The 72,089-nt window shown below is 33.2% G+C and overlaps 1 protein-coding gene and 1 pseudogene across 1 annotated transcript; one reads left to right on the forward strand and one right to left on the reverse strand.

The window, feature by feature from the left end:
• Positions 1-1,385: 1,385 nt before the first annotated feature.
• On the reverse strand, positions 1,386-3,420 carry LOC107921556 (monooxygenase 2). The gene is made up of 5 exons (XM_016851394.2): positions 3,324-3,420; positions 3,072-3,218; positions 2,765-2,981; positions 2,027-2,255; positions 1,386-1,939 (listed from the first exon to the last, which is right to left on the reverse strand). The coding sequence occupies exons 1-5, from the start codon at positions 3,395-3,397 to the stop codon at positions 1,386-1,388; spliced, it is 1,221 nt and encodes a 406-aa protein (XP_016706883.2). The 5' UTR covers positions 3,398-3,420.
• A 42,156-nt stretch (positions 3,421-45,576) lies between these two features.
• LOC121213953 (probable protein phosphatase 2C 46) lies at positions 45,577-50,138 on the forward strand (annotated as a pseudogene).
• The last annotated feature ends 21,951 nt before the right edge of the window (positions 50,139-72,089 follow it).

A 72,089-nucleotide genomic window follows, 5' to 3' on the forward strand; every position in this document is an offset into this window, starting at 1 on the left:
ACTTTTATAATTTAATTTCATACATAGTATTTGCATATTCACAATTAATTAGATCAATTTAGTGTACTCTAAACTTGGTTTAAATTAAATAAAGTAGAATACTTACCTCAATTGTTTGTATTCTTTACAATCCATTTTTTTTCTCTCTCCTAGAAGACAACCATGGATGTCTAGCATAGCTACTACTCTTTTCTATTAATTTCATCTACTATTTATGAAGAAATTTTGAAGGTTGGAGCTTAATTGGTTAAAAGATGGTAAATAAAAGAGAGACTAAATTGAAAGAAAAACAAAACTTAAGTTAATAGCCTTAGAGGGTAAAGTGAGAGCCACGGGGGTGATGGCTGATTTATAGTCCTTTCTCAATTTCTCTAGACTTTTCTATCATTAAAATATCTTTTTATGTTTTTTTTCCATTTTGCTCCTCTAGTTTCTTTTAATTACAAGTGAGACATTGCTTTTCCAAAAATATCTTTTTTTGGTAAATTTTCACCTCTAATCCCTCCTCCTTTCTTCTCTAATTCAATTTAATCACTTTAACTCTTAATTTTCTCACATTAACCCCAATATTTTTCACTTTCATGCAAATTTTGTCGATACCCCGAATTAGTTTCTCTCAATATATATATTTTCCTGTTGCCTTCAATACTTTTGTTTACTGTCTTATAATACTAATAATTCTTATTTTCTGACTTTTTTTAAATTCTAACTGGTTTATCATTTATTTGTCATTGTTTTAAACTCTCAAAAATTTTAGAAAGGTTACATTTTGTTTAAGTATCTAACTTTTTTTTTTATCAAACTAAGTATTAGAGTATAATTCTGTAACTATTATGAGCCTCAACCATGATTTCCGTGTAGAACTCTCGTGTATCACTATCTCACCATCCTCAACTCCACCATCACCCTTACAAATTGCTTTTTCCTTGCTATCACAGCAAAAGTCATCACCTTAAAATATTTGAATAAATTAAAATATGTTTTTGAGTATATTGATAAAATTTTGAATTATACTTTCACTAAATGACTTATGGAATATAATACATATAAAATTTATCTTAAATATTATTGTATAAAAAAAGTTGAGACATCAAAATTAACATTAGTAATACAATTACTTATATAGCTTCATTTTATATTTATATATTACAAACACAAATAACTATGTCGCCTTTTTAACATACTTTATTTAATCTAAACATATTTAAACAAAAAAAAACAGATAAAAATACACAATAGCATTATTATTTATACAAAGTTACATAACTTCAATAAAACAATTCCTTTATTGGAACACTCTAGTTATAATGTCCACTCTGTAACATATTTCTATGTTATATAAACTTGGAAATTGTACATAAAATTGTCCATTCAACAAATGGTAATTAATATTTAAGCTTGCCACAATCAAAATCACCCTTTCTTAATAGCATCCCAGGTAAGAATGTGGAAAGTAAATTATCTCTTAAGAAGTTAATAACTGTCCCATTGTTTTGTTGTATATAACCCACCATATAAGATGTGCTAATGAGATCAATACTTCTCCATCTTCTCTTTTGAGCAAATATTTTCAACCCTATTTCAATCCTCCTGTCTTCCTCTTCTTCATCAACTATTTTACCATTGGTTTCTTCCCCACCTGGTTTCAATAATGCTTCAGCAATACACCTTGCTAGAACAACCCCATCTTCCAAGGCTGCACATCCACCTTGGCCAAGTTCTGGTGTCATGGGATGAAGGGCATCACCAGCTACACAAACGTTGCCTTTACTGATATTTCCCCATAGAAGCTCCCAAGGTCTTCTGTATTTTAATGGAGATGATAAAATGGCATCTAGTTGAGTTTTCTCTACAACAGATTTCATTTCATTGGGTATATCTTCAAGCTTGCTCATTACAAATTGCTTCAGCTTAACTGGGTCGTCTTCTAATTCTTCATCTACAAAGTGTAACAGTAGAATTTTAGGGAACATGGTATTCAATTTAAGCACAAATTTGCAATAAAAAGGGGGGGGGGGTTAAGTACCTTTGGTGGATGGAGTCCAAGTCAAAAACCAATGAAAATCCTCATCATTACAAGGGAGGAAACCAAATCGAAGACCTTTGCCAACGAACTGCCTAAATTTTGGTCCCAAACCATGGCCATCTTTGAAATTTGTGTAACCCCTAATTGCTAATCGACCTGTGAAAACAGGCTTCTTGAAACCAAGCCATTTTGCCACCACTGAGTTCACTCCATCACAACCAATCAGTACCTGTTGTCAGGTACTATGAACATTGGCAGTTCAAATCAATGATACATAGGTATGATACATTTAATGTTGTAACGTGAGTAATACATGTCTAATTGATCATATTTATTTGTATTTTTTTTAACTTTGAAATAGGCAGCAAATCCAACATTAGTGTGTAAAAAAATTAAATAAATTTGTAGATTGAGTCTTAGTTCGATTGATATAGGTATTGTTGTCAATGCAAAAAGATGAGGGTTCGAGTATAAGTTGGGGAGGCACTATAAATAATTCTAGTCATTGTTTTAAAAAATATATATGATCAAAATTTATAATAAAATTGTTAAAAAAATTAAATAAACTTGCACAAAGTTCTTTATAATCTCGATCTCATTTTACACTTTAATTACTTTGTTATACTTTAGTTCACAGTTATGTGAAAACAATTATTGCTTTTTCAAAATTCTAAGAAAAATAAAGTTTGGTTTTCATGTGACAACCATAAAAAATTTCATAAATTAACTCGATTTTACCTTGGTTTTGAGGATAGTTCCATCAGATAGGTGCACTCGTTTGAGGAAGCCAGATTCTTCAATGGAAACCACTTTAGACGAAAACCTGATGGTATCGCTGGGGAGTTCATTTGCTAGAGTTTCCAACAGCAATCTCCTTTGAAGACAACGAACTTCATGGCCCTTATACGATATCTCTGACACTGGCTGGTCTAAATTTGTAGAGGCAAAAAGTATGCTGCACTCATATTCAACCATTCACGTTAGTTTATAGCAAAATGAAGCTTGGGACTTTAAAAAGACGGTTCAACGTAGTTAAATACAGTACCTTGGCGTAAGGTGATGTTGATGCCGGAGAGATTCACCGATGCCAATAGCATCCAAGGCTTTCCAGGCATTGTTCCATGTCGACAATGCAAAGCCAGTGATCCTTAATCTGTCCGATGATTCCAATACTAAACTACGAATTCCAAGCCTGCAATAGTTTAGAACCAGTTACTACTATGTATATTACATTTACAGATTCTCAATTTCAGCTAATATGATCGTATTGAAGGACTGTTGGTGCGGGTTGATGTACCTGTGAAGTCCCAAGGATGTGGTTAGACCAGCAATTCCAGCCCCCACGATCACAATGTCTTCAACTATTTCCATCGGCACGCTTTTGGTTAATAGAGGCTAAACTAGAGTTGCAAAATGCTCTTAATTCTTTACAAGGCTGGTAAACATGAAGGAGGATATTTATAGTGCAAGAAAGACAAGGACAAATGATGGTGTCCGGAATCCAAATCCAGGTGCAATTTTGTATATGGTCAATTCGTCTGGCCGTCGGCAGATTAAACTTGGTCCACAAAATTGAATTGTATTATGTTGTCTTTTCTAGTAAAACCAACCATTCATACGATGTAAATAGTATTGCATATTTGAGATAAAAAGAGGGGTTATCACAAGTTATGTAGCTTGTTTTAGTATCAAACACGAGGTGTGGTTGCAGGAATTGAAGAGTAGCAGTCAAGTAAGGCCTGCCGATGAGTGTTTATTACCCAATCATGTAGCAGCAGGTATCATATGGCGGCTAAGAAAGAACTAAACTGTAACATTAGAGAAGTTTAAACGAGACTTAATCTTTTCTTCTGACTAATTTTCAAAGGTCAGGACGTTTCCTTGCCTCCTAACATTTGAATGTCGTTTTACCCTTATTTTTTAAAGCAGACATGATCATTAGTTAACTAACGGTCAACCTTAATAATTGTTGTTGACACCATTTTTTTGATGAAAACGGGGTTGACTTGGATTTTGAAAATAGAATGAAAACAGGAGTCGCCACCAATCTTTTTTTGATGAGGTGTGATCGGGCCACCTCGAAAAGTGGTTGTTTTTAATAAACGATTTAATTTTTATTAAAACAAAGATTTTGGTCTATGAAATTCAAAAAAAGGGGTTCGGGAGTCGGTTACGCACGAGGAAGAATTAGCACCCTCGATACGCCCAAAATTGGTACCTAGTTGATTAATTAGTGTCTTAGTGTCGAAAATTGAAAATTTGAAGAGTTTTAAAAATACGATCCTTAAAAGAAACTCTGATAACGTGAATTGAAATATAAGATTCTCTTGTTCCGAAGGAATATCACATCCAGCACGTTAGGACACGATACTCTAAACCATCGAAACCAAGATCACCTTATAGTTTAATGAAACCATACTTTGAAGCTTTAAGAGGATATTTGGCTATTTAGTCGAACGAGAAATCGAAACCCAGCACGTTAGGGCACGTTTTCTCAATTTTCCAAACGCGAAATATTGCCTTATTTAAAAGTTTAAAAAGGATATTTGGCTATTTGGTCGAACGAGAAATCGAAACCCAGCACGTTAGGGCACGTTTTCTCGATTTTCCAAACGCGAAATATTGCCTTATTTAGAAAAATTTTCCTTTTGATGTTTGCTGTTAATGCTTGACAAAACAATAACGAATACGACAAGGTAAGCAAAGTAAAGTGAGTAACAACAATACAATAGGCAAAATGAAATGACGAGGCGATTACATAAACAAAGCAAACAAATAAATAAATAGAACTAACATTTTAGAAAAAGCACAAGTATACATGAATAAATAAACAAACACCAAATAACAATGATGACAATAAATACAATTATGTAAAAATGTATATGCATGTATAATTTTAAGCCATAAAAATAAGAAATGCATATAAATTATAGAATATGAAAACATAGATAAATATATACATATATAAAAAATCGGTAAGTATTATAAAAATAAAAATGTAAATATGTGTTTATATATATTTTCAAATTGTGATAATATAAAATATATGTATGTGAATTATAAAATATGTGAAATATACAAAAAGTATTTTAAGAATATAAAGAATATATATAAGTATGTATATGATGTAAAATATGTATAAATATGTGTAAGTATATAAGAATTATGAAATATGAAAAATATATTTAAGTATGTATAAGTACGTATATATACATATATATGAATTAAGATGTATGTATTTATGCCTATATCTATGTATACATAAAAATATGAAATATAAAATATAAAAAGTATATTTATAATAAATGAAAAGTATGTACGTAAATATATATTATAAAAATGTATCAACAATTTGAAATTATGAATATTAAAATATTTAATATAATAATATATAAGATGATGACATATAAATTTAAACCAAATAAATAAATAAATAAAATAAAAAACTTGAGATAAATACTAGTTAATCTAAAATAGTTTAAAATAAAATATATAAAAGAAAGTCTTAAATAATAAAAAAGACAGTTTAAAAATATATAAAAATAGTGTTAAAAGGATCAAGGGTGCAATTGAAATCATAATAAAACAAAGGGGATAAATATAAAAAAACAAAGAGGAAAAAGGGACCAATTCGCCACACGCTGAAAGTATCAGGGAGCGAAGAAGAAAATATCCCAAACCCCTTTAGACGCGGCATTTCAAGGCGAGTGATCGCACATAGTCAGAGGACCTGCTTGAAGCAGAGACAAAACTCGCGGGCCAAATCGAAAGAAAAAAAATGGTCAGATTGCATCTCAGCGCCGAATGGAGGGACCAAACGCGCAAATTACCCATTAGGGTAAGAATGCGCAGGTCTTCCCCTCAAATGGTGCCTTTTTATTTGGTGCATTTAAGAAAAATTCTCATTCTTGCCTCTGTTTTCTTTTTCCTTTTTTAGTTTCAAAATCATTCCCTTTTTTTCAAACACCGACCCTTGGGTTTCTTAGCCTCCAGTGCACCGCCGCCGCAGCCATGAAGACCGGTGGCCGACGATGGAGGAAAAGAGGTGAAAGACCTCGGCCTTAGAATACCCCGAGGGCTGAACCCTTCAACCTTAAACAAGAAAAGAGGAAGATTCTCAGCACCCTCTAGATCCGGCGGTCGCAAAGGAGGAGAACCCTCCGTGAGCTGGATCCCGGCGCTTCCTCGGTAAGTCCCCTCTCCCCTTTTTATTTTCACGTTTTCTTTGTAAAAATTTCGTAAAAAAATGCGTAGATAAATAAATGAAATAAATAAATGATAGATGATAAGAAACGGAAATCAGAAAAACTAAAGAAAACAATCAGATTTCTATCAACCTTTTAGAATCTCAGTTCTGTATTTCTTGATTCACTGATGTGTGTTCGTAAAAAAAACAACGGTGAGATTCGGGCTTTTATAGCCGAATCAAAATGACTTTTTCTTCTTTATTATCTGTTAACTATTATTATTGCTCGCGTGCTTCCTTTTTGCCATTATATTTAATTTTCGCAGGTGTCAGACGCGAGGACGACCGGTGGTAGGCGAGCCTTGGGCGGTGGCGGCGTGTGAGGAGCTGGAGCGGCGTACCTGGCAGAGGTGTGCATGCGGCTAGGGCTAGGTTTTTTTTTGCTGAAACAAATTTTAATTTACTGGGTTTTGGGCTGTAATTTTTGGGTTATTTTCATTTGTTTTGGGTCTTTAGGCCTAGGTCAAAATTGACCGGTTACAATTGTCATAGTGTTTCATGTGTACTTAATTACTCACATTTTGTATATATAATGTATACGTAAAAAATATTAAAATTATTAGAATTTAAAAGAATGAATATTTGAAAAAATATATAATTTTTCTTGTCAAATGTTCATTCCGTCTACAGAAAAAAATTATAAAAAATCTAGCAAATGGACCTAACGAGAAACCCACTAATTTTACAAAATGGTTCTTAAAACAATTAGTATTCGATCTGATTGCTTTGAAAGGAAAATTTTATAAAGGGGACAATAAGAGCCCTAAATCGAATGTTTCTGTTATTATTTTGGGTTAAACGCTGCGTTTTGATGTTTTAGTGTTAAGGAAATAAAACAGTGCGTTTTGGTCGAGTTGTTTAGTGCCCAAAACCACACGTTTGAAGTCCGTATCCATTAAATGAAACGATGCGTTTCATGAGCACAGCTATCAACTAACAGCTTACTTAACTGATTTTCGAAACCGTTAATTCTTTCTTTCTTAAGCAGATGTGGGAGGGGAAAATGGTTATGGAATTTCAAAACTGAATTCTGTTTATTCCTCACTTATTGCTACTGTTATTCTGCTTCAGTTGCGTCCATATCATCGAAATCCAAACAAGAATTTATAAGAGCCCTAAATTGAAATTGGAACATTTAACCTATGCAAAAAAAGGGGGGGGGGGGAAATAAGAGCCTAATTCGAAATCAGAAATAAAAAATTATTATTTTAGTCCCTAATCTTTTAATAAAAATGAGATTTAACCCTAAAATTGAGGACATTTACATTGCTGATCCCCTTTTCTCTGGTGTAAGAAATCAGAAGGTAGCATGGAACTGCTAATCTGAAAGCTTCCGGATTGATGAGGGAAATTGCACAAGATTTCAAGACAGATTTGAGGTGAAAAGATATAATTATAATACAAATATATATATATATTAAATTTATTTAGACATGCAAAATCTAAATTGCCGTAAAGATCAAATAGTAAAAATATAAAATATTATTGCAACCTTCATAAATTTAGTAATTAATAAAAAGAAAAAAATAACCGGTAAGTAACATTTAATCTAATTAAATGCAATCGAAACTCCTCTTACAAGCAAAAAAGAAAAAATTAAAACCATTTAAAACATGGAAAAAAAAAGTAAAAGAAGGAAAATATATAAGGTAAAAAGTAAATAAATAAATAAAAAGGAAAGGTCTATTTTCATCCCATTTACTTCTATAGACCCTTAGGAGTTGAAAAATATAATATGTAGGTCAGTATTTACTATATTAAATCATTTAAATTCTGAAGATAACATGATTACATCAATATTTGGACAAAAGTTATGAAAAATATTGAAGGTTAAACAAAAAATTTTAAACTGGAAAATAACAACATTTAATTTTTAAATAAAAAAATTAAATTTCAAACTTCATTAGAAAAAATACTTATTACATTGTTTTTATTGCAAAATATGTGATGGAAAGGCCCATAACAAACTCATTTCATTACATCACAGTTCCTATTTATGATGAAATTCATCATAATTTTTAAGCATATTTTTCAACTAAATCCTATCATCTTTAGTGATCTGAAAGTATTTTTTCCCATTGCACCCGCGAAAAAAGAATACTTCGAACACGGCATGGTTGTTGTTAGACGATGAGATTATGATCCCCAAACTTGCAATGAAGGAATAGTATCTTGTTGTTGCTCATTCCATTTATTACATGAACATGCCATGTCCTATATTGATATCATGATTTTCATTAGGTTTATAATTTGATGAAGCTATTAACGAGGTTAAGGCTATTGAATCAACGAGTATGAATAACAAAACATACCTACAAAAACAACTTATGTTTAGTTTTTGTTATGTAATATGTTGTCTTTTTTATGTTTGAGTACCATTGTTATATATAGTAAAAATATATGTGAAAGTGGAAAGAGATCAAAAGTTTATAAGGAAACAAATTAATTAGAACTAGATAATGATGGACACACTATATTAATGAAAAAGATTACGTAATTTTATAAAAAAATGATATAAAAATTAAATACAACTTTCATTGAAATGAAAAAGTGAGCTGGTAAATATCATAATGAAATATATATATATGTAATGAATTTATAAAAATATATATGGTTATTAAAAACTTGAAATTTATGATGTATTAGGTTCAAATCTTATGATTTTCATTATGTGTTTATATTTTTTTTCAAAATTTATCGAAATATAAAAAGATATAAAATATCCTCAAATTTGTATTTGTTGCTTTGTAAACTAATTAGACTTATGGTAATTTCACAATTGGATTGGGACCCGGTTAGATTTATCAAAATATAGAAAAGACATAAATACTTTTAAATTAATATTTTTTTTTATTTATAAAACGAATTAGAATTAAAAATTGATTGATGGTAACACTAACTCAATTAAACTATTAATTATTATTATTAAATATATAAATTTTTGAGTTAATATTTGATAATTTTATGTACAATTAGTAAATCTTAAAAAAGAAAATCTACTTATCTTCCTTTCGAGTGATGTGTTATTATTCACGGATAGCCTAGAGGCGATTAAAGCTATTCAAGATGGGCAATTGACAGTTTCAAATTCTGCCTTGGTAGGGAGAATCCTTCAAGTTTTAGAGCATATTGGACATTGAAGGTTAAGGCAAGTTCCCAGATAAGAAAATAAAGCTGCAAATTTCTTAGCAAAGATAAGTTCAAACAGGAAGGAAGGTGTTTAAGTTTTCGATGAAGTCTCTAGGGAGCTTATAATTAGCTTTCAAAGTTGGATATAGTCATATAATAATTATCATCTACTTAATTTTTCGATGTAAGCGTTAAAAAAAACCATTTACCTTTTACTTCTAAGTGATGTGTTATTATTCTATTGAATACATCAAATATTTTTTGTTTTAATATATTGTTGGTGATGAGGAATGTAAATTAAAATTTAAGTTAATACCATTTGGATATATCCTTATTAGGTGATGAATAGTTTTACATTTCAGTCATAGATGGCAGAAGACTCATATCATTTGGTTGTTATTTATAGTAGTATCTTTGATTTTTTTTTTTTAAAATCAAATCGAATATAATCGAATTCTACCGGTTCAAATTGACTTCATTCATTGATTTTTAATTTTTTTAAAAATTTATTTCTATATACTTTTAAATTTTATTTTCAATAATTTATATATAATTATTTAAATAATTTTCTATCCCTATTTAATTTAGTATACTTATTTTATCCCTATTTATTTAGGTGGGAGCGGAAAATATATTATATATTTATGTCCTAATGTTTTGAATTAGATTATTATAATATTGACCATAAATATATAATGTAAAAATTTCAAATGTTGATATGAGGTTCATATGTTTTTGTATTTAAACTTAACTCTTATAATTTTAATTTTAGAGGTAAAAAATTGACAATAACACATAATGAAATAAGTTACAAAAATGATAACTGTTATAAAATAAAAAGACAGAGTAAAGAATAAAGAGAATGAGAGATTAAAGAGAGAACGTATTTTATTGATCAATTTGAATATTTACAAAGTTTCTCCAAAGTCTCTATTTATAGGCATAAGGAGTATAAATGAAGTAGAGATCTGCTTCTAATGACTATTAGAATTTAAAGTACATTAAAATTTATCTTGATCTTGATGGATATCCATTTAATAAGATATTCATAACACTCCCCTTAGATGTCCATTGGTAGATAATGTGCCTCGTTAAAACCTTACTAAGATAAAAAAACCCTATGTGAAAAAAGAATTCCTATTAAAGGAAAATGAGTACACATATCTATAATACGCATAATATGCTGCCTTATTAAAAACTTTACTAGGAAAACCCAATGAGACAAAACCTCAATTAATGGAAAAAGAGTACAACGCATATTTACTCCCTCTCGTAAAAATATTCTCATATTTTATGTATTCAATCTTGAATACTAGTATTTCAAATGACTATTTGAATGTATTTGTTAAGCATTTATATCATCATTCTTTTGAAAGTCATGAGTGAGAGAAAATTAGAGGGAAATATATTTTGATCTCTTTAAGTTTCAACAATAATAATAACAAACTCTAATCATGATCCCTTTATAAAAATATAAATAGGTATTTTGGATCATTTTACAATCCTCTTTCAACTACTATTGACTAAGTCAAATTTACCACATATGTTCAATTATTTCAATTCATATAAATAAACAATTTCCTGATAATTTCAATAGGTTTCTGGCATTCTAAATCCTTCAAGGATTTTAATATAAACTTTACTATATATTGATTCATAAAAGGTTGTAACAACAACCATTAGACGCAAGTTAAATCTTTTATGAATTACCAGTTTAATAATATATCTAAAGGTTATTACATCCACCACAAAAGAATATTATACCTTTTTATAACCAATGTCAGGGCTTAGCAAAAAACTTCATATTTTTATTCTGCTCTTGCAAAACTACTTCATTTGTACCCTCACTGGCTTTATACCTTTAGATATTTGGACTATTGGTCCAAAAACTCCACGAATTTGAGTTGCATCTTTCTATTTTGACAAATCTATTCCATATCTATATTTCTCAATATTTTTATTCAAGATTCTCCTTTCATTTCAACAATAATATTGCATGCAAAACCATTGTCACCCACTTTTATTATTTGGTTCCACATTTTCTCAAATTATCATAATTGAATCTTCAATACATTTAAAATGTATAATTGTAACACCCCTTACCCGAGACCGTCTCCAGAATCGAGTACGAGATGTCATCCAATTTAACTTACCGATTCGGAGCATAAAAATTTGCTTTTAAAATTAAATTCACTGTTCATAACAACACTGTCCACCTGCACAACTGTCACTAATTTAATTATAACTTGAGTTACGAAACTCAAAATTTAAATCCGTAAATTTTCCGTGAAACTAGACTCATATTCCTACTTACCATAAAATTTTCAGAATTTTTGACTTAGCACATTAGTACAGTTTATTCATTAAAGTATCCCCTGTTTCACAGCTCGACAGATCTGACCTCTTGGCGCTAAAAATCAAATATCTAATTGTACAGAATTCATATAAGGTTACCATTAATTTATTTTGAAAATAGACTCACTAAGGAATCTGAACATATAAATTATGACCTATAATTATTTCTGTACAATTTATAATGATTTTCTAAAGTTAGAACAGGGGACTTCAAAAACCATTCTGACCCTGTCTCACTAAAATTTAAATATCTCAAAATATAAAATTCCTTTGCCTACACCGTTTCTTTCATGTAAAAATAGACTTGATAAGCTTTAATTATATATATCATTCACCCTCTAATTCCATTTCTACTATTTATGGTGATTTTTCACATTCACGTCACTGCTGCTGTCAAAGAAACTGCTTCTTTGAATTAGTTACCATTTAAACATACATAACTCCAAAACATATTCTTTAATAACTACTTCAATAGCTAACATTAGCCATATCATTTGGACATGCTCAAAATGATTAAGACTCTATACATGCCATAGTTTAAACATTTTGAAAAGCACATAATACCGAGATGGTTATGATAGTGTGATACGAGCTCCGACGGTCCACTATTCGATCAAGTTCAAATCACTATAAAACAAAGGAAAGAAAGAGATGTGTAAGCTATAAATAGCTTAGTAAGTTACATGTAAACAATAATTACTCAATTAATAATTAATACTTTTAACATATAACTAATCAAAACATTTCTTAGCAATTTCAATCACTTACACATACACAATCTTACCAATTCACTTGCATATACATTTTCACACTTAACATTTCATATTCACTTTAATGCATTATTAATCCCGTTGAACACTTGGAATATACACGGATACGTAGAGATTTAGCACATGAGTGCCACACTGATATGTAGCCGAAGCTGCCACTGATATGTAGTTGAAGCTACCACTGGATGTAGCCAAAGCTACCACTGAAATGTAGCCGAAGCTACCACTGATCAATAACATTGGAAATGTCCACGGGTCTGCTCACACAAGCTGTCAGGTGTCTGCAACACATGCTAGATCACCCAGCACCCGGGACTCACTGTAACACTGTAACACTGGTCTCTAGTGACATGTCACTTGTATCCAATTCTATTCCTAAGTTCAACCGGGAATTTACACTTAACACTTTATTTTCAACACATTATCACTTGAATAATTCATGAACAACTTTCATGTTCAACCGGGAATTTACACTTAACACTTTATTTTCAACACTTTATCACTTGAATAATTCATGAACAACTTTCCTTCCACATTCAATATTAATTCACATATCAAATATAATTCACAATTTATACAAATATAACTATTATTTACATATAACCTACCTCGGATGCAAAACGACTATTTTTGTAATTTAGTCGATAACTTTCTCTTTTCCCCGATCACTTGCACTATTTCTTCTTTCTTGATCTATATTAACACAATTTAATACATTTTATCAATATTCCATTCAAATACAATTCATACACAACATTTTGACACATTTACATTTTTCCCCATAACTTTTCAAAAATTCCACTTTTGTCCCTAAGCTCGTAAAAATAAAATTCTCTAAATTCTTAAATTTCAAACTTCACTAAATCATATTTCATGCTCATAACGGGCCTCAATTTCACAAAATCACAACTTTATGCACACTTTACCATCTTTCACAATTTAGCCCTTTTTCAACATTTTTCATTGAAATTCATCTAGTAAAACTTGTAATTAACACTTCAAACATTCATTATCTAACATCACTAATCAATTTACAATTATATCATGAATGGGTCAATTTTTAAACTTTAATTTCATTTAAATTAAATAGTAGAAACATGAAATTCAAGCTTCAATAAGCATAAAAATACGAAAATAATTAAAAACGGGGCAAGAAATCACTTACAATTGAGCTTAGGAAAATCAAAACCCTTAACTATGGTAACCTGAAACTTTCGGCAGCAAGCTTCTGATTTTTTGAAGAAGGTGGACACTTATTTTCTCTTTATTTGTCTTTTACCCAATTTGGACAAAAATGCCCTTGACCCATTACTTAGATATTTTTCTAGAAATACCCTTTTGTGTCCATAACACTAATTTATGGTCTAATTGCCACATAAACACTTCCAATTTCATGCAATAATTCAATTAAGTCATTTAATCACTAATTAGACACACTTTGCATTTTTCTCAATTTAGTCCTAAAAATTCAATTAAGCACTAAAGCATTAAAATTTCCTATCCATATTTTCACACAATATTTCAATCAATCAGTAACTAATAAAAATTTATAAAGTTAAACTATTTCACTTCGGATTTGTGGTTACGAAACCACTATTCCGATTAGGCCCTATTTCGGGCTATGACAATAATAATATAAGGAGACTTGTAATTAATATATATTCCCAACTTTCTTTGAGGATTCACTCATCTTTGTGCATTATAGTGGAGCAATTGGAATATATACACACATACAAAAGTTCAAAGATGAGAAATATTTAGCTCTTGATCAAAAATCAATTGTAATGAAGAGTATTTATAACTTATTGGCTTGATGCGTACAACAATAAATCAACATAATCTCATGTTGAAATAGGAAGTTTAGTTCTCATAAGTAATGGTTTAGATATTAATCAAAGGTGTTCAATCAATAATTTCTCTAATTGTTATACAAATAAATTATAAGCTTTTACAAAAGTTTTTCAAACTCAATCAATAAAAAATTGAGATATAAACTCATCAACTTTAATAAGATGAATTGTCTTAATTACATAATATGAAATTAATTATTTAAACAAGCAATCTTGCAAACGATTATTTTGTAGATGCATCTACCAAAATCATATAATATCAAAATCATCTACACGATGGATGAATGGGTCCATATTCATTTTAGAAGTGCAAGACATTCAGTCTAAACTTTAGCTAGTCAGTTTCTAAAAATTAATTTTCATTGAGAACAAGCAACAAATGAGAATTCTTTAAATTAAAGAATCTTTTGGTTCTTTAATGAATGTTCATATGATTTCTCAATTAATTTTCGCATCATATATGATCCAGGATGGTCTAACTGGTCATGCCAAGTAGTAAATGCAATTGTATCAGTAAACTTCAGGCTTACTTTAACACACATTTCAATTTTACTAATAATATCAATATAAATTATGACAAATTGATAATTTTATTGTCATTTCTTTTACTTTGTATCCAAATATAAATACTATTGTGACATTTACTACTGGAAATGTCTAAATGAAAGTGAAGTTTATAATGCCACTAAGTCATCAAAATAAATAAAATTTCCAAACAATTATATGCAATATTCGCAAAATCTTCAAATTTCCAAAAAAATTGATTATACAATTTGATTACTATTAATAGCAAACTTTAAGAGTGGGTCTTATTTTCTAGATGTATAACAGGTATATAACCAATGACTTTTCATACATAAGTTTTCTCTCTTGCAAGTTCTCATCAATAATATTTTTCCATGTAATTTTATTTGAGAACTTATTCTGAATACTGTAGAGTTATACTCACAGTTTTAAAAAAAAGAAACTTGCAACTTCAGGTGCATCCAACTGTAAAGAGCTTTAGATAGAATTACCATATTCCATTGCTCATAAGTAGATATTTCACAGTCAAATATTTTATTTTCAACCCCTTAATGAGAATTATGACAAAAGAATATCACAAAGATAATTATAATCAATTCAATTTATAACAATAATAATAAATATAAATCAATAACTCAATCCTCTTTTGATTCATATGAAATATAATATTTTCCTCATTCACAATCTCAATATGAGATCCATTATGAATATCTTTTATTTTTCCTATTTAAACCATTAATTCCTTTCCTTTTCAATTCACTCTTACTTCTCTCTAATTCATTCTCAATCCTCTTTCAATTTTCTCCTATTTTTCTCTCAATTCTCTCATAATTCTCGCTCAATTTTCAATCCTCTTTCAACTCTCATTTTTTTTATTAAAATTGTATTAACATTTTTTTAATTAATTTTGTTTTACGATTTTTTTCGTATTTATTGAAATTAGTAATGAAAATTTCTCTAATTCATTTGGATGACAAGCACATTTTGGCCGTTCAATTGCAAATGGTAAGAATTTTTTATTCTATTTAATCTAATTTAATTTAATTATTTTTTGTTATATTGAAATTTAATATTATTTTTATATATAGCCGGAAGATTGGATTTTTGTAACGCCTTGAATTATTTAATTTATTTTTATGAATTTCGACATTGATGTGTATTTACTTCAGTGGTTAAGTGTTTTGGATGTGTGTTTGAGGTCTTAGGTTCAAGTCTTATTTTTTAAAAATATGTTAATTTTTGGTCCTACCCTTATCCTTTTTAGGTGGGCTTATGTTATATTTTTGGTAAACTCATATTAGAATGAGTCTGCTACTCCAAGTGGTAAGGTATTAGCTTATCCTAAGGTCTCGTATTCAATTCCTTGTGTGAGCGTGGATGATATTTTTGCTTCGGTTGTTTGATAGAGGTTCGGTAGAACTAAAACTCTGAGGTAGTTGGATGTGGTTAGTGGGTAAGATTCTAGGGGATAAGGTTGTTAGTGGTTGGAGTGGGGATTTATTTTATTTTTTATTTATTTATTTTTAATTTAAATTTTAAATTTTTCTCTCTCTTCCCAAATTCTTTCTGACGTCAGTTTCTGCTTTTCTCCTCTTTTTGACGTTTTCTCCTTTCCCCTTCTCTACATATTTTTTTTCGTTTTCATTTTCCCCTTCAATTTTGTTCAAACCCTTTTTCTCTTCTCGTTGTGTTTCGAAATTTCGGTATTCTTTGTGCAATTTGGGTAAGTTAGGTTTTAGTTTTTGTAAGCTATTCGAATTTATTCTTTTCGTAGTAATGTAATGGTGTAGTTAAAGAATTTGATTTCTGCGAACATGTTATGTAGGAAAAGGCTGTAAAGCTGTGGGTTTCGCTCCAACGGCCTGAACTGTGTTAGTGGTGGTTTTCGTCGGTGGTAAGTTGGGTTCATTGTTAGATTATTGTTAATGAATTCGTAAATTAACTGCTAAAACGGTGTTTGATATTCTGTTTTTAGGTTTCAGAGGTCTCGGGATTGCTTTCACATCAAAACGAAACAGGTGTGTAACAAAAAACAAGAAAACAAGGTTCGGTGAAAGCCAAAAAAGTGGCATGTTGACACCACAAAGGCATGTGCCCAACCATGTGGTTGACCGTGTAGGACACACGGCCGTGTGACAGGTGAGTATGTGGCCGTGTGGGTGACACGGCCTAGGCCGAATTGGGCGTGTAGGCCCACACGGGTGTGTGCGTCATGGGCCAAGATGTGTGGACCACACAGGCATGGCCAATTTGGGCATGTGGGCCCACACGGGCATATAGGCCTAAAATTTTGAAATTTTTCCTAAGATCACACACGTCATTCTGATCGACTATGGGTCTTCCGTAGGGTCGATAAGGGCAAACCAAACCCTAATGCGTGAGATCTGCTATGCTGATAAACTGATTTAAGTACTAAGGAAACTGATATGTATGATTTGACTATGTTGTATAAATATGTATGATTTATGCATATGAGCAAGCGAAACATGTTAATTCTATGATATTTGTTTATCCGTTATCTGTATCTATATATGGGATGGGATTTGTATTTGTGGAGGAAGTGTTCTGTGAGACAACATTTCACCAATATACTGACAGCTTCGCCGCAAACTATTCTAATAAGTGTTGTATAGACACTATGTGTTGTGTAGGGATGGGTGGGTGTTTTATACCCCACATACTGTGTTGGGATGGTCGGAAATGGTGTGCAGAGGATGGGGGATAGCAAATTGCATATATGTATGATTTTATTTAGGACTCATGTCCGTATTTGATCTGCTATATGGGGAATATGAGTTTATGTGTATGTATGTCTCTGTTAAGTTACACACTGAGTTTTGAAAACTCACATCCGTTTGTCTGATCTGTTCAGGTAATCCTCAAGCATACACGGGTCGGTGCGACAGAGGCTCAAGGGTGACCACTAGTATGGAAACCGTTTTTAGTTAATAATTTAATTAATTTTCTAGATTTTACTTTGAGAGTTTTGTAATGTTGGGACTCTCTAGACTGCTTGTTTTAATTTTGGGTTTGGTTGTGTTTTTTATTTTTATATTGCCATGTTTGAAAAAACCACGGTTTTACGCAAATAAATGTTTTTGAAAATACAAGCTCAGTTTTCAAATATTACGACTTTCAAACTTCCGCTGCAAAATTACATTTTTCTTAAAAAGACAAACAAATGACAGTGTTATAAAATAGTATAATAATATGTTTTTTTTTCTAAAATATGGACTCTTTTAGTAACAATTAACACGAGAAATTCTAACATAATAAGATTGATTTCAAAACACTTCTTCGTAACATTTCCAGATTCGGCTGTAACGTCTAGACCGAATTTGGGGTGTTACAATTTTGGAGACGTATACTCGCAATCTATCCACTACTCCATCGTCTTTAATCGAACCATACTTGAGAGATGTGAGATTTTTGCATGTGGCCCGTATGGGTAGGGGGTGTAAATTGGACCCCACACTTGTATGCGCGTTGGTTGAAAGATGAAGACCTAAGATGCACACATTCTATCTTCTATGCGGCTAGTGTACTATCACACTCGAGGACCTGCAGTTACAACTCAAGTTACTTGTGGATCGGCCGGTAGTGATTGGGTCAGTTGTTGTTACTGATTGGAGTGATGTATGCGAACATCTTTTAGGAAGGAATCTAGACACGATTTATGGAGCCCAAATAAATATGAATTGGTTGAAAAGAAATTTTGTTGGTCTTGATACGAAATCGAGTGAAGTTGAAAGAGAACAACACGCTCGGGCGTACATCCTTAGGATCATCAGGGGTCTCTTAATGCCAAGTAAATCACGAAATCTTATCCATTTAAGGTGGCTACTAAAACTCGTAGACTTTAGAGAAGTGAGCCAACTCAGTTGGGGGTTATCCGTGTTGGCGACATTGTACCGGGAGATGTTCCAGACGACGCAACCACACAAAATTAAAAGCAGTGGTTGCATGCTCATACTACAATCATGGGCATGATACCGACTGCCATTTTTATGTTCTCGAGCGGACTACCCTCATACATTCTCACTCGCAACAAGGTAAAATTCATTAGATAATATATTTACCATAATAAAATTATTTAAAATTTAAATTATTGAATTAACATATTATTTCAATAGGTAGAACCATGGGCCAAGTTATGTAGGACTATCGAAGGAGCTTTAAGATATACGACTCATGTTAGATCAACGATCGAAAGTGGAGGTATGTATTTTTAAAATTTTAATTATATAATATTAATGTAATTGATTTTAAAGTTAATAGTAAAAATATAATTAAAATTACTATTGTACTATAGTTTGAATGGACGTCATACTTCGATCCAAGAATTCAGGCATGCATCCTATCTAAATTCTTGGCAAATCCTAACATTTGGCACGTGAATGTGCCATTGGTAGTGTATGCTACAGTGGAGATGCACAAATTTGATCGAATTAAGAGATAGTTCGGATTTAGGGAAACAATTCCAGCAACACCCCAAGTCATTAAAGATCTGCACAATATTGACTTGCGAAGGAAAATCGATGAAAACTGGGTTACATTCCATGCAGAATATATCAATATTTGAAACCATAAGTATGACTTTATACCTAATCGTGAACCTATTATCGCTTGAGAATTAGCTTGTGATCTAGAGTACTTGTCATGGTCTAGACGCCATGACAAGTCATATCTACTATCTGATAAGGCAATGGGTAGGCAATGTCATACGAGGAGGCCACGACAAGTGCCTAGGTATCCAAGGTTTGGAGCAGCTGCCGAGGTATGTCCTTCATCTACACCAACGCAAGAAGCGGCACCGATGGTCGCATTACCCCCTGGTTAGTATGGCTCGACTTATTCTGGTGTTTTCACTAACCCCTTCATATGTACACCAGCACCACATATTGCACCACATTTTCATGTTTCTACATTGTCTCCAGGTATTATTTTTGGACCACCACATCTGTCCCCACCATATTACACATTGATGTCATTGGCGTATCAGACGACGACGATGTATATGTTGACTATGTTTACGGCACCGACGAGAAGTCCATATTTTATGCCATTGATGCATGGGACACAATATACCTATATTCCTACACCAATAGTGTCACAAACACCCACAAGATCATTATTCCACTAAGGTGGACCATTTTCGCAACCAGCTCTGCAACCATCTTCGCAACCACTTGTTCATAGAACAGACGAGACATGATGACAATTGAGGAGCACACCCCAATCAACCATGGATGAAAGCAAAGAAGAAGATGGGTCGAAACCACAACATATACTCGAGGTTGGAGGTGATGATGAAGACGAAGAATAAGAGCAGCCAGAACCACAACTTGAACGAAGAAGAAATCCGTCTCACAACCGATGACCACCCCGTTGTGGTACAAATTTTGCTCGACAACACAAATGATTTATTTTTTTGTGCTTGTCATGAAAATATTAATTATTTAGCTAAGTTATAGTCGATAAGATCGTATGGATATTGGAAGTGAAAAGAGAAAAAAAAACCCGTTTAGTTGGGTGCTCTTTGCTAACCGAGCCGGAAAGCGTGTCCAATTGGAAGTGATTTCCTGCCAAATTCGTTGAAAATGTGTTTAAGTAGTCAAAATTTTCTTCTCTCTCCAAATGCGGCTTAATCCAATAATTTTTCTAAATATTTGCATGTATCATTTTTGTTAAGCGTTACGTCAATAAATTACACTTAATTACATTAATTGCAAGTACGAAAACGCAACTAATTAATACAATACTTCCATATAAAGCATTCTCATACATGTTGATTTCAAACATTCAATTTATCCAAATCTAAAACATACAATACCATCTATGGGCGGTTGCTAGCTGGGCCAGGTTTTGTTATGATCTGGTAGCTTTTCATGCCCATTTATAATATCAAAAGGAATCTTATTTTTTTAAAAAAAAAACATACAATACCATCTATTTATACATTTTGCTTCCTTTTTATTTATTTAATAAAATAAAATAACCCTATCTTTGTCATTTAAATTCAAGTATCTTTTTTGGATTTTACTCATTTATTAATTTTTCACAATTTTTTTAAAATGCATAATTATACTAAGAAAATTTATAAAAGATAAAAATATTCTAATATATTTTAATTAACTCCAACAGTTTCCAACAAAATAATGTTTTGCTATGTAAAAACACACACACCCTCATCTTATTTGCATTTGTTTATTTAACTTTATTTAATTTGATCCAACTTAAAATATGAGCTTTAAACTTTATTTACGTCATTTATATTTATAAATGATTATTTAGAATTTGCATACCTTCTTTTTAAAAATAATTACTTTCAATTAATATTTAATAATTTTATATACTAAGCATAAATAATTTTAGTGTATATATAAAAATAACACAAAATATTAAAAGAATTGGAAAATTGACGGATAAGGATTAGAGTAAAGCTTAATATATAATTTGGGTTAATATTTGGTACACTGTAGTATATATTTTTTATTTCACAAATAATCTTAAAAGATTATAGTAAAGAACACTTATCAACCCCTGGAATCGAATCGATGGGTAGGAGTTAGAGATATAATTTTTGCAAATATTTTGGTATTTCCCAATTCTTTATGTATTCCAATGTTTGTAAATTTTAGTAGAAAAGGTTAATGTTTGAAAAGTTTTCCACAAAAGCGCGTTTGTGTATTCAACAATACCTTAAAGGAGATGAAATTGGAAGAAATGCAATTTAATATGTACAAAGATGTAGAATTGTATTATAGGATTTATTTTTGTGAAATTAGGATGAAGCTCAGGTAGGAAACAACTAGGAAAATGTTGTTACCATAAGAAACATTCCCCTGAATAAGTTCTAAGTATGACATAAAAATATATCAGATTTGTTGACTTTAAATAATAAACTATTATTCCATCTTTTCTGCTTCAATCCATGCCTCTTAACTTTCCTTTCCATTCTTATTTTTAACAATTTTCCTCTCCAACACACTTGTCCCCCATTAATAAAATATTTATTTATTTTTAAATGGGTTTAATGATTGATATTAAATTGTAGTTAACAAAAATGGACAGATGGAATGAGATCAGTAATGTTGAATATGTTAATGCTGTAACTACTAAACTATTATTATTTTTAAAATTTTATTACGAGAAAATATTATTTTAAAGCAACCAAATTTTGAGTCTAAGAAAAACAAGTACAAACAACAAACAAGTATCCAAAAAACCACATCAAACTTAAACAATACGAATGAGAAAATAACACATAAACCATTTGAAAATAAAGCAGTTGAAAACATTAATTACGACTAATTAATGACAAATTCAGGAAGTAAATTATAAAATTTTAAATTAATAATAATAAAATTATATTTTTACTATCGTATAAATATACAATTTAATTTCGCCCTTCCAATATAATTTTTTGACTACGCCCTTGCAATTAATCCCTCCATTTGCAAGAGTATAAGCCACTCTATTTGTTTCTCATTGCCCATGTAGGAAAGAAACATGACCTATTTACAGTCTCTTCCTATCAACCACATGGGAGATCTTTCACATGTTCTAGGGTCATAAAGGTAGGGGTGTATTCGGTTCAAATTTTGGATAAAAATTAAATCCAACTGTTTCATTTGATTTTTCATTTTTGAAACTTAAAATCATATAAGATAAAAATTAAAATATTCGAAATTGCTAATCACGATCTGGTTCAATTCGGTTCGATTTGATGGTTTTATCAAATTTGGGATTTGTTAAAAAACAATACCATTTTGTTTTGGGTCCAAAAAAATCTAATATTGCAATTCTTGATTTTTTTTCTCACAACAATCATAATGCATGTTCTAGATTCAATTATACATTTATAAAGTGAATTAAATAATTAAATTATTATCATAGTCATCAATAAGGCTATTTAAAAAATCATTTTAAGTTAAGTTAAGTTGATAAATTATTCAAAGTTGTTAAAAGGAAAGTTAATACATAAATCATCAATATACCTAATATTTTTCTGTGTCATTTTTTTTAATTACTTTTATTAATTATAACTAAGTGATTACAACATGCCACATAATTGATTAAATTCATACCTGAACATATATAATTGTGAAAAGTTGTTTCTTTTATAAATAAAATATTATAAATTTTAATAAATTATTTTCCTAAGATTAGAATTATGCTTATAATTATAATTATTATATTTAAGAAATGATTCACTTACTCTAATATAAAACTACACTTCAATAACTTTTTTAATGAAATATTTCCATAACTTTATCTTTTTGTATGATTCTATCTAGTTGTTGTTGTTGTTGTTTATAATAATAATAATAATAATAATAATAATAATAATAATAATAATAATAATAGGATTAAATAATTTAGAACATATAGATATTGAAATGGTCAATTTATTATTCTAATAGGACTATTCCTTTAAACATAGATTTTTTTTCATTTGGTTTGATTTGGATAAAACAGGTTCCATGTGGAAAAATCGAACTCGAATCGAATTGTGCGGTTTAGGTGATAACGCCAACCCAAAACCAACCGAATACATTGGTTTCAATTATTTTTCGGTTTTCTTGATTTCTTTGCTCTGCCCTACATAAAAGGTTTCTTAATCCAAGAGACAACAATAGAATAGTTTGATTCAATCACCAAATTAACCTTGCCACGCTAACTTGTTTTCACAGAAATCTTAAGCACCTATTTGATTGCCATTTGTTCTACAAATAGAATGTTTAAACATTGTAGCGACCCTGAAAAAAGAGCAAAAATTTCTCGTTTGAAGTTTCTAAGTACACCACAACACCTTGATTCCTCCCAACTACCCTATCGGTATTGAATTCATCAATCTTTCATTCGAAGGTGACCATTGAATTCTTTCAGTACGCCAAGCCTTCTTTGGAACATTTACGAGACAACATCTCAAATCTTCTCATCCATTAAAATAATTGAACCTATGGAGGAATTTTTAAACTTCAGACTTTGTCAAAACTAAAATAAGGATCTTGCACCTCAATATTATCTAATAGAGCTGAAAGTTTTTTAATTGAAAAAAGATTTGTGTTGTTATGAATCCATACAATACTATCCTTAATATCAAGATTCAATCCTATGCCTCCAACAAGGACTTATAAATGAGGAAATCTTTTCTCTTTCCATTAGTGGCCTAAAGAACAATATTTCCCACTAAACATCAATGAAACCATCACCACATGCATAACCAACAACCATAACCCATTTATTAATAGCCAATCTAAACAAGGTTTATCCCCTCCCCACAAGTCAATCTAGAACAATATACTTCGACCATTACCCAATATCCATAAAAAATCATTAGTTTCTATCAATTTATCCTCCTTTTCTCCCTTAACCTTATTAACAATCCCTCTTCACACAATCGTCTTTTTTAAGAAATAAAAACCTAAGACTGTTTACGGGTGCCATATTTTGTAGCAATGACACATTTCCAAAGAGCATGCCTCTACGTTGCATAGCACCACTCCAAATAGCATCCCGAGGCCAGTTTTTTCTTTTTGGTAAGTACACTTTTTCAAATTTCACCCTGACATCTTATTGTCTTCAAAACCTTCCCACAAAAAGGCCCTTCTAGCCTTATCACATTTTCAAATAACACTCTTCAACATCTCAAAAAGGGACATGTAATACACTGAAAAGGCTGAAAGCACAAAGTTAATTAACACTACACGACCAACAGAGGAAAGTGATCACACCCCGACGTGTGAGCGTCGAGGCTATAAATCAACAAAAATACAAACAATAATCTAGTGGTGTACTGCAAGTTTGACAGTTCAGTTGTAATATTTATAGTGTTACAATGGAACACCTCGAGTATTCCAGGGATCGAACCTAAGAGGGTTCAAGGACAACGTGATAAATGTAAAAAAATCATACAAATAGGAAGGCTAGCTAACTACTCACTAAGTATCATATTACAACAAATCATATCAAATAGGTAATTACACTAATTGCACAATTAACAATTCAGTTAATGCAAGCGGTTGGTTGACTTTCATGTTGCTAATTAGCTTTTGGATTAGGGATATAAAAGAATTAAACTTCTAATTGGTTAAATTTTACCTCTCGGTTACCATTTTACCAAATTAGACGATTTAGTTCGGTTTATCTCTCGACCTTACCGAATTAACTCGAGACAATGAAAGTGGTTCTTGATAGGTTCTCCTCTCAATCTTACCTATTTAAATAATCACATAGAGTCATAAATTCTAAGTTTTGAAGTTTATTAAATTTAGTCCAACTTTTACAATTTAGTCCCTATATGAAAAATTAACCAAACAACATTTCTATCAACCAACCACCATAGATTTAGCTACCTAACATCATTCTTATACAAATAACAATCCAACACATACTCAAATAGCTCATTAAAATAAACACAAGAGTAAGGTTAGAAAAAGTTTAGGAATTTCTTAGATGGTTGCTTGGAGAAGATGACGTCAACAACAATGAAGAAGAATATACAAATGAAGTTTAGATTTTTATGTTCTGTAAAGTAAATAAACTGAAATATTTTGAAGGTTTTCAAAGAAAATCAAATACAAAGTAAGTTCAGGACTAGATTGCAAAGAAAATAAAACAAAGCTATAGTAAAAACTAACTAAGCTAACAACCAAACTAACTAAGCTCAAAAAAGTAATGACCTAAACCTATCAATGATGAAGAAGAAAACTACTTAAGCTAAAAATATGAAAAATAAAGTTGGCTCCTTTAGTTTTCAGCCAAAAGTGGCTTTTATCAATTGAGTTCAATTCCAAAATCTTGAAAAAAATACTCCTAAAAGTTTTGTCTTGGCTTAGGTTGGTGTTGGACAAAAGGCTTCCCTGCAGCATTTTTCACTCTGTTAGGCATCGATGTCACAATGCCCTCGATAGTGGTGCACTAGTGGTTTTGGGGGTTTTCGGTGTTGCGTAAGGGTTCTTGATGTCGCGGCATCCACTAATCAGTGTTATGACATTACTGGTGGTGACCATAATTTCTTCACTTCAACACCTTCAGGGATATTATGACCTTGGAGGCTTAGTGTCGTGACATCATACCCTCGGTGTCGCAACTCTCTCGACAGTAGGCTCCAGGTTGATTTCTCGTTAAAGTTTTACATCCTCGAGGCAAAGGGGCTCGGTGTCACGGCTTCCATAGCATTAGTATCGTGATACCCACGTTGAATGTTGTTTTCCTCAAAGTTGGGCCATTTTAGTCTCCCTACACCAGCTCAAACACCTTGTTAGGTCCCCCATTGCACCATTTTGTTAATTTGGGTCTTAAAAGGATTAAAACTAAACAAAAACATTTATTAATAATGAAAACTAAAAATCAATAAAACTTTAGAAAGGACACTTAAATTGCTTGAGAAAAGCTCATTGAGTGTTTTGGAAAGCCTAATTTGACATATTAAATTACGAAAAATAAAAAAGGGATCTATTTTACCATATTGCAATCTTTTTCGGGTCTTTTCCCCTACGAGATCCCAATTACTAATTCATCTTGAATCTGCTCCCAACGACACACCTAAATATATAAACAGCAACTCACTCTTTTTTTTTTAATTTGCATAAAGCTTATGTTCTTAAATAAAACCCGTCTTCAATACCAATGGCAATCATATTCGATTTTTGAAAATTAACACTCAACCTAGGATAAAATTTAAAACATCCCAGAATACCTTTCATGTTTAGCACCATCTCTGTTAGGATCTACTGCCCTAAGTGTAGTGATTATATCTATCTATTTGTAATTTTTTAAACAAATTAGTTTAATAAAACCCCACCACCATCATTAATATCTTTTGTATATTATCCCCGAACAGTTTTTTTGCACGCAAAGAAAAATGAAAGAAAACATTAACTCATTTATTGTCTATTATATAGATCAATTTTTTGATAATTGGGGAAAAGAAAAAAACTACAGAATACTCCCTACATTTCAGTCCGTTAGCTGATTGTGTTAGGTAAGTTTAGACAATTTAAAATTAGTATAAATGTTGATTAATTGTGTTATAATTACTTATATATATACACTAAATGAATCTCAAATGAAACAACATTGGTATAAAAGTTGAGTTTGGACTCAATTAAAAGGTAAATAGACATGTATGTGATAAATATATTCTATGTAGAGTAACACATGATATTAAGATAATGTTGATATATGCCTTGGTACTTGGGAATGTTATAGTAACATGAAAGTTCAAAATCAAGTATAAGTGCCCGTTTGAACCTAGTAAACATTTAGGATACGGTTGGTGTGCCAATAGGTTAGATGTGCACTTATCTTGTTAGCACTACGGTGCTCCTGATAGTACTTTCGTACTCTTGTTAGCACTACGGTGCTCCTGATAGCACATTTCTCCTTTTTGCACTACGGTGCTCCTAATTGCACATTTGTGCCCTATTATATAATTCACTGCCCTGTTTGCACTTCGGTGCCCTGTTTGCACTTTGGTGCTTCTGTATGCACATTTGTGCCCTGTTTAGCACCTTGGTGCTCCTTGATACTATAACCCGTGTATCCGAATCCTTTTATTATTATTCACCGAGATGTCTTGATTAAATAAGAGAAGTGATTGACTTGTTGATTGGAACAAACATTGAATATTTGGATTGAATTGATTGAAATGTTTTAATGATTTTCATGTTACATGAATATATGAAAAACTTACCTATTTGTTATGAAATGAAATGTCAAGATTGATTATGCTATGAATACTTAGTTATATAACTGTATTTTTGGATTATAAGGTAAGCTAGTGCATATGTTTTATATGAACTTACTAAGCTTTCATAAAGCTTACTTGGTTTTGTTTCTTATTTCTTGTAGTTGACATTTTGCGAAACACGACTATCAAATCTCTTCAAAGCTCACACTATCCAGCATTAACTCGAAAGCTCTTTTGAAATGCTAGTTATTGGTTATGTGGCCTGTATATAAGTTAAATGTTTAAGTGTTATTTTGGAATGAAATGATGTGAGACAAGTGAACATTTGTTTTATTTCTATAGTTCGTAAATGTTTATATATGTGTGTGCTTTATGTGGGTATATACACAAGTTTGGATGAAGAACTATTATTGACCATTTGTGTTAAATGTGATTTTGAAAGCTGCTAAGTTTCATCAAGGTTGAGATGAATGTTTTGGAATGTATGCATATTGGTGATGAAATGTTCAGATAAAGTATGTTATATGTATAACATCTTGTTGTGAAAAGGTGCCTATGAGTCATATTGGTTAGAAGACTATGAAATGTTTATCTATGATATGTTTTGAGATGTATTAAAAATGATATCACGGATGAGTAAGACTTGTTGTTTAAATTTTGATTGCTTAGGTCATTAAGCTTGTTAAAAAGAAAGATCTATGTCATATGAATGAATGGCCTTAAGAATGGTTAGTACATGTTTGATATGATGGTTAATTAGTTTTTGTACACTTTGTGTTGCCATTTATGCATTACATGAATCATAGGCTTGCTTGCTATATGATGAACACTTAAAATGACACATATTTATCCCACACGGCCTAGCATACGAGTGTGTGCCTCACACGGGCTAGCCAAATGCCCATGTGGATATTGCATGTTTAATCATATTCGGATTACACAGTCACAGTTAGTTATACGGCCTTGACACATGGCCATGTAACATATGCACACACGGGCACAACCTTTCACATAGCCTGGCCACACGGTAGTATGACTCATGTTTACATGTTTACCCTATTTTGTTGCAAAATTTTTATTTTGGTACTTATTTAATCTCGAACTTGTTTTAGAGCTCTCAAAAGCTTGATTGGGACCTGAATTAGTTTGTCAATAATGTTTTACATGGATTATGAAATGAAAAATTATTTTTTAAGCCAAAATTGTCTGTGATTAACTTTGTTTACTATAGTGACATCTCGTAGCTCGGGTCTGGTGATCGGACTAGGTATGGGGTGTTACAACTAAGGATGGGAAACCCTAGTTTATTTAATTAGGGTTGTCGCCCCACCTAATCCTAGTTAGACTAGGAGTTTGTTTTTCTATTGAAATAGACTTCTACAATTCAATAAGAGTTTCACCTCTTCTCCTTATAAATAGATGATATCGGTAGGGATAAATACACAACTTTAAGATATTTTTATTCTACCTGAAAATAGTGATAATTTATTTTCTAAGTATAAATTCTATTTTCCAGAATAGCAATTTTGTCGGTTTCTATTGAGAGAGATTTTACTTTCACATTGAAAGTAAAATAAACAATTTATGGTTCTGTGTTTGATTCGAATCGTTCTAGCCCACACTCGAAGCAATTCGTGGTATGAGAATAGCGAAGAAGGTCGTTCTGTTGAAAACCAGGAATAACTAAAAATAAAAGTGTGATTTCGGCAAATAGTTTATTGCTATAAATATTACAAACCGACTCAATTTTCAAAATTTTTATTTCCCACTATGCAAGAAAACTATTTTCAAACTAAATTTTTTCCAACAAGCTCCATTTCTACTATGATTTCTAACTTATCTCTACTATTTCTCGCTCTTCCTATTAACTCTTTTTCTTTTCCTTCCAAATTGACCTTTGGCCCACCCTTACTCAAGTTTAAGACTTCTTTAGTTCCATCACCTTCATTCCTCCTTCCATTCAACATATTTCTATCAATTTTCCTCCAATAAGTCGTTCTTCCATTGAAACAACCTTTCAAAACACTTATTTTGAAGCTAAATGTTCAAAACCAATTTTGCTAATAACACGTCTAGCATCTACCTTTTGTGCAAACATTACAAATCTGAACCTAACACCCTTTTTATTGTGTTTTGTTGGATTGAAAGAACCCAGCACTTTCCCATAGAGTTCAAAGACTTTCCAGAACCCACCACTTTCCCATAGAGTTCAAAGACTTTCCACAATCCTTTCTAATGGAATTTAAGTGGGATACTAAAAAATACAACATTGTCGCCATGTTTTTTTTTCCAAGTTTTTTGCCAATTGCACCTTAAAGAAAAGATGATGGAGTGTCTGCCTTATTTTGATTGGCAATTTTTTTACTAAATCTGTTTGGACCTTAATTTGATGAATGTCGGTGTTTGTTAGCAAACCATTATTGAAGACTAAATATGTTAGAATCAAGCCAAGTAAGGGTCGAATTGAAGACTTTCAATACAATCAAAGTTCCCTTAAATAAAAGATTTGATCTTCAAAGGAGTTTGGCTACTAGAAAACGTCTTCCATTATTGAATATTGAAAACCTTTTAAGGTGGTTATTTATAAGATTATGTTATTGTAATTCAACAAGCCTATTTACTTGTATATATATTGAAAGACTTGTTTAGGTTAAAAGCATGAATTGAGAAAGGATTATACCTGTTCAATTAGAAAGTGTTTTATTGTGTGCAAATTTTGTAAGTAAACTGAATTAAGTCAATTAGTTTACATCTAAGCTTTAAGGAGGAAAGTCTTAAAGGGAGAATATCTAGCTTGAAGTATAGGAGTGAGATTGCCTTTAGGGAGAGAATTATCTAAGTTGCTACTTGGTGAGTGGGTTGAACTTCAATCATACTTACTTGTTGAATATAATGAATTAATTCTTTGGATAAAATTTATTAGTTGTAAAAAAAATTCGAACTATATAAACCATTTTCTGGTATTCATCTTTTTCTTTTTTCTTTCTTTCTTCTTCTTTTTTTTTTACGGTTAGAACTTAACAAATATCTAATTTTTTTTAAAGATAACACAATCAACCATATAAAAATTTCTTGCCTTTTAACTTCAATTACTTTCCAAATCTATTTTGCTAATAGTTTAATATACTCATATAAACCAAACATTTGGATTTGTCTTTTTAGATTCATGGCATCTTTGAATGCTATTTTTGAACATGAGATTCGAAATGTGTCATGTAATACGTTTAAATAGATTTGACTCTAGTTGTTTAATGTTCATATTCATAGAAATAGGAATTTGGAGCCCTATTTTAGGCTTCTGGATATTAGAATGTCATTTCCAAATCTGGGGTTCGAAATATGTCATGCAATACGTTCAACTGAAATGACTATTAATCATATATACATATAAATTAAGGTAATGATGGTCTCATCATATAATATATTGAATCAATTCCAATAAATATATAGTTTTTTAAATTCGAGTATATATACATATTCGTGCATTGATCATAGCATATCTCACCAACAGCATTGACGACAGGCTGCTAATCATTCACATGGAAAGGTCCCAAAAACATTGCTTAAACCAACAATGTTCATATTCATGGAGATGTACCCTTTTGGGGCCATAAAAGAAATGGGTTCATATGTCAGCTGTCAAGGAAAAAATCAGAAATAAAAAGGCACCCAATACTTGAACTGGTCACGTTGAATTAATTACATGTAAAATATTTCATAAATCCATAACCATTCAACAAATATAAATAAATATTTAATTTTATATTTAATTTTTAATAACCTAAAATCACTAAACTATGGGTAAGTTTTCGTTTTGGTTTTTAACTAAACTAGGCTTCACTTTTAGCATCAATCGAAAGTTCTCTGTTCCTTCCTCCATGAATCTACGAACAAAATTCAAATAATTTTTTTCTTCGATCTTCGACACTGACTGCTAGATCGACTTGAGTCTAAGATATGTTCTTCTACTCGTCAATGAATACTGATCTACCATACTGGTCTTCGAATCATCACTTGAAACTCGCTGGCGGAACTTTTTAAAAAAATAAACTTAACAAACAATAAAAAATTTTGAATAGTTCAATGGTTTATATGAATACTTTCGAATAATTTAATGATCAAATTGTAACTTCTTTTAGTTAAATGATCAAAACAAAAGTTTGACGTATAATTTAATACTTAACGTAATAATCTATCCTTATTTTTAAAACACGTCTCGAAAATCAAATTCAGAAACTGTTTCGACATTGACCAACGCTAATGGTAAAAAATTTCAACTACTTAAAGAGACCGGAAGCAATCAGAAACTAACTTTAGAATAAATAGCTTTCAGCATGCATATATATATATATTATCATATCTTTGCAGTTAGGCAATGGTCAACCTAGCAATTTGTTTCTAAAAAATAATACAAAAACTCAAAGGTGGAAGCTCTTCTGAGGAAGGCTTTCACTATATTTGAAACCCTAAAGGGATAAAAAATGAATCTTGTCAAAGAAGGGATGGTCCACTGCATTAAATGTTACAGAACCTAGACTAAGTACATTGTTTTCAACTGTGAGAGTTGAAAGACATGACTTTTTAACGTAGATTTGATGGAGTTTGAACAACATTATCCGAATTGTCCATCTCTTTGATAAATTTCTAGTGGTTGAGATAAGGGTTTAGTGAACATGATTGCATGATCTGCTTTCCTTTCTATCATTTTTTTCCCTTTGATAAACATGGACCCGTCACCCGTGGGATCTATCTCTTATCTTGAGATTGTGACATTTGGCTTCTGGTTTATTTGACTTTGGATACCATGTACAGTGAATGTCACCTTGAACACTAAGTTTAAAGCTTTAAAATGGTGATTAGAATCGCATGCACCAAATAAATGCAACCCTAAGGAGCTTATAATCCAAAACAAACTTAAATTTTGAAAGAAATACTTCTTTGTAGTCTCATGATTTGATACTATATCCCTCAAAGTTACATCATGGTTCCAACTTGCTAGATTAATAATGGAAGGAACAGCAGGAAGCTTATGTAGGACCCCATAAATAGAACTGAACTTCTATTTCATTCCAAGCTGTTGGGCTTTCTTTTCCATTGATTTGTATTTTTTTTTCATCTTTTTCATAATCTGTACAATGATCTGTTTATTTGGATGTCTAATCTTTCTTACTTCTGAGTCAAATGAAGGGTGCAAAATCGCGTAGATTTCATCTGTATGTATGTCCTGTAATGTGTTTTCATATTTTTTTAAATATATTATCAATCTTTTTTTTGTTTTGACTTGGTATCCAAAAGTCATAAAAATCTCGATTAAATATAGAGTTAAACCGGATCGAACTCTATATACTGATAACTTCTTCCCAACCCATAAATATAAGGGCAATGCGCTTCAATACATTAAACTCACGTCTTTTTGCATCGACAATAATACCCATTCTAATCGATCTAAAACTCAATCAACACTAAAAGAAATATTTATAATATTATAAGTTCCCAAACATATCTTCTATACCAAAAGTAAGTTATTTTGATTAAAAATATCAATTTCATCAACCGTATTTGATATGTAAATCTTAAAATATGAATTTAAAATTTTGTCCAAATTTATTTATAAATTGTAAATGATTAATATGAGTCTCACGCATATTTTTTAATTTTTTTAAATATAACCTTTTTAGTATTTAATTTTTTATATGCATTTTTACTACCATTATATATATTATTAAATTTCTAAATATAAAAAACTTATCATATTTTAATATTTACATTATATTATACTATATTTTATTTTAATATATTATAAATTACATCAAAAAAATCAATATATTATAAAATTGAAAACGATTTGAGTTTGATTCATTAGAGTTCGAACTCAACCTATAATTTAAACAAGACTAATATTTTTATGCAAGCTTACTAATATAATAATTTTAAATATTGGATAAATTTTTAAGCTTGAATAGAACTTGACTTATTTGTAGGTCTAGAAAAAACTAGAAATATCTATGAATCGAGCTGAGCATTTTTCCCAAATCTAGGCTCGAGCTCAATCTTACCTATTTTATAATTTAAAAATTAATATTAATTTTTGAGATTGACAAATCTAAACTCGAGCTTTTAACTCAAAACGTACAGGTCCTCCAACCACGAATTCCTCTAAAAGATTTTTTTATTTTATTTTTTGAGAAATGTTTATATTTTATAAAAAGTGTATGGCTACGTGGCCAGATAGGGATTCCTGAAATTAAAATGAGAAACATATAAAATCAAAGACAATGGACCGTCCTTTCTTACGCATTTAATAATAATGTTAGGTAAAGGGACATATCTGCTTTCTTTTTATCCACCTTTCTCCATCATTTATATATATATATATATATCCAGAGAAAGTTCTCCATAATTGTATTTGTATGACATTCAACATAAAAAAAAATGTATTTATCTATTCAAAATAATTTACATTTAACACAATCGGGGAAGCTCATTTCCAGAAGCATTAAATCATCATCCATCAAACACGTTTAACTGTAATTAATTATTATATTAGTTGAAGTAAAGATAACCACACGTTATTATATCTATATTATTAATAATTATTTTTTTATACCAATTTACATATTCTTATAAAAAGCAAATTATTTACATGTACACACCACAACTTCAACCTACAATATAAAATTTAAGATCAACACCCATATTCAATGGACCATATATTGAATTTCTTATTTTATTTTAATTTAAATTTGCAATTCTTTTTTCAAAATCAAAATTGCATTGCTTTATATGTTATATTTATTTATTTATCTTTACTATATTTAAATAGTTGATTGCGTTGATAGATTTTAACTTATTTAATCAATTATTGATAATATTATGAAAGTAATTTTTCATTTTAAATTATGTAAAAATCTAAAAATATATACTTGATGAGCTATTTCACGTAAAGCCTCATTTGTTGTTAACATTTTTTATTAATTTATTTGTTACATATTCTTTTTCAGAGTTACATAATATTTTTATCACCCGAATTGTGGCGTGTGTCATAATCTAGTACTATATTTAAGCTTTTGACTGAGCTGATGTCATCTATCAATTGGATCTTAATTTGGTCAAATTAAAAAGTAACCAAAAGTCTTATTTTTACAAAGCAATATGTATTATTTTGAGGATACTTACATATGATGGGATTTGGACCAAAAATATTATAATTTTAATCTCTCAATTTTACCATTTTAACCAAAGCCTTATTTAGTTGTTATATCAATTATTATTTTTAGATTTGTTACATATTTTTTTTACCAACGTTATGAGTGTGTCATAATGTAGTAAAGAATTAATTGTTTTTGCCTATAAGGTCTTGTCATTGTTTGCAAAAGCTAAGGTCCCAAATTTGAATCTCTATCATGCGCAGTTGTTATACATGAGTCTTCAGTCTTATTATGTGTTGTTATAATATCTCAGCTTTAGTTTGAATTATTCTGATTTTTAGTCTATTTATTGATTTAATTTTATTTTGCAATTATTTAGGCATATATTTATAATTTTACTATAATTACATTATATTTTTAAAAAAATTTGTTTGTTAATTTCACCCGTCATTTGTTGACCTTGGATTAAAATAATATTTTACTAGGGAACTAAACTAAAGTGAACAATGGAATGGATGATTGAAAACCCAATTCTTTGAGCATATTATACGTAATAAGTAAGCAAGGGTTTTTAGCCTAAGCCAAGGTGAACTAATTAGTTCCACTATAAAGAGAGTAAAAAGTAGAGTGACCTGTGAAAATGGACGACCCAACAGTGGTTTCCACCATTGGAAGCCAAACATTGCACGTTGGGTGGATAATTATCAACAATATAATCCAACATTTCATGTTATTTCATACTCGCTTTTTCCCAGTTTTACGACTACAAGTATAAATAACATATAATTATAAAAACATATATTTGAATCATTATAAAGTATGGTTAAATTAATATAAAACATAAATGAAGAATTAAAATATAATAAAAATAATTTGTACATAATAAAATTATTTAATGCTCTTGACTTTTATCATTTTTTCAAGCACTTGTTTTTGAAAAGCGATTAACAGGGTTTCATTGTATGAAAGATACACATAGAATTTCAAAATTATATAAGTGAAGGAAAGACCTCGATTGATATGTAGAGTAAAATAAGTTTGTTTCCGACCAAAAATATACTTTTGATGAATATTTCATCGAAGAAACTTTTTTTTTTTTTTGGCTGGCAGGAAAATTATTTTCTCGAAATTTATGAGAAATGTGAAATGGGAGGGATTTGAAATTGAAATAATGGTGCATATTCAAGGAGAATAAAGTATATATCCACTATGGATGGATGGAGTGCCATTTATTCACCTTAAGATTCTTTTAAGAGTCAAAATACTCTTTATGTAATTGTCTAAGTTGTGGCCTATTAAACCGCGTTCAATTTTTTGAAGAATAATTTGAATTCGAATCATAGTTGTAAAAAAATATTTTTTTAAAATTTATTTTGATTTTTATATGTTTAAAATGACTAAAAGTATTGGTGTACATTAAAAAAATGATCATGTCAAATGAAAAAAGAATTAAATGTCAAGATTTAATTCAAAATATGAAGGGATATTTTTAAGTGACATGGTATGCTTTTTGAGGGGTCAAATTTTTTTAGAGAAGTCTTTGAAGTGTCATTCGTTGGATAGTTAGTTGAACCCCCAACAATCAAAGGTATTGTCCCTATATCAGGGTTTTGTCCTCAACCTCCTCTAAAAGCCATGTACAGTTCACAGAGGGCACCTCCCTTAGTGGTGATACAAGGATACAACTTGCAAGACTCAATGGAGGTTAAATAAGTTGTGCATGCGTATGTTTGCAAGTATATTTGTTAAGTGTTATATGGTTTAGAATTTGTCGAATAGATGTATGATGAAACGTATGTGATAGTCACTAGCTCGATGAATTGCATGAACTATATTATTAGAGTGCATGCAGAGTAAGAAGGTATTTACCTTGACGGGGTAAATGAAGTTACGAATATTGGTGGAATAGAGGATTGGGCAGATTGATAAGGGAATACAGGGGAGTATGGTTGTGTCGTGGAATGATATCGTCAAGCTCGCTAGAATGAAACCGTGACGACAGTTATCAACTGGTTCTTCGGGGCGACACCGTGATGATGATTCATGCGTTCCATTGAGCAACATCGTGACGATGGTCTACAGGCTTTATGGGGTGACACCGTGACGACAGTATATAGGTCCTACGGGGCTGCACCTCAAAGAGGTTCTAGGTGTAATGCTATAGCTTGGCTATGGTAACCAATAGAGTCCATCTAGATAGTAAACACGAGGATTTCAAGGTGAAAGACCATAGTTTGGCTATGACAACCAATAGAGTCCACCAGGACAGTAAACACAAAGATTTCAAGGTGTAATTTCATAGCTCAGCTATGGAAACCAATAGAGTTCATCGGGACAATAAACACGGGGATTTTAATGTGTAAGACCATAGCTTAGCTATGACAACCAATAGAGTCTGTCAAAACATTAAACATGGGTTCATACTAAGTAAGACCATAGCTCAGCTATGGTGTCAGGTAAAGTCCGTCAAGATGTTGAATGATTATGGCGTATTTGAGAACGCGCGTAAATGGAGTACCTCAAAGATCCTCCAAAATGTAATGATAAGAAAAAGCATGTAGAAATGTCTGAAGTTGCAGGTAAGCCCTTGTAACGATAATTAACTATGTTGAGTTGTGGAGAATCTGCAAGTATGAGTCCGCAGGTTTTAGGCAAGTAAACCTAAATTGGGGGTTATAATAGATGATCGAGCAGAACCTAATTTAAAGAGTCGGTGGTTAAAAGGCAGCCAGAGATAGGTAAGTCCACTGAGATCCACTTGAAAGTAATAATTACTCGAACGGTCTAACAGGTAGAGTCAATCAGAAATCTGCAGAGAAGAGGAGTGTTGACCAGAATTACGTAACACCAATTAGACCACATGGGGCTAACAGAAGAAGGAGTTTGCCAAGGGCTACGTTGGACTGATATTCTGTTGGAAAGTGGTAGGTTACAGCTCGATATAAATTAGATGTTAATTTCATTTACCCAGAAGTTTGGAACGAGATAAACCAAAAGTCTAGGGCCAGTCTGTAAGCGTGATAATTCGAAATTAAGGAGAATATTGGTGGAAGATAGCTAGTGGTAGGCAATGAACTTTTATCCAAGAGGTAAGCTGGTTAATGTGCAAAGGAATTTGATGTGAGGCAGAATTAGATCAAGACCATAGAGATTTTGTATCAAGAAAATGTGGCATATATGTCTAAGATAGAGAATAAATTCATCAACGACGAACTATAGGAAAGGGTAGGGTGACGATTACGCCGGTGAGAACTGTAGAAGGCCAAGGATAAATAGGGAGTTGGAAACTTCTAATTTTAAAATTTTTATTTCCTAAATTTTACAAAAGATAGTTGTGTACTATTTTCATAGAATCTCACTAAGTTCAATTGAACTTATGAAATTACTGCTTATTTGCAAGATAAATGTTTGACTCAAGAATCGACAAGAGAGACCAAACTAGACGATGCCAGTTGGAGGGGTAGAGTAGATGTCATTCATGTGTATAGAGGGAAAATTCCTAAAGGCTACGCCTCGAGGACTAAATTAGATATATTAGTGTTATAAACTTAAATCAAAATTATAAATACTGTCAAATCTACTAGTGTAATAAAATTGTAAAAATTGTAGCATTAGAACAATGAGGATTTTTAGCTGAAGCTAAATCTTGTAATTTAATAGGGTTAAAATATTTATAATAAGTAAAACTAGAAGTCAAGCTTTCAAGTTGATTGTGACATTCGGTACCCCAACCTGGCGATCGGGTCAGGTATAGGGTGTTGCAATTGCACCTTAATGTACCTGCATTGGGATTGAGAATCAACACAAAAACAATCAATAATAGGGTGGCATACTGCAGGTGTAATAGGTTGAGTTGTAATATTTTTAGTGTTACAATAGAACATTCATGTATTTTAAGGATCGAACCCAAGAGAGTTTGGGGACAAAGTGATTCCTAAGCAACAAGCATGCAAATAGGAAGTCTAGTTAACTACTCACTAAGTATCATATTACAATAATTCATAGTCAAGAGTAAATTACACTAATCAGCTATCTAACACCAAATAGGACCAAATTATAAAATAAGTAAAATTACACAAGTAATGATTCAAGAAACACAAGTGGTCGATTGGCTTCCATGTTGTTGATTAGTCAGTGGATTAGGGATCTAAAAGGCTTAAACTTCTAATTGACTCAATTTTACCTCTTGGTCACCAATTTACCAAATTAGACGATTTAGTCTGGTTTATCTCTCGACCTCACCAAACTAACTCAGGCTAAACAAGTTAATGTTCAATAGGATCTCCTCTCAGTCTCACCTATCTATACATCCCTTAAAGGCATCAATTCTAAATTTTAAAGTTTATTCAATTTAGTCCTTTTTTACAATTTAATCCTTGTACCAAAAACTAACCAAACAGCATTTCCATCAACCAACCACCAAAAATTTAGCTACTCGTCATCATTTCCATACAAGCACACTCCCACATACAATCAAAAAATACATTAAAAGTAAGCACAAAAAGAGGGTTAAAGAAATTTTAGAGTTTTCTTGATAGATGCTTGAAGAAAATGAACATGGCAACAATAGTGGTGGAAAATAACCACTAAAGTTCAATTTTTTATCTAAGAAAATGAAATGAAGCTGAGCTATAGTAATGATTAAGGATTAAACTGAAAATACAAATAGAGTTAGAGAACTAAAAGGCAAATAAAACCAAGCTACGATAAAAACTAACTAACTAACACCAAAAAAAAAAAAAGCTTAAACTAAACCATAGAAATGAAGAACTAAGACAACTAAAAGACTAAAAAGATGAAAGGAAAGTAAAAAGTGAACAACCTATTTAGTTCTCAGCCAAAAGTGGCTTTTAACTTATCATTACAACCCAAAATTTTGAACCAAAATGCCCTTGGACTTTGTATTTTGAATGGTGTTGGTGTTGGATAAAAACTACTCTTACAGTCAATTTTCTCCTCATCAGGCATCGATATCATGATACCCAGGCTCTGGTGTTGCAATACCCTAGGCAGTATTGAATTTGAGAGTCATGGGGGTCTTGGTGTTGTGATACCCATCCTTGGTATTGCGATATAATCGAATTTTGCCTTAATTTTCTTCACTTCAGTACTATTACGGGTATCACAACTTCCATGGCTTAGTGTCGTGATACCCTCCCTTTGAAAATATTTCAAGTTTGGGCCATTATCAACTTCGTACACCAACTTAATCATATCGTTAAGTCCCCATGGCACCATTTGGCCAATTTGTGTCTCAAAAGGGCATAAAACTAAAAAAAAAATTTATTAACAACAAAAGCTAAAAATTGACAAAAGTAAAGAAAAAACACCTAAATTGCTTGAGAATAAGCTCCTCGAGTGTAATGGAGAGCCTAATTTGACATACCAAATTACGACAAATCAATAAATTGTCTCCAATGTTGCAAAAAACCTATAACTTCTTAACCACACATTAGAAAATCCTAACTTAGCTTGCCGTAAGCTTTAAACATATCAACTTTAAGTGCCACAAGAATTCCCTTCCCTTACCTCTTTGATCGAATGATATGAATGATTTCACCACCTAATATTACATTATCCATGACACTTTTCTCTTTAACAATGACATTTTGAAAAGGTCAAACCAAATCTTTCATCAACTATTTTTTAATAGTTAACAAGTGATAAGTGCTCATAATTTATGTATTTTAGGCTCTTATTGCTTTAATTTTTATTGATCTTCAAGTAAAATATCATGTCTTAGCTTCATTTGCGTAGTTAGTGTTACTTTTGCATACATTAGCTTTTTTTTTCTTTATTTCTACTCTGATTTTATATTAGTTAGTATTAAATAATTATTTTAATATTTTCGTGACTTTAATTAGGTGCATATGAGCTTGGGATACAATATTGAGGATTACCGTGAGCAAAACTGAATGATAACGAGGAAGGATGAAAAATGATAAGTGGGCCATGACCCAAAATGTAATAGCCTGTTTTCAATGAAATCGAAACAGTGGTTTCAGAACCACAAATCCGAGTTTGAAAGAAAATTTATTTTAATGTTATTTTATGCTTTGCATTATGATTGAAATATTTCATGAAAATTTCGTAAAGAAATGTTACTGATTTTATGTCTAATCTTATAAAAATGACCAAATTGCATAAAATACAAAAGTTGAGTTCTATTTGCTAAAAGTATCAAATAGTTATGGGATTCAAAATTTGAGGTCCTTATATGGAATTAGACCAATAAGTGGAGTTAGTAGATAAGTATAATGATTCATCCATGGAAAATCTAATAAAGAAAAAGATTAAATTGGAAAGAAAAAGATGAAAAGATGATAAATTAATAAAATAATAAAATATCATCATTTTTCATCATCTTTCCCAAAATTAAATCCATGGAAGCCTTAGCTAAGATAAGAGAGTTCAAGCAAACTTTATTGGCTTAATTAGGTATGTATCCTTACCTGTTTTTAATGATTTTTACATTTCTGAGATCGTAATAGCTTAATCTAGCTATCTCGGGGATTAATTTGTAAAGTTATCAAAGTACTAGGGTTTTTCCATGGATGAGTATGCATGAATTATGAAATTTATTGTAGAAAATGAAAGGTTGTTGATAGGTAAACAACTTTTGTACAGTGAATTTTGATGAAATTATGATTTAGGGACTAAATTGAAAAGATGTAAAATTCAAGAAAAAATTCTGATTTTTGTGAAATACATGGGCTGTAAATATTATATGTAAAAATTGGCTAGGCTTGGAATAATGATTAAATTGCATGAATTTCATTTTCCGAGCCTAGGGACAAAATCATAATTAATCAAAAGTATAGGGGCAAAACGATAATTTTGCCTAATATGTGAGTTAGAAGGAGTTGAATGTGAATTTTATTAAATTGAATTAAATTTACTCGTATAGATCCGGATAGACCTAGTTCGGAATTGGATCGGGGAAAACAAAAAGCATCGGAATAGTAGTCTATGAACACGAACATTGTCGAGGTAAGTTCGTGTAACTAAATTGAGAATTTATATGGGTTAATTGAATTGCATGTATGTGTTTGTATTATTGTTATGTATATGAAATTGACTATAGATCTGACAAAGCCCGATAAATGTCAAGTCTCGTTTGAATAAATGAAAATTCGATGGATACATGATTTCTCGTATTGGTTGTGGTTCTGCATATGTTGCGGACACACCACAGCTCAAAAGAGCGTCCCGTTATAAGCCCTCTCAAGCTTCCCGTTATATAGTTCTTGCGAGTTTCCCTTTAATAGCTTTTCGGAGCATCCCGATTAGTTGTGACTCTACATGTGTTGTAGACACACCACATCTCTTATGAGCATCCCATTATATGGCTCTCCGTGAGTTTCCCGATTAAAAACTCTTTATGAGCTTCCTAATTAATGGCTCCCCAGAGTTTCCCGATATGGCTCGCTTGAACTTCCCGATATATGGCTATTCGGAGCTTCCCGTTAATGGCTCTTCAGAGCTACCCATTATTGGCCCACATGAGCTTCCTAAATATGGCTCTTATGAGCTTCCCGTTATACAGCCCGAATAAGCTTCCTGTTACATAGCTCATAAGCGCTTCCCGTTATATGGCTTGAGAGAGTGCTTCCTGTTTATGTGCTCGTATGAGCATTCTCGAATATGAATTGACGAATTTCAGATTTGTACACTTCTTATGTACTACTCGTTTATCGATCGATATTATAAATGATTCAACGAGTAAAATCCTGATATGAGAACATATGAATTCAAAATGAATAGTTACCTGTATATATATATGAAATACATGGAACTTGACTTTTGATGAGCTCATCCTTATTCTTGATATTCACATGAAATAAATAACTAACATGTTTGGTGAGATTATGTGCTTAGGCTTTTGTCCAAGTTGTTTGGAACGTGTTTGTATGTTTACCGTAAATGTAAATGAATGGTAAGATAATTTCCGTCATACGAACTTACTAAGCATTAATTGCTTACTCTATTTTATTTCATCTGTTTTATAGTATTCAGAGGCTCGTAAAGGTTGGAAGTTGGTCGAAGCTACATCACCCTATCCTCAGCTCATTTTGGTATAAATAACGAACTTTCTTTTGAGTATAATGGCATGTATAGGCTAAAGTGGTCAAGGATGGAATGTATGTGTTTAGTTGGAATTAGCCATTGGTATGGCTTGTAAATGGTATGTTTTGATATATAGAATGGTCTTAATATGCTTAATGTGTGTTTGAAATGGATGATTAAGATTAATGAAAACCATATAGGCATATTGGTTATGATAGTAAGATTGATAAAATATGCTTATATATACATATGGCATTTTGGTAAGTATAGATGCTTGAACATATGTGTTGATATGTCTTATATAAAAATTATTTTGGCTTGATTTGAATGATTTATGTTGGATTGAGAATGTGTTTAAATGTTAATGTAGGTGGAAGACAAGTTTGGGTGAGAAATAAGGCTTGGAAATGACCTTAATTTATCCACACGGGCAGAGACACAGGCGTGTGTCTCAGTCGTGTGTGACACACGGCCGTGTGCACGGGCGTGTGGTTCGGCCGTGTGTCCCCTACATCTTTAAAATTTTAAAACAGAATGCTCAGGTATTTTTACACGGGCAGAGACACAAGCGTGTGTCTCAGCCGTGTGTAGCACACGGCCTAGCACATAGGCGTATGGCTTGGCTATGTGACCCAAGTTAGTAACCACCCTAATTTGGACACGGGCTGGGACACGGCCGTGTGCCCCTTTTTTGAGTGCCCACACGGCCTAGGACACGGACATGTCTCTTGGCTGTGTGAGCCACACGACCTAGCCACATGGGCGTATGTCCCCTGCATCTAGGAAAAATTTTGAAATTTTGTGAAAAATTCTCTGAGTTCCCGGTTTAGTCCTGACTTGTTTTAAATACATGTTTTGGACCTCAAGGACCCATTTAAGGGACAATATGATTGATTTCGGATAGGAATAGTAAATAATATGAATTAACTGTATTTGTTCTGTAAACTTTGGTAATGCTTTATAACCCTATTTCTGTGACATATATGAGTTAGGAGTGTTACACAAAATACTTGCGCCCCAACGCAAAATTGCACAACTTAATGCCCAGACTTAGCGCCCCAACCCAAACGCAATGCTCTAGCACAATGCCTTCGCGTGCCTCAACGCAAAGACCTTGTGAGCCCCAACATTGTGATGCCAAGCCACTGTGTCAATACTTGCATACCATGGAATTTCACGCCATTTTGATTTCAGACTCAAGGTTATTTTTGTCCTTTTTCAAATATTAGAGTCCAAGCAAATATTGTAGCCTAATTTAGGCCAAATAGACTTTATAAATAGGATATTTTTTTAGGGTTAGACAACTTTTCTTCCGTTAACTTTTAGCTTATTGCAAACTTATTGTTTTTTGTGTTTTTCTTATTCTATGAATTGTTAAACCCTATTTTCCAGTCAAAGGAATTTCAAAGTTATGATTCTACAAAGCTTGTGACATTTAAGTGTTCTTAATCTTTTCTTTGTTCTTTGGTATTTGCATGTCTTTTGATTTAATTACAAACATACAAGTTTGTTGAATATAGGGCTCGTATTCAATTGCTTAGAATATTTACCTTGTCAGAATTATTAAATCCATAATTATTCAATTTATTCTAATACTTGTGATGAGCAGCATAGGTAGGTATGACGAAGATATGCATTCTATGTTGTGTAGGCATGCGATATAACTTAAATAAATCTTATTTGTGTGTTTGTTGGTTAGAATTGAATCTCTTTCATTCTTAATGCTATCGATAGATTAAATCCTAAGCATTTATTATAGGGTTATTTATCGATAAGAGAAATAATTAATGTCGTTCATCTTGACTATCGAGAATGTAAAAAGAGATCGATGGTTACTAGACATTAGTTGGTAACTATAACCAATTAATTAAAGAATACTAAAAATTATATTTACATTAATGATTAAATTCATGAATCAAATGAAAATTTTACCTTTGGTTGTAGTTTCATATTATTTACTTTACCTCAACTTTTGATTATTATTTTTTGTTAAGTTTTAATTTTAGTTTTCTTTAAAAAGAAACCTTCGTCTTATTTATTAGAATTATCATTGGTCTATATGGATATGACACTTCTCACTGCTATTTTTAAGTTTATTTTTTAGTATGAATTATTTTCAGTGGTCTTGATAACTGTACAAATTTTTGCGATGCTGCTGGTGCAGGACTGCGTTGCAGTTCGATTTCTTGAGTGCCTCGACGTGCACAATGCACACCCCATCACCTTGAAGTCCCTTCTCTCAAGGAGTAATGACGATCGTGCCACAACACAAACTTTACACCTCAAAATTCAAAGCCTGCACACCTCGACACAAGATCTGGTGCCCCATCACCACTGATCTCCTTGGCCTCGATGTTTGGCAACGCCATTATTCGCGCCCCGACACCCTCGACTCTACACCCTAGCATCATGCTCCTTGCACGATGTAGATGAAAGAAAAACCTTTATTATTAAGAAAATATTAATTAAAGATTTTTAAACAATTGAATCATAAGTAGAATGTAACTCTTAAATGGATCTAATTCGTATTAGATCGGATCAATTTAGATAAAATCAATTTGAGTTTTAAGATGATTGTGTTGAGGCGTGAGTTTTTTAGTAGTTTCAAATATTTCAGATTTTCGCGTTTAACGTCTTAATAATCAAAACCGATTTAATTAAATTTAGATTCCAACATATGGAAACAGATTTTTGAAATCCTATCAACATTGATAGGTCTATTTATACCGTGGAACATTAATATATTGAAGAAAATGAACAGATCTCCCATGAACTTGATTGACTCCCTTGCTCTCAACTCATATGAAGCTTCTCTCTTTTGAGTTTGGAGTTAATATCTTTTTTTCTATTTTCCGTCTCTTTTACCGTAGAGGTGTGGAGCCCAAAAATGGACCTCTGCTTTGCTGGCTTCAAGCTCGCCATTGTTGGTTTTTTATGGGTTTTGTCTGCTGAGAATTAGAGGGATAAAAAAAAAAGAAAGAAAGAAAGAGGAGAGGAGAAAAAGGAAAGAAAGAGATTTTATATTTTTTAAGTTGTTGGGGCCAAACCCCAAATCTTTCATATAAAATGACTTCTCCTTTTGAAGAATGACGAAAAAAGAAAAAGAAAAACTCGCCCCTTTCGTTTTTCTGTTATGTTCTTTTCTTCTTCTACTTCAATTATCTCAACACTAGTTGAAACAATCCAATCCAAACCAAACCAAACCAAACCAAATCAAAAGCCAAAACCCAAATCCGAACTTCTTTTTTCCTTCTCTTTTGATGTGATTGATCCATAGATCTGTTGATTCTGGTTTCAAGCATAAACCGAAGTGGTCAAAGAAAAAAAAAGGGTAAGCTTCTTTTTCATATTAATTTTTTAATATTTAGTGTGGGAATTATGAGTGGAATTGTGATTACTAATGGGTCGTTTAAGGGATATGTGAAACACAGTTGTTTTAAAGTTCTCAATGTGAAACATTAGACCTTCTGGATATTCTAATGCCTGACCAAACTACTTTGAATAAAGAAAGAAAAAAAAAAGTGAGCTTTGACCGATTCTGTTGTTTTTAAAAACCCTTCATGTGTTTGTTGATTTTTCCAGCAAAGTTACGGTCATGGCTTTCCTCTTTTAAACTAAAACAATTTAAGAAGGTAGCTTCTTGTACATCATTTATTGGTCTACTACTGCTAGCCGTTGATTATATTGTTATCAAGTTTATTGTATTATCTGATTGATGCTCTTTACTATTCCTTGAGGCTTCAGCAGTAGGAGAAAATACTAACTTCTACTTTAGGTTTCCTTGATTTAGCTGCTTTTGAGTCGTAATTTTACATTGCAGTACTGTTAACTTTTTGGCGTGCTTTCTTGTTTATGTTGCTGTAGTGTTCCATTATTGTGTCAAGAAGCAAAGGAGCTAAGGCTCACGGGTCAGGTTTCTAGGTCCTAGTTGTATTCAGTGCTCATTTAAATGTGGAGAATTTGGAGGGTTTTTTGGAGGAGATGAGGGATGTTATCTGGGTTTATGAACTTCTTGAGGGCCTGTTTTCGGCCGAGGTCGGATCGATATGTTCACTCAAGTTCGGATGCTGGAGGTTGCCAGGATGGGCTTTTGTGGTACAAGGACACAGGGCAACACTTCAATGGTGAGTTCTCGATGGCAGTGGTTCAGGCCAATAATTTACTTGAGGATCAGAGCCAGCTTGAGTCTGGGGGTTTGAGTTCACATGAGTGTGGTCCCTATGGTACTTTTGTTGGTGTATATGATGGGCATGGGGGCCCTGAGACTTCACGTTACATCAATGATCATCTCTTTCAACATCTCAAGCGTAAGTACAATGTCTTTGCTAGGGTTAAATTCTTTTTAAGCTCTATTTTACCGATTAAGTAGATGAAAGAAATATTAAATAAGCAATTGTTTTGGATAGAGTTAAAGGATTGAAGGAATTACGTGAACTTGTTGGTGTTTTTGTTCCAAGTCCAAACAGTTATAGGTTCCTAAGTGTCATTTTGTTATGTTGTGCTTCACTGCTGAACTTTAGCTGCGGAGCCTGGTGTTTATCATTTATTTATTTATTGCTCTTCTGTTTGGTGATATTTGCTATTCATGTGACACTTATATGCTCAGGGTTCACCTCAGAGCAACAGACAATGTCAGTTGACGTGATACGAAAAGCTTATCAAGCAACAGAAGAGGGTTTTTTGTCTCTCGTTACCAGACAATGGCCTATGAACCCACAAATTGCTGCTGTTGGATCCTGCTGCCTGGTTGGTGTTATCTGTGGTGGAACCCTTTATGTTGCCAACCTCGGTGATTCCCGTGCTGTTCTGGGAGAGCTGTGAAAGCAACGGGAGAGGTTCTAGCCATTCAGCTCTCGGCTGAGCATAATGCATGTATAGAATCTGTGAGACAGGAGCTGCAATCATTGCACCCTGATGACTCGCAAATTGTAGTTTTGAAGCACAATGTGTGGCGTGTAAAAGGTCTCATACAGGTATTTCACTATGCTAACAATTTTTATTTTGAGTAGTTACTTAACTGCTACTATTGTCAGATAATAACATCAATTTCTAAACTGCAACACTTGTTCATAGGTGTGATAAGTGGTTGGGGAAAAAATAGAATTGAGACTTGCTTCTAATTGTGGCTTATGTATCATTTGTCTACAAGGTGCTTTCTTTGTGCCACTTTCATTCATCTGTGCTGCAGATGCTAGAGATTTTTGAACCAGTTCTTGTCCAAATTGAGCACTATAGAGCATACTACTAATGAACATTTCAAAAGTTCGTCTGAGCTAGCTTGATTGTTCTTGATTCTTAGGGAAGAAGCATGAACCTGGGAAAGTGATCATCTGCTTACGCTTACTTTTAAAATAAGAACTGAAAACAGGTCTTTTAGTGTTCCTGGATCAAGAATCTATTTTATGGTTGCAATTTGAAGGCAACATTCATGGGAAAGAAGGGGTTTGATCTTTTAGAAAGAAAGAGTCATATCACCTGCATGATATCTTCTCCTCCTATCAGATAAATATTGGGTGGAAGGATGTCCACTATAATTTATTGATTCCAGTCAGATGCATGGATTTATCTGCAAAGCTAAAAGAGAGAAGGGAAATGGGAAACTTTGGTAATTGGCAAAGATTATAGGAAGGGATAAGTAGTGCTACTGGCTGTTGCCAAAAAGTTATGCAATAAAAATTTTTTTTTTGGACTGTGTGTTGTGCATGGTTGTTATTGATATTGCATGTATCCATATATTCCAAGTCAAGCACTAAAATAGTGCATGCTATCTGTCTAGGAATTCAGAATTGTAATTGTGTTTATATGGTTTTCCATGGTCTGTTATGCCTCTGATTCCCCTCCCGTTCTTTTTGTTGAGAGTTTTAATGATAGAATTCTAAACCTTTCAGATATCCAAATCTATTGGTGATGTATATTTAAAAAAGGCTGAGTTCAACAGGGAGCCTTTGTACCCTAAATTCCGCCTCCGTGAACCTTTCAAAAAGCCGATATTGAGCGCAGACCCATCAATAACAGTGCACCAGCTGCAGCCACATGATCAGTTTGTGATATTTGCATCTGATGGGCTGTGGGAGCACCTAAGCAATCAAGAAGCTGTTGATATAGTTCAGAATCATTCACGAAGTGTAAGTTTATGCCTCAATATTTTATGTCATCTATCTTGTTATGAGCACTACTCTTTTCTCTCATCCCTCTGAAAATGTCATTTGCTTAGAGTATGAAAGTCTTTTCTATTTGGTTGCTGATTATAGATTATAGAATATAGAAAGTTAATGAAGCTTTGATCGTTTATCTTGAGAATACTTCCTTTGTCGCATGAGCTGTGGCATTTTGCAGCTGCTGCTCATTCACTAATTTTCCTTTCTGTTATTGCCACTTGACAATTACAATTTTAATCCAAAAGCAAAATACTTCAATTGTGACAAATCATCCAGTGGAACACAGCCACCCTACTCCACATTCTATTCAATCTTAGACTAACTGACCAACTATGAATGGTGATATGCTCCATAAGGAATATGTTTCTTTACTTCTTGGGTAGTTATTAGCGCATGTTGGACAAGTGACTTGCACGCATGCATACACAAATGGATGCTCATGCAGGGAGGAGACATGATTTTACTTTTTCCTCTCAGTTGTTTGTTTATTTTGGTTTTATTTCTTTTTCGGAATTTCAGGTATATTTCATTGATAAATGTTGCATATGCATCATATCGGTGACATCAAGTTTATCTTAAGGGTAACAAAGAACAGAATTTGTTTTTGTAACTTTTGTTGCCTTTGGACTTCATGCAGGGAATTGCAAGGAGGCTGGTGAAAACTGCTCTACAAGAAGCAGCAAAGAAAAGAGAAATGAGGTATTCTGACTTGAAGAAAATTGACCGTGGTGTCCGTCGCCATTTCCATGACGACATCACCGTAATTGTGGTGTTTCTTAACTCAAACCTCGTGAGCAAGGCCTCCTCTGTTAAGGGTCCTAATCTATCTGTTCGAGGGGGAGGAGTTACCTTACCTCCTCGTACTCTGGCTCCTTGTGCCATGCCAGTCTAATCTGGCAGTACCTGATCATATGCCGTATTGCATGTTTTCATGTTGTATCATTTTCTTATGTGAATACCAGGTAGCTTCCAAAGCGATGCAAGCCTTCGATTCTTTAATGTACACTGTAACACTTTACTGGAAACTCATACTTGCATTTTGCATCTGCGTGGGAACACCTAAAAGAGAACTAGAAAGGAGTACAAGTACAAGATGACAATGATTGTAGTTAATTACTTGGGTAGTTCCCTCAAGTCTTTATATAATAGTTTCCTTTTGATCTTATCTGGTGCATTCCACTCTTTGCTGGACCTTTAATAAGACAAATGGCCGACACCTAGTTTCTTACTGGATCTTAATGGTAGCTAAAACAGAAAAAACCATAAGGAATGGATGATAATAAAATACACTATTAAACAACTTGAATGTTGATCTGTAATAGACCTGGCATGTTGTACGTACCTGCTGCTTACAGTGTTGCATTGTGCAAAGGTTGTGAGATTGGGTGAGGCAGGTCGAGGTTATTACATCACTGCACCTGGCTGGGGTGGAACTAGTCTGTGAGGAACAATTCCATGTTTCATCTCAGGGTTCCTAATCCGAATTTTAGCTGTTCAGGCTTACATGGTTGTCGGCTGGTTACCCAGTTTGTCACCTAATACTATATCATTAATCCAGTAGTGGTGGTTCTATTCTTCCTGGTCGATAAACTTTAGCTGCGTATTAACAAAGAAAACCGAAGTTTATTTCTATTAATTCATATAATCACTTTGGAAAAAAATAACTTAAGTCTCTTAATTTTTGTACCTTAAATTTATAAAGAAAATTTTAAAACAATGGTTGTTGGGACATGAATTGAAACCAGGTTGAGGTTGTCCAAGGTTTTTTAACTCTCTTACTCTCTGCTCCATTGGAAACCCAAAATAAAAAGCCCTTCAACTCTCTTTGACTGGTGTCGTTACGTTTTTTATTTCTTGACATTCAATCTAATCCAACTCTAGATTCTTGTTCTATTCAAAGGGAGAATACAATATTTTTGGGGCAAACCAAACTTGAGGTATTGAAAATGGAGGAAGTAGGCAATTCCCGAGGTGAGGAATAGTGGCTTTTTTCCCTCAACATTTGTCAGATTGTGTCAAGCCATTTTCTCGCTAAACCCACACCAAATAGCCCCTTCACATTATTTATTAGTCCTTCCAACCCTACACTATGGCTCCATTCTCAAAGCCATTGAGCCTTCATCTTCAGCATCAAACAATAAACAAAGCCAAAACCCACCAAAACACCACTAACACAAACCCTTTGCATTTGCAACTGCTCCTCAACTAAGGTTTCATGTAAACTAAAAACCTGTAATTTGGCAATTGCAGTGGGTGACAAACACAGACTAAAAGTGAGTTACATATAGAGTTTGTGTGTTAGGATTGCGCAAACTACTATATACTTTGACTTGAAATGGAATATTGAGATTTGATTCTTTTATCTCTAGAGGACTTTTGAGGCCTTTCCCCATGATCCTTGGGTGCATTTTCTCAGCTGAATTTTCAGCATTGTCCTCTGTACTGAAACCCAAGAATCTTATGAATAATATTTTGTTAAGTACATTAATTCTCAAACTTAAACTTGGATATTTGCAAACATATGAGGATTTGTTTTCCTTTCACAAAAAGGGAAAACAGTAGAGTGAAGCTGATGCCACATTGTAGAACACCGGCTAATTATAACCTGCAACTTCATGTGGAATTGTCAGTAGTTTCTGGCATATCATATAATTCATTTATGGACCAAACAAGAACCTTCTTTTTCTAAACATCACCACTCAGAACTCCAAATCCTTGCAAAAATATAATGCTATTCACCTATTGCCAAATATAATCTCAGTTAAAGAAGGGAGCTATCGAAAAACAGAAAAAAAAAAAAAAAAAAAAAAAAAAAAAAAAAAAAAAAAAAAAAAAAAAAAAAAAAAAAAAAAAAAAAAAAATTACAAGCTTTTTTTTTTTTTTTTTTGCGCGGACCAAGATCGAGTTGCCAAGTCACGAGAAACTCCTACGAAAACCCTAAACAATTAGATCTGAAACGAAACAGAAAATTAAAAGATTAGATTTTTGAATTTTCAGATCTGAAATAAAATCCCCAAATCAGCAAAGAATCAAATTGAGAATAGAAATAAGTGTTAGGGTTCTTGAAACCCTCAAGGAGATTGTGATTCTGCCCAATTGAACACCAAGATAGTTTCCCCAAATTTCGACAATCTAATTTCACCCAAAAAGAGTATGGAAAAACCCTAGAAATTGGGGATTTTGGGCTATTCCTTAAGATAGAAAAAGGCTGAAAACACAATAAGAACAGAAAATAGATTAGATAATGATTCAGCACAAGTAGAAATAAAAAAGAATGACAGTAAGAAATTAAAAGATAAGTCCTAAGAAGCCTTGAAATCTCGAAAGATCTCACAACTCCCTTCAAACGGCTCTAATCTCCCCTCCAAAGAATATCAATGGAAGAAGAAGGTTGAAGATGGCTCCCACAATCAAAAAGATTGTTAAAACAACTTCTAAAGAAAACTCAAGAGAAAATCCTTGAAGAACTCAAAGAGAATTTCACTCAAATCAAATCTGAAATTTTCAATGTAATTGTAATGTAATGTAGGGTGGCTGGCCAAGCCATATAAATAGGCCTTTCAAATGTTTTCCTAATTTAATTAGAACACTAAAACTAAAACTAAAAAAAATCCTAATTATTTTAATATGGAAATTGGCCAAGGGTCTTTATTTGGGACTCTTGGACTGAATATAAAAATTTAAACTAAGTAAAATAAATAAATAAATAAATAAAAATAAAACTTTACAACTTGGGCCACTTTGACAATTTGGCCTGATTTTCAACTAAGTATGGGTGGATTTCTTGATTGGGCTTGGAATCTTCTTATTGGGCCTTGCCCTCAAGAATTTGGGTTTTGTGACTCGTATCATTCCCCCCTTCCTCAAAAAGATTCGTCCTCGAATCTAAAAAATCAAATGAACTCGACTTTCCTCTATCGAACGGGACTAATGGCAATTGAGTCCACTGAGAAGAATAGCCATGAGATAGTAAATAGCAACGGAAATAAGCTTGTAGTCCAATCATAAGCATAATAGAACAGGTATAACGCATGTGAATGGATAGATTCAGATTACCATGCAAACAATCTAATTTACTCACCACTTCCTCGTCAAATATTTGAAACAAAGATGGACATGTTTTAAGGCATTCAGTCGTCTCACATTGTTCCCACAAACCATGAATAAATTGCGAGTAATAAATCAAATGGTAAACATAATCGTCACAAGTAGGTATTTGAAAAGATTCACATGGTTCACAGAGTTGCATAATCATACCATGCATTAATCGACGGTCTATAGATTCACTCACACATGCATTATCAAAAACAAGAATCTTTTTATCAACCATCAAAACAGATAGATCATCAATAAATAAAATAGGACAGTCAAGCACGTTTCGATCTAAGTGTTCATCAACACGATCTTTATCACTATCCGAGGAGTACAAAAGTGTTTCAAAGGTTTCAAGCATCTTACCTCGATAAGCAGAAGAATAAGGGTCGATTTTACCTTTTTCATTTAAAACAAACCTTCGCTCATCGGGGCATAGTGTAGTCGAATCTCCGTTGTTGAGTTAACCTTTGTCAAATGGAACTCAAACTTCATGTACAACCACATAAACTGTTTAAGGCACGAATATAAATTGAAAACAAATTTGGAAAATTTCGTTACCTTATTCTCCAAAATAGATTTGGACAAATTCGAGGATTTACACAAGGTAAATCAAGAGAATAACAAATCACGCTTCTTTTCGTAATGACTTTATCAACCACAATCGAAGAGTAACAATTAATCGGATCAAAATGAGGGGATCTTTTAAGAACTAAGTCACCAAAAGTTTTATCAATAATTTTCAAATCTGCACTGGACTCGGTTTCTAAAATTTCCTTACCTCGCTTACCTTCGGGATCATGTATCTTTGCTTAAGTTGATCGTATGAAAGCGTCTTTCATTTGTGAGGTATTGAAGTTGAAAGTTATCTTTCGATCTTTCGGGAACCTGAAAAGTAGCAACACAAGAAAAATTCATATCTTGGTTAGTGGAAACATTCCTCACTACCCTTTCCACGTCTTTTTCTTTTGTTTCTTTTTCTAATTCATTTTCTCTTCTTTCTTCAATTTCTTTTTCACTCTCAATCTCTTTTTGCTCTTTTTCATTCTCTTTTTCTTTTTCCTCACTTGTTTTAACAGAATTTTTCAGTTTGATTTGGTCCTCATGGACTTGTTCCAGAGTGAGCGGCACTAAGGTGGTTTCTTTCCTTGATGCTTGAAGGAATACCTATTGGTACGACCATCGTGAGTGACTTTTCGATCCAGTTGCCACGGTTCTCCTAGCAACAAATGGCAGGCTTGAATAGGCATTACGTCACACACAACTTCGTCTTGATACTTACCGATAGAAAAGGCGATGCGCACTTGTTGAGTGACCCTAAATTGGCCTTCGTTGCTAAGCCCTTGTAGTTGATAAGGTTGTGGATGCTTGGTAGTGGTTAAGCAAAGCTTTTCCACCATCGTCGTGCTGGCTATGTTCGAGCAACTTTCACCATCAATAATAACTCTACAAAGCTTACCTTGTACGTGGCAGCGAGTATGAAAGAGATGTTCTCGTTGCTGTTCGCTCTTTGGTTTTGCCAAAGATGATTGTCCATGATCATGACAATCATCATCCATTCTAGGGACACGTTGAGGGTTGCACCTATGGGGCTGGTTATCCCTATCTTCCTTAATTGGATCTCAATATTGATGTTTTTGATTCACTCGTACCTCATTCAAAGTAGTATTCAATGCTTGAAGTGTAGCATTTATTTGTGTGATTGCAGCAGTATGTCTGTCTAACTGTTGTTGGACTTTTATAAGTGCATCATTATTATCACCTTTAGACATCTTCAAAACCTGTAAAAAATAAACACTCAACACTCAAAAATAAAAGTTAGCAAACCTCACCATTAATCACTCAAAAAGAAAAATCAAATTCTCAATGAGGTCGAATTCAATCTTGTGAGTTCTTTATCAGAGTTTATATCAACCAATTAGAGAGTGTGAACCAAACTACCAAAGAATCCTAATTTGCACTAGGATGCCAAAAACTCACGAGACACCAATTGATTCGTGTTGCACCGAGGAAGGATTGTGCACACGTTTAAATCCTACTAACACAAGAAACAAGAAGGTGTTAGATATTTTAAAAGGATAATAAAAAGCAAACAAATGAAAACCTACAGCTAAGAATCAATAAAAATTGCTGAAAATAGAAAACCCGAAAAACTGTGGAGTAACTTGACAACTTTGTTCGAGGTGTTCCCGATCTCAAAAAATCACAAAATTAAATCTCGAATGTCCTTAAATATTTAATTTTTGATCTAGAAAGTTTGGGCACCAAACTCAACCCGCTGAATTTTTTTAAAATTTTTATTGGATTTCGTCTTTTTTTCGATTTTTTGACTTTTTTGACTGATTTTTTTTGCAGGAATAAATTTTTTTATATTCAATCACAGTGCCACAAATATGTATGTAAAATTTCAGATCAATTTGACAACGTTTACCCACTCAAATAAAATTTTTTTGAAAAATTTTTCTGGGTAAAACTGCTGTTTTTACTTTAAAATATTGAGATCAGTTTAGAAATCAACCAAGAACACCCAAAACGCCCAAAATCTGATACCAAATGATAGAGGAATGCGCGCGGACCAAGATCGAGTTGCCAAGTCACGAGAAACTCCTACGAAAACCCTAAACAATTAGATCTGAAACGAAACAGAAAATTAAAAGATTAGATTTTTAAATTTTCAGATCTGAAATAAAATCCCCAAATCAGCAAAGAATCAAATTGAGAATAGAAATAAGTGTTAGGGTTCTTGAAACCCTCAAGGAGATTGTGATTCTGCCCAATTGAACACCAAGATAGTTTTCCCCAAATTTCGACAATCTAATTTCACCCAAAAAGAGTATGGAAAAACCCTAGAAATTGGGGATTTTTGGGCCGATTCCTTAAGATAGAAAAAGGCTGAAAACACAATAAGAACAGAAAATAGATTAGATAATGATTCAGCACAAGTAGAAATAAAGAAAGAATTGACAGTAAGAAATTAAAAGATAAGTCCTAAGAAGCCTTGAAATCTCAAAAGATCTCACAACTCCCTTCAAACGGCTCTAATCTCCCCTCCAAAGAATATCAATGGCAAGAAGAAGGTTGAAGATGGCTCCCACAATCAAAAAGATTGTTAAAACAACTTCTAAAGAAAACTCAAGAGAAAATCCTTGAAGAACTCAAAGAGAATTTTCACTCAAATCAAATCTGAAATTTTCAATGTAATTGTAATGTAATGTAGGGTGGCTGGCCAAGCCATATAAATAGGCCTTTCAAATGTTTTCCTAATTTAATTAGAACACTAAAACTAAAACTAAAAAAAAACTCCTAATTATTTTAATATGGAAATTCGGCCAAGGGTCTTTTATTTGGGACTCTTGGACTGAATATAAAAATTTAAACTAAGTAAAATAAATAAATAAATAAATAAAAATAAAACTTTACAACTTGGGCCACTTTGACAATTTGGCCTGATTTTCAACTAAGTATGGGTGGATTTCTTGATTGGGCTTGGAATCTTCTTATTGGGCCTTGCCCTCAAGAATTTGGGCTTTTGTGACTCGTATCAATTGTTCACACTTCCAAAGACTTTTCCAACTCCTTTTTCACACCTTCAAGGCTGTTCACGTTGACCTTTAATGCTGGTCTCTTTTCAGCCAAGAATTACATTTTAATGAGCTCATTTAAGCTCAATTGGCTGAACCTAGCTGCTGCCATTTCTCCAAGTGCATTTGCTCTTCTAGAAATCGTCCCTTGAGCTTCAAATTCAGCTGAATTTAGCTCCAGCAATTTAGTTTTTTATTTCCAAAATTTTCTAGCATTTTTCTAGCCTAATTAATTACTTAGACATTAAGTCTTTGTTTTGGCCATTCGGCTACCTAGCTGAACACTATAAATAGTTGTTCATTTTCATTGTAAAAGGACTTTTGACTTTTGATCATTTGAATGAACTTTGTTCAAAGAGTGAGTTTTCTCCTCTCTAAATTCGTACGAGTTTCGATCTGACTTATCTAGCGTGCTAGTGGCGTCTATCGTTCTCTTTTGAACTTATCACCTTGCTTTGGTGTGGCGTTCAACCTTCTACAATTCCGCAATCCCACCTTGAACCGAATAGAAATCGGGGTGGCACTTTTTAGTGTTGAATCGTTTCTGGTGTTTAAGCTCATTTATCCATTCCACCGTCTATCCTAGATTTTACTCAACTATAATATCTTTTTACAAAACCGAGCCTTCATTTACCTACTTCCATTTTTTTACCCTTAAATCGAGCCTACTACCCTTACAAATTTACCATCACCTTAGCCAACCTTTAAAACCATTTCAAAGCTTCCGCATCTTTAGCCTTATCTCATCCTATTTTTGCTAACTCAACTATTCCTCGTCGACGATCGGGCATTACGTGAAACGACTCAATTAACCCGGGCCGGATCACATCACTTTCGCTTACCCGTATCTTTTCATTCACTTCTAGTTCTAAAACCCGAAGCACGAACGACTCTCTCTAACGACGATCGGGCAACTAAGTGAATTCGACTCATCATCCCGAGTCGGATCACATCATTTGGTATCAGAGCTTGTAAATCGAGAGGCGCCGACGTTCGTATCAAGATCGAACTAGGTTCGTTGGGAAAAAAATTTTGAATTAAAAAAATTCAAGTTGTAATTTTCGTTCTCTCTCTTGTAATAGTGATATTGTGAAGTATTAAAAAAAAGACAAAAAAAATGAAAATTATAAAAAAAAGTGAAGTGGTCAAGTTCTTCTGTTGTTTATATTTTGACCCGATCGACAAAGTGTTCTTTTTATCAACTTTGCACCCCATTTCCAAAATGCCACACTACACCAAAGACTATTTTTCTTTTAGCCTACCCGTACACCGTGACATTCTAACCTTTGTAACCATCTTGAAACTGACCCCAAGGCACCAAGACAAGTCGAAAGAAACAAAATACAAGGTTACGAGAGTAAGCTTGAGTGGTAAAAGGCTAGAGCGAGTGAGATCATTCGAGTGGAGGTAAAAGTCAAACGAGTGTAAACGCGAGCGGGAGTGACACCTTTTTTTCTTCTTATTTCCGAGCGAAATTGAGAGGTTTGTGGTGAGGTACTTAATTTTTTATTTTTTATTGTTTTGTGATGTAACATTTTCTTTTTAGCAACAAAAATTATGTCACGCGAAGAGTTCACCGAATCGGAATACCAATACTTGGTTCAAGAAATGCGAAGAATGGCGACTAAACGAGACCAAAGTGATCGAGTTTCTTCAAGTCGTAAAACGGAACCAAGAACCCCACGGAGATATACCCCCGACTACTACCTGAAAAAAAGTTCCAATTGTGACTCCTTTTCGCCATCTACGTCGAGACAAGGAGATTCATACTATGACTCATATTCATCAACAATTCGAGAAGTGACTTCGATTGAAAGTCCTTTTCATCAAGAAATTCGAGAAGACGAGAAGTCGATTACGATTTTGATTCATTCCAAGATGGCGTTCGAAGAAAAAGACATACTCCTACTAGATCTTCAAAGAAAACTTACTCGGAGTATTCTTCACGAAGTTTTGATTGTGAATCATACGCAAATAGTTCTTCATCTTTTGAACAAGATTTGTATTCTCATCGTTCTTTTGTATATTCTTGTAAAGAGAAAATAAAGAAAAGAAAAGAAAAAGCAAAAGAAGAAAAAGAAAATGAAATAAAAAGAAAAGAGAGGCAAGAGGCAAGTAGGAGAGAAAATGAGCGAATCTTGAGAGAACTTGAAAAAGCCTTTGAAAAAGCCTTTGAAAAGCAAAAATAAAAAGAAAAAGAAAATGAGATTGAAAAAGAGAACGAAAAGAAATTTGAGAGTGAAAAAGAAGATGAAAAAGAAATTGAAACAAAAGAAACGAGTGATTCAGAAGAAAAAGAATCGAGTGAGAAAACAAGTGAGCAAGTGAGGATTATTTCTACTAACCCACCTGTTCGGTCTTCTTGTGAGTTAACTTTTCAGGTTCCTAGAAGTTTGTGTGACCAATTCCATCTACATTACCTTCCAAATGAGAGGTGTTTTAGGTTGTTCGAAAAAGGTAAGTTTGCGAATGACAACCATCCACTTGCGATCGAAGGTAAGGAAGGTAAGGATTCTTTATTTATCGAATCAAAGTCACTTGATTTGGCTAATTTTTGTTCACTTACTGTTGTTAACGATTTTGTTTTAAAAGGTGCCATATACAGTTTTTTTATGACGATTACTACATTGGCAAATTTGTTGACAACATTGGATTAGTTTTCTCTACGCGAATTTTGAATGTGTTTGATCAAAGTCTGTCACTTAAAAATTCTGATGTGTTTGACCATGCGAACTTTTTAAATTCATGTGTTAAATCTTTATGTTTAAATATGCCTGCTCAATTGATTTGTGATAAATCTGCCTGTTTGAAAAGTTGCATGTTCTCTAAAAATTCTTTGTTTGGCATCTATGTTAAAAGATCTTCACATGATATGTGCAATTGTGTTCTTCATGAACAATCTTTGAGTTTTTGTGCGAAATTTCCATGTAGTGATTTACATTCACGATTGATACTCTTGAAGCATGAACCTTTGCATATTGGTATGCTCGGTTTTGTCAATTCAACATGTGTGTTTAAACTAGTGAAATATAATTCGTGTGGTGAGTTGATTATATCTTCTTCTAATATGTTGCTTGTTGGAATTCCTAATCAAGTTCGTGTGTTCAAGCCTGGTGTATTTGCTACATGAATTCATTTTATGGAAACATTAAGCACTTGGCATCATTTACATTCAAATTATGTTTGCTTGATGTTTGAACTTTTGATAAGAAGGTGAAATTCAATGATTTGGGTTTCAATTTTGATTCGTTTACTAATCACCTTGTTTGGTCACATCTGAAATATTCGTTCCATTTTGAGAAGGTAAGATCGACTTATGCTTTGGGACTTGAATCAAATTTCAACGATGATTTATTTTTTTCTTTTCAGTCCATACCTCTTATTGAAACTAACCTTTTACATTTTTGTGAATGTAACCCTTTAAAAAGCACGAGCTGTCATGGTGCTTCGTCACCAACCCAAGTTGATCGAGGTAAAATGTTTGTTTTACATTATCTGTCCGAAGAGAGAAGATTTATCTTATTTGAAAAAGGTAAAACCGATCCTAAATTTTCTTCTCTTCAAGATCGACAAGGTAAAGTTTATGAAAATTTTCAAATACCTTTACTCTATTGGAATGTTGTTGAAAATCTTTTTGATGGTTTGATGTTTGGAAATTGTTTGTACCTTGTTGTGATTGATTGTTGTCTTTGGCCTAGTAGTGATCCGTTTGTGTTGGAAAGTGATTACACAAATCATGTTGTTAATAAGCGAAAGAGTGATTTAGTTTCCAATTGGCCATGGTACACTTTGCGTGTACATTCCCATGAATTGTTATTTTTGAATAAACATATTGAAATGTTTTGGATGAGGAATAATGTGTTTAAGTGCCTGCCATCGTTTACAACCAAATATCCCTTGATCCAACTTAGTCTTCATGTTTGCAACGATGGTCTAACGAAACTCTTTGATAAATTTACTTATGCTTGCTTTGTCCAATTGAAATTTTTGGCATATGTTCGATTGAATGAATTTTTTATGAACTATCGAACACATTTGAATCTGACTCCTTTGAGTTTCTTTTTATTGGCTGTGGTAAGAATTTTTCATGTTTGTGTGACATCTTCCATCCCATTTGACCGAGAAAAACCATGCATGTGTCAAAGTTCTCCCATGGACAAACGGCTCGACTTGAGGACAAGTTGCCTAAAAGAGGGGGGGAATGATACGAGCACGCCCCGCGAACTTTACCGAACAAGTCTGTCAAGCCGAGCAATGACATGTTGCCAAGCTGATCCAAGCTCGTTTCCAGCTCCACGAGCTCCGTCCAGCTCAAATCCAGCTTATTCGAGCTCAATCCATCTTGCCTGAGCTAAACCAAGCTCACTCCTAGCTCACTTTCAACTCACGAGCTAAACCTTAGCTCAACTTCAGCTTAGGAGTTTAGCCTCAGCTCAACTTTAGCTCACGAGCTAAAGCTTAGCTCATTTTAGTTTAAACTCGGTTTTGTCTTTAATACATTAAATAAAAATTTGCACATATTCATTTAAGCATTAAACTTGTCTTATATTAATATTTGTTATTAATATGTCATTGTCATTATATAAATTGATTATGTTCACATAGCCGAATTAATGCATGACATTAATGTGTTCACATCATGCCGAATTTATGAGTGTTCATGAGATGCCTTAATGACTTGTTTATTTCATGTAGGTACATTCCTTTGGACGGTACAATGTATGGATGAAGAAACATCTCTTTTGGGCATTCCACACTCATGAATGAAGAAGTATTAAATGCTGGTGCATGTACGGCTAGATGCAATGTTTCTACAAATTCATGCATGTGTCGAATGCATGTATGGACATTAAAGGCTAGTCCATGAATGGATCAAATGCATGGGATGATAGAATGCATGAATGGCTTAAGTGCATGTATGGTGGCTGTCTCCTAACTTTCCAAGGCACTTATTCGGCCAAGAAGTAGCTGTTCACACTTTGAATTGACCTATAAGCTACTACACATGCATGGATGGGTTCAAGAACGTCCAAAGGAAGGAACTAACTCAATAATTCAACACACTGATTGAATTAAGTGTATGCACAAAGGGAGAACGAATTTACTAGGTTCATGCTGCCATTTATGAACCTACATGCTATTAAAGAGTTTAATTATGAGGATACATGTTCCATACAAGTGCATGAACGTCCCAAGGAGATGAATGCAACCTTTGGTGCACATACAAGTCACTTGAAGCCTTTCTTTATGATTAAGCATTCATGCACACACTTAGGCGGAAGAAAGTGTCCATTCAACTAGTTCATGAATCTGCCGAATTTATGAACTATTTTAATACATTAGTGTGAAAGTTTTTATTATTGTGTGAACACCTAGATTCTGAATTTGAATGGTCATCTATGTGCCTATAAGTATTTGTTTTCTTCAATTGTAAGGGACTTTTGCCAAATTGTTAATGAACATTTGTTCTTGTGAGAGGTTGCTTCCTCTCATATCTTGTACAAGTTTCGAAAAACTTATCTGGCTTGTGCTAGTGGCGTCAATCGTCTTGTTTGAACTTATCACCAATCTTGGTGTGGCGTTCACCTATCCATCTATCCATCTTTTCACCTTAACAATATAGGAACCGGGGTGACACTTCTTAGTGTTGAATCATTCCTGACGTTAAGTTCGTTTTCCATTCCCATCCTTCAAATTATTTTCTTATTATTCCAAACCGAGCCATTTCCATCATCCATCTTTGCTACTAAATCGAACCTATTACTAAATTCACCCTACTTTGAAACCTTCCACTTACCCGTATCTTTTCATTCACTTCTAGTTCTAAAACCCGAAGCACGAACGACTCTCTCGAACGACGATCGGGCAACTAAGTGAATTTGACTCATCATCCCGAGCCGGATCACATCACCTGACGGGACACTTTGGAATAAGCAAGACATTGTCGACCCTCCATGAACATTTTTTTTGGCCGCGAATACGGAGAGACGTGGAGCAAATTTGTGAACGCTGCCTAATTTGTAAACGGGCTAAGTCGAAGGTCCAACCTCATGGACTTTACACACCACTTCCCATTCCCGACACCCCGTGGACCGATGTCTCTATGGATTTTATTCTTGGATTACAGAAAACTAAGACAGGGAAGGACTCAATCTTTGTTGTAGTCGATAGATTCTCTAAAATGTCACATTTTATTTCTTGTGCTAAAACTGATGACGCTATGCATATTGCTAATTTGTTTTTTAGGGAAATTGTACGACTGCATGGATTACCAAGAACGATTGTTTCCGATTGAGATACAAAGTTCTTGAGTCACTTTTGGCGAACATTATGGGGAAAACTTGGGACGAAGTTATTGTTTTCAACCACTTGTCATCCCCAAACGGATGGCCAAACCGAGGTGGTAAACCGAGTTTATTCAACTTTGTTGCGAGCATTGGTACGAAAGAACCTCAAGACGTGGGAAGAATGCTTACCCCACATCGAGTTCGCTTATAATAACTCTGTTCACTCGGCAACCAAATTCTCTCCTTTTGAGACTCTCTATGGATTTAATCCTCTTACTCCTCTTAATTTATTACCTTTTCCTGTTGATCAATTTGTCCATACAGATGCAAGGAAAAAGGCTGAATTTTTCAAGGAATTACATAGGAAAGTTTGAGAGAATATTGAATCTCAAACCGAGCAATACGTCCAACGAGCCAACAAAGGACGAAAACGAGTTGTATTTGAACCCGGAGATTGGGTCTGGGTGCACATGAGAAAAGAATGGTTTTCGGCTCAACGAAGATCTAAGTTATTGTCGCGAGGAGACGGCCCCTTCCAAGTCATCGAGCGAATCAATGAAAATTCGTATAAGCTTGACTTACCAGGTGAGTACAATGTTAGTGCTAGTTTTAATGTCTCTGACTTGACTCCTTTCGATGTAGATACTGACTTGAGGACAAGTCATTTTCAAGAGGGGGAGGATGATACGATCACGGCTTCCTATAAGTCAAGTCCAAGCCGAGATCCGATGGTGCTACCTCAAGGGCCGATCACAAGGGCTCATGCAAAACAATTTAAAGAAGCTGTTATAGCTTTAGTTTAGCATGTGTGGGATGATGTCAATGCTAGACCTATCGAACCAGTTAGTGGCCATTTTGGAAATCCATGCTGAACTTTTCTACAAGTTCAGTTCAGCTCACTGAGCTCACCTTCAGTTCAAGTTAGCTCCCATGTAGCTCCACACCAGCTCATTATCAGCTCACGAGTTTAAGCCCAGCTCGGGTTTAGCTCATGAATTAACCATCAGCTCGTGGAGTTCACTTTGAATTCATTTGACACTATTGACTTTTTAATTAATAAGTTCAATAATTAGTTAATTAATATCCTACATATTAAATTTAGTTCACATTAGTTATATTAAGTATGTCTTAAAAGTGTTTATTGATGTAATTAAATTTGTCATAACCGAATATAATGTTGATATTTGTGTTCACATTAGTTTGAATTAATTCTGTTCACAATTCTTGTAGAAACGCAATGGACATATGGAGATTAAAAGCAAGCATGAATTTTTATGGTGCATGGACGGTTGGGGGACTTGAATCTCTTAGGTGCATGTTCGGCCAAGTGCATGTATGACCATATTCAATGTCTTTAAGGTTCATGAATATTTCCATTCATGTATGGTGTGCTATCTCTTCATTCTCCAAGGTGACCATTCGGCCAAAGGACACTCACACATGCATGAAGATAGCTTGGCCAATTAGCTTCCCCATGACTCTCCTTAATTCGTTCACACCTATGTTCACATGGCAAGACTATTCGGTTCACCTTGTTCACACTAGAAGACTCTTCAACATTCGGTTTCACACACATGATGGCCCTTGGAGTGTCCACAATTAATTCATACTTTTTGGCCAAACATTGCTTCATTTAACACGATTGGCCGAACCTCACAAGTGACCATTGGACATCATGCATTCACTTAGTGTTTTCTTAAGCATGAAGATTCATTGATTTCCTATTACCATAGCCGAATCTAGACATGCACATTAAGGGTCATTTTTCTAGAATTTTCTTTAATTAATGATACGAGTCATAAAGGCCCAATCCAAGTTCAAGAACGTGCTGGGCTCAAATTGCCACAAGGCCCAATAACAAGATCAAAGGCCTGACAAATGCGGTCCAAACTAAATGGGACCATTCAAGAGCTTGTTAGCAAGGCCTTAGATGCATACACGAGAGAACAAGAAAATCAAGATTCACTTTCTTGTTTTCAAGAAAATCAAGAAACCGAATCTTGGCCCAATTTTGCTGTTCGAAGAGATTTCAAGAATCAAGAAAATCAAGATTTCAAATCTTGGAAATCTTGGTCCAAGAAACCAAATCTTGCAGCCAAAACGCATTGGATCTCCATTACGAGCGTCAACGACCCAATTTTGGTAGGAGATGGATCACGAGCCCAAATTCTTGAAGGCGAGGCCCAATAACCAAAATCCAGCCCAATCAAGAAATTTCTTCATACTTAGTTGAAAATCAGGCCAAAATGTCAAAGGGCCCAATTCGTAAACATCCTACTTGTTTAATTTAATTTTTTAATCTTTAGGAGCATTAAATGTAAAATTCGGCCCAAAACAGCCCATATAAGTGCATGGCCGAATTTACCTTGTTATTTTATTAATTAGGTTTAATTTTTATTAGTTACTTGTGAGATTAGGATTTGTTGGAGGCCTATATAAGCATTGGCCAGCCACCCTTTGTAAAGAACAACTTATTATTTTTTTTTCTATCAAATTTCAGATTTGTTGAGTGCAGAATTTTCTTTGGGGTTTTCTCCAAGAATTCTCTCTTGAGTTTTCTTTAGAAGTTGTTTTAACAATCTTTTGATTGTGGGAGCCATCTTCAACCTTCTTCTTGCCATCGATATTCTTTGGAGGGGAGATTAGAGCCGTTTGAAGGAATTTGTGAATTCTTTCGGGAATTCAAGGGTTCTTAGGACTTTTCTTTATTTCTTGCTGTTTCGATTTGTTTCTTTATTCCTACTTGTGCCGATTCATCATCTAATATTTTGCTGTTCTTGTTTGTGTTTCAGCCTTGATTCAAACTCCAAGAACTCTTCATTTAATCGGTTCTTTTATTGGCCACATATAATCGACTCAAAATTCCCCAAAATTTAGGGTTCTTGCCGTTTTCTATTTCTTCTTGTTGGGTGAAATTCGGCTGCTGAAATTTGGGCAATTCATATTGGGTATTCAATTGGACCGAATCGCAACTTAAATTCACTTCTTGAACTGTTCAATTTCACCTATTTCTTTCTTTTCTTTTTTTTTGCAGCCCAAATCCCTAATCTTCCAATTAAAAATCTGATTGTTTCAATCTACTTACTGTTTTGGTGTTCTTGGCAGATTCGACTTGTGGGAGTTCATTCTTGGGAATCAATTTCGTGTTCTTGGTTTCAAGAAACCTCTTTCATAAGTGTTTCGTTCCTTGATTAGATCTTGCTGTTTTTTTAGGGTTCTTATTCTAGATTTTAATTTTCCAGATTTAATCTCGTTCTTTGTTTGATTTCAGATCTGTTCGTTTAGAGCTTTCGTAGGAGTTTCTCGTGACTTGGCAACTCGATCTTGGTCCGCGCGCATTCCTCTATCAATTAATGTGTAAGCATGAAAGGCCAATCGGCTACCTAGACTTAGGCCTATAAATACTTGCTCAATTTCCATGTAAAGGACTTTTTTGGAAAACTTTTGTTAATGTTATGCTGCCGAAATTGTGAGGCAAACTTTTCTTATATTTCGTTCAAAGATTCGTTTGGCGTTCCTAGCGTTCTAGTTGTGTTAACCGTGTTCTTTGTCGAACCCGAACTTATCACTATTCGTAGTGTGGCATTCAACATACCGAGGTTCCTATCTTGTTAGTTAGTGGGTCGAGGTTTTCCCTTACCAAACCTATAACCGAACTCAAAAGGCTTAATCAACGGGTCGATACCATTTCGGTATTGGTTCTTAAAAGTACCTTTAGTAGTTCCAAACCCGTTCCCTTCTCTACTTAATCGAACCTAAACTGACCAATTTGTTCATATCCTTTTGTTCCTACCCTTTCGTTCCTACCATTCCATTCGTACCCCTCTTTCTACTTTGACCATACCTTCAACTCAACTAAACCTAACGTAACTTCTCGTAGATGATCAGGCAATCTACATACGACTCGACTCTTCCCGAGACGGTTCGTATCATTTGTCCTCAAATAGGGCCATTTGAAAAAAAATTTCACTGTCGCAGCACCCTCGGTTGATAATGTTGGCTTTGTTGCTCCCAATAACCTAAAAATCACACATTTCTGGAAAAGAAAATAGGTCACTTATATGCCCTTCCCCTTTTCAAGGGTACCACCTCGATTTGTCACCTACACAATAAGGAAAGGAATTAGGAACATGATGTTTTATATGCTCAAAAGAAGTTCCTAAATTCTCATTCAAGAATTGAGTAAATGAAACAATGCCAGGATCAAAAATAGAAGTGGATCTTACCTTGTTCTTTGTTGAAAGCAAACTAGATCCATGAAGCATTCGTGACTCAAAATTTTGAACAACAAAAGTCCACGACTCAAATTCTTTAAACAACGATATAAAACCAAAACTTTGATTTAACTTTTGCAACTTTTCACAATCCACAACTTTGTGTTTAGATTTAAAGACAAAACATCAAATAAGCATAAATGGCTTACACATCCATTCACACGAAATTCTGAAGGCCTAATTTCAATTAATAATGATCCAGAGTAACAAAGCTGATACGAGCACGCCCTGCGAACTTCATCGAACAAGTTTGTCAAGCCGAGCATTGACATGTTGGCAAGCTGATCCCAGCTCGTTTCCAGCTCCACGAGCTCCGTCCAGCTCAAATCCAGCTTATTCGAGCTCAATCCATCTTGCCTGAGCTAAACCGAGCTCACTCCTAGCTCATTTTTAACTCACGAGCTAAACCTTAGCTCAACTTCAGCTTAGGAGTTTAGCCTCAGCTCAATTTTAGCTCACAAGCTAAAGCTTAGCTCATTTTAGTTTAAACTCGGTTTTGTCTTTAATACATTAAATAAAAATTTGCTCATATTTATTTAAGCATTAAACTTGTCTTATATTAATATTTGTTATTAATATGTCATAGTCATTACATAAATTGATTATGTTCACATAGCCGAATTAATGCATGACATTAATGTGTTCACATCATGCCGAATTTATGAGTGTTCATGAGATGTCTTAATGACTTGTTTATTTCATGTAGGTACATCCCTTTGGACGGCACATGCATGTAAGGAATTAATGCAAGGTGCATGCATAGAAAGGTTCAATGGACGGCAATCAAGAGGCATATGCATGTTCATGATGGTCATTCATGTATTTGAAGATTCATGTTCGGAACATCATTGGACATTTTTCTAGAAGTTTCATGTTTTAATTAGGTACATTACTTAATTGTTAAGTTCATGAATGGACTATTCAGCTAGCATAAGATACTAGTATAAATAGTTGGTTATTTTCAATTGTAAGGGACTTTTTGCCAAAATTTTTATTGAATTTAATCTTGTGAGAATTTTCTTCTCTAAACTTTGTTTGAGACTTTGTTGACTTATCTACCTCGTAGTGGCGTCAACCCTGTTTCTTTCAAGCCTATACCAAGGTTCCTATCTTCATAGATAGTGGATCGCGGCTTTATCATTTTTACCATCCACCTTAAGAAACTACAAGTTTCAGGTCGTCACTTTTTAGTGTCGGTTCTACTTGTTCTTAAGCTACTCAATTCCATACCCTACGACCACCCTTGTCAAACATTAGCAACCAACACAAATCCATCCTTTATCGCCTAAGCCTTAAAGTTACGAACGGAACTTCTCGTTAAGACAATCGGGTAACTCAGCATACGACTCGACTCTTCCCGAGGTAGATCGTATCAAAAGCTTTTGATAGTTAGAATCTCAAAAATCAAAAACCCTTGAATCAAATCCCTTGATCAACAATAAAGAATAATAATCACCGGGATCAAAAATGAAGTTTTTGCTTACCATTTCACGTTGACTCGAATATTTATTGGTTGTCAACATGGTAGAAACATGAAGCAAACTAAGGTTATGTTCGAATCTCTTGGACCATAGCATAAAACAACCACCATCAAAATCAAATAAACTAGGCATTTTACACGTCAACAAGTTATCAAACATTCGAATCATTTGCAAATTAGACATGCATGTTTTCAAAAATTCATATGCTTCAAATCTCATCTACACATCCAAATTGCATAACTTATTATCTTGCATAACCAAACCTTGCGATTGCCAATTAATGATTACTTCACTAACATACTTGTCAACAACACATTCTTTATGAGTAACATTTTTTTATCACTACTTGAAACAAACAAATCATTGCTAATCAAGAAAGAATAATCAACCATGCCATGGTACAAATGCTTTTCAAAACCCAAAACATTAACAAAGTTGATGCGATCGTGCCCCATGGTTCAGCTAATTCGAGCAAGGATTCTATGGTGCTACCACAAGGTCCTGTCACTCGAGCTCGAGCCAAGAAGTTTAAAGAGTCTATCACAGCTTTTGTAGTTTAGTTTTGGAATGGAACGCTATTAGGACACTCCGAGAAAGCTGATTCCAGCTCCTTGAACTCACCATGCAACTACCTGCAAGTCCAGCTGATGTGAGCACGCCCGGGGCATCTTCGAGTGCAAACCAAGATCTAAACGAGCTGCCTAAAGGACCTATAACTCAAGCTCATGCTAAACATTTCCTAGAAGCTATTTTAGCTTCTAATGCAAAACCTTGGTTCGAAACAAGGGCCAATGCTCACAAAATCAGCTTGAAGCAACTATCCAAAAGACCCGTGCATTGTTGGCAAGCTGATCCTAGCTCATTTCCAGCTCCTCGAGCTCCGTCCAGCTCAACTCAGCTCATTTGAGCTCGTTTTAGCTCATTTGAGCTTAACTGAGCTTACTTTCAGCTTCTTCTTTCTTCCTTTCAATAAACTAAGTCTTAATTTAGTTTATAATTAAGTTTGCTACAGCTCATGCCGAAACCCCTAGCTCAATTTCAACTCATTAAGTGTTTTGACTATTTCTGAGCTAGCCGAATTTACTTCATAAGTTGACTTATAATTATTATGTCTAAATTTAATTATTGCTTTTAAATTGTTTAGTTATTAATTTAAATTATGATTTTTTATAAATAGTTATCTTTTAATTAATTGTGTGTTAATTCATGTAGGTTAGCCGAATGTGGAACATTCATGAAGAGATGCATAAACGGGAAAGTTCAACGAATGAAAAGATTCATGCACGGCCTGGTTCAATGCTTGGAGGGAATTAAGTTCATGTACATGGGAGGTTAATTACATGCATGTGGATTAAGAAGATACATTCACTTTGGACGGTACACATGCATGAATGAAGGCATTTATTGCATGTTCATGTACGGCCAGATTCAAGCTCCCTTCTAGTTCATGCATGGCCGAATGTATGTAGGTGAAATACATGAATTGTTTGCTGTCCAAATGACTTCCCTAAGCACCTATTCGGCCAAGAGACACTGATACGAGTCACAAAAGCCCAAATTCTTGAAGGCGAGGCCCAATAAGCAAATTCCCAGCCCAATCAAGAAATCCATCCATACTTAGTTGAAAATCAGGCCAAATTGTCAAAGTGGCCCAAGTTGTAAAGTTTTATTTTTATTTTATTTATTTATTTATTTATTTATTTAGTTTAAATTTTTATATTCAGTCTAAGAGTCCCAAATAAAAGACCCTTGGCCGAATTTCCATATTAAAATAATTAGGAGTTTTTTTTTAGTTTTAGTTTTAGTGTTCTAATTAAATTAGGAAAACATTTGAAAGGCCTATTTATATGGCTTGGCCAGCCACCCTACATTACATTACAATTACATTGAAAATTTCAGATTTGATTTGAGTGAAAATTCTCTTTGAGTTCTTCAAGGATTTTCTCTTGAGTTTTCCTTAGAAGTTGTTTTAACAATCTTTTTGATTGTGGGAGCCATCTTCAACCTTCTTCTTGCCATTGATATTCTTTGGAGGGGAGATTAGAGCCGTTTGAAGGGAGTTGTGAGATCTTTCGAGATTTCAAGGCTTCTTAGGACTTATCTTTTAATTTCTTACTGTCAATTCTTTCTTTATTTCTACTTGTGCTGAATCATTATCTAATCTATTTTCTGTTCTTATTGTGTTTTCAGCCTTTTTCTATCTTAAGGAATCAGCCCAAAAATCCCCAATTTCTAGGGTTTTTCCATACTCGTTTTGGGTGAAATTAGATTGTCGAAATTTGGGGAAAACTATCTTGGTGTTCAATTGGGCAGAATCACAATCTCCTTGAGGGTTTCAAGAACCCTAACACTTATTTCTATTCTCAATTTGATTCTTTGCTGATTTGGGGATTTTATTTCAGATCTAAAAATTTAAAAATCAAATCTTTTAATTTTCTGTTTCGTTTCAGATCTAATTGTTTAGGGTTTTCGTAGGAGTTTCCCGTGACTTGGCAACTCGATCTTGGTCCGCGCGCAACCCCGTATCATTTGGTATCAGATTTTGGGCGTTTTGGGTGTTCTTGGTTGATTTCTAAACTGATCTCTATTTTTTAAATTACAAACAGCAGTTTTACCCAGAAAAATTTTTGAAAAAAATTCATTTGAGTGGGTAAATGTTTTCTGATTGATCTGAAATTTTACATACATATTTTTGGCACTGTTATTGAATATACAAAAATATTTCCCGCAAAAAAATTAGTCGAAAAAGTCAAAAAATTGAAAAAAGACGAAATCCAATAAAAAATTAAAAAAATATTCAGCGGGTTGAATTTGGTGCCCAAATTTTCCAGATCAAAAATTCAATATTTGAAGACATTCCAGATTTAATTTTGTGATTTTTTGAGATCAGGAACACCTCAAACGAAGTTGTCAAGTTACTCAGCAATTTTTCGGGTTTTCTGTTTTCAACAATTTTTATTGATTCTTAGCTGTAGGTTTTCATTTGTTTGCTTTTTATTCTCCCTTTACAATATCTAACACCTTCTTGTTTTTTGTGTTAGTAGGATTTAAACGTGTGCCCAATTCTTCCTCGGTGCAACACGAATCAATTGGTGTCTCGTCAGTTTTTGGCATCCTAGTGCACATTAGGATTCTTTGGTAGATCGGTTCATCCACTCTCTAATTGGTTGATATAAACTTTGATAAAGAACTCACAAGATTGAATTCGACCTCATTGAGAATTTGATTTTTTCTTTTTGAGTGATTAACAGTAAGGTTTGATAACTTTTATTTTTGAGTGTTGAGTGTTTTGCAGGTTTTAAAAAAATGTCTACAGGTGATAATACTAGTGACATATTTAAAAAATTCCAACAACAGTTGGACGAACAGGCTGCTGCACTTCGAGCGTTGACTGCTACTA

Source organism: Gossypium hirsutum, chromosome D01, assembly GCF_007990345.1.
Source record: "Gossypium hirsutum isolate 1008001.06 chromosome D01, Gossypium_hirsutum_v2.1, whole genome shotgun sequence".
Lineage (NCBI taxonomy): Eukaryota > Viridiplantae > Streptophyta > Magnoliopsida > Malvales > Malvaceae > Gossypium > Gossypium hirsutum.

What these genes read in the sequence shown, in the direction of transcription:
- LOC107921556 (XM_016851394.2), bottom strand. Translation starts at nt 3,397, where the DNA reads ATGGAAATAGTTGAAGACATTGTGATCGTGGGGGCTGGAATTGCTGGT. An exon ending in CAACATCACCTTACGCCAAG is followed by an intron (nt 2,982 to 3,071) that starts GTACTGTATTTA and finishes ATATGAGTGCAG; the next exon opens with CATACTTTTTGCCTCTACAA. An exon ending in TTGGACTCCATCCACCAAAG is followed by an intron (nt 1,940 to 2,026) that starts GTACTTAACCCC and finishes TACACTTTGTAG; the next exon opens with ATGAAGAATTAGAAGACGAC.